At 41.0% G+C, this 72,089-nt stretch overlaps 1 protein-coding gene and 2 pseudogenes across 1 annotated transcript; 2 read left to right on the plus strand and 1 right to left on the minus strand.

The window, feature by feature from the left end:
- Positions 1-16,060: 16,060 nt before the first annotated feature.
- On the minus strand, positions 16,061-16,954 carry LOC147418046 (uncharacterized; annotated as a pseudogene).
- Positions 16,955-26,316: 9,362 nt separating this feature from the next.
- LOC147418047 (uncharacterized) lies at positions 26,317-28,072 on the plus strand (annotated as a pseudogene).
- Positions 28,073-30,575: 2,503 nt separating this feature from the next.
- Positions 30,576-33,712, plus strand: LOC147418048 (uncharacterized). Its single transcript, XM_086506867.1, has one exon. The coding sequence runs from the start codon at positions 30,823-30,825 to the stop codon at positions 32,149-32,151; it is 1,329 nt and encodes a 442-aa protein (XP_086362993.1). The 5' UTR covers positions 30,576-30,822; the 3' UTR covers positions 32,152-33,712.
- Positions 33,713-72,089: the final 38,377 nt, after the last annotated feature.

The following is a 72,089-nucleotide window of genomic DNA, read 5'->3' on the forward strand; positions in this document are numbered from 1 at the left end:
ATTGACGCAGAGCAGAAGAGGTTGATGCAGAGCACAAGACGTAGAGTGCAAAAGAGGTAGCGTAGAAGAGGTAATATTCCTTGCTTTTCCATGCTACTGCCGGAGAGAGAGAGAGAGAGAGAGAGAGAGCGAGAGCTGCGGTAGAGCAGGAGAATATGCTTCAATTTTTTCATTGTGACCTTGTACAAAATATCCAAATTGATTTTCTGTGCTTTTGATAATGTTCTGCGTACCATTTCAAGTTCTGCACATGCTCCTATTTTCATGGAAATATTTACAGTAGTTACTGCACTCTGCGTTACTGCTTTTCCATGCTACTTCTGGAGAGAGAGAGAGAGAGAGAGAGAGAGAGAGAGAGAGAGAGAGGGAGCTGCATCTCTGCTGCTTGTTGAGAGAGCTGCGTCTCTGCTCACAGAGAGAGAGAGAGAGAGAGAGAGAGAGAGAGAGAGAGAGAGAGAGAGAGAGTTGCGTCTCTACTGCCTGTTGAGAGAGCTACGTCTCTGCTGAGAGAGAGAGAGAGAGAGAGAGAGAGAGAGAGAGAGAGAGAGAGAGAGAGAGAGAGAGAGAGACCTCGCTTGCATCAAATGATGGCCTACCTCACACTACACACAATTTGACCACAGACCCATGGCTATTGCATCCTATCATGGCTAGATCTGCACCAAACAACAAGCCTACAATGTGAACCACCCCCGATGGGTATACTTGCATTGATTCATATCGGCGGTATAGTGTCTTTGCTCGATGGTTATACTTGCATTGACTCATATCGGCGGTATTGTGTCTTTGGTTTTTTTCTTTGGTTGCAAAGGAGACGAACCGTGATAGAAAGCAGGATGGGGAGTGGCACAATAGTAGGGGGTGTGTATGTGAGTGCAGGTGCTTCAGGTCTTGGGATCCTCACTGAACTAACCAAATCACAAACATGTTCTTTTTGAGAGAGAGCCAAGACTGCTGCGTTCTGCCTGACTCCAAGTCAGCGGGGGGAGAGAGAGAGAGAGGACTACTGCGTTCTGGTTGACTCCAAGTTGGAGAGAGAGAGAGAGAGAGAGAGAGAGGGAGTTTGCGTACATCTTGGCTCATTCCAAGTTCTACAGAGAGAGAGAGAGAGAGGGGGGGGGGAGAGAGAGAGAGAGAGAGAGAGAGAGAAAGAGAGAGAGAGTGCAGTCTGCAATCGCAAGATGGTAATATAACAAAAAAAAATTCACAATGATATTGTTAGTCTAAGGCTTTCCGATTATGCTATTGAGCAGTAGCCAATTACTTTTCTGAAATAATTCATGAAGATATTGTTAGTCGAAGGCTTTTCGATTATACTGTTAAGCAGCAGCCAATTACTTTTTTGAAGTAATTCACGAAGATATTAATGTTAGTCGAAGGCTTTTCGTTGTTCTGACTGACTCCAAGTCGGAGAGAGAGAGAGAGAGAGAGAGAGAGAGGGGGGGGGGGGGGGGGGGGGGGGGGGAGTCTGCGTGCATCTGGAGTAATTCACGATGATATTGTTAGTTGAAGGATTTTCGATTATATTGTAACCAATTACTTTTTTGAAGTAATTCACGATCATGTTGTTAGTGGAAGGCTTTTTTATTATACTGTTTTTTATTATACTATTGAGCAGCACCCAATTACTTTTTTGAAGTGGCCATGCTAGTCCTTTCTTAAAAAATACTGCATGCATGCTTGTTCCTTCAATCAAATGTAAAGAAAGCGAAGCTAACAAACTATCGTCATTTTTTTTTTAAAATGATTTTACTAAAAAACTAGCCCCTCTAACACTAGAGGAAAAGCATAAGTCCCCCTTCAACACTGGAGGGGATAAAAGTGGCGGGGAAAAGGCACATTCCTTATGGTATTATAAAAAATGTGGAGAATTGTGCCAGCTCCACACCATACTTATGTATGGCTTTTTTTCCCACAACACACCAGCATTCTGTGCACGATGTTTGTGCAAAAAACACTAGCATTTTGCGCGTGCATGTTGCTGCACTGTACAATTCACTGCAACAAATAATTCCATGCTGTCAATTAACGCAAAACTTCTGCATTGTCTTTTGTATTGAGAAACCATATTTCCTTAACACTCTGTCATTAGTTGGTGATTTAGTGATCAAGGTTGCTCATCTATTATGCAGTACTATGATGTTGTTGTTGAAATGCATGGATCAATTGCAATCATCCTCTTGATTGCAAATGTCGTGCTCTTTTTTGTATACATATCAATTTAGGGTATTAAGAAGAAAACTGAATTCTACTTCTGTTGTTGGGTAGATGTGAAGGACTGTATGACTCTCCAAAAGCCTGATCACTTCGCCATCAATCGTCCTCTCGATTGCAAATGTCGTGCTCTCCCATTCACACACTATAGTCATCATCTCATTTGTTTTGTGCACGCCCCCGTCTTAAACTATAAAATTGAATTTACTTTTGTTGTGGCGTAAATATAGAGACCTATATGACACTCCAAAAGCCTGATCACGTCGACATCAATTGTCTTATTGATTGCAATGTCGTCATCTCTCATTTGTGTATGTCCACGTGCATGTTGATGTATTATACTGTTTATTGCAACAAATAATTCCATGCTGTCAATTAACGCAAAACTTCCGCATTGCCTTTTTTATTGAGAAACCATATTTCCTTTAACACTTTGTCATTACTTGGTGATTTAGTGATCAAGGTTGCTTATCTATTATGCGATACTATGATGTTGTTGTTGAAAATCCAGGGATCAATTGACTGCTAGTCTATTGTTTAGTATTATCAATTTATCGTTCCAAGTTTAGAGGTCGTTTTTTTGTACATATCAAATTAGGGTATTAAGAAGAAAACTGATTTTCTTTTTTTGTGTGCATGTCAATTTACGATATTAAGAAGAAAATTTGAATTTTACTTCTGTTATTGGGTAGATGTGAAGGATTGTATGACTCTCCAAAAGCCTGATCACTTCGACATCAATCATCCTCTCGATTTCAAATGTCGTGCTCTCCCATTCACACTATAGTCATCATCTCATTTGTGCATGCCCCGTCTTAAACTGTAAAATTGAGTTTACTTCTGTTGTGGCGTAGATATAGAGACCTATATGACACTCCAAACGCCTGATCACTTCGACATCAGTTGTGTTATCGATTGCAAATGTTGTCATCTCTCATTTGTGTACATCCCCATCTTAAACTGTAAAATTTATCACACACCAAAAGCATGATTACTTCGACACCAATCGTCCTGTCAATTGCAAATGTCGTTGTCTCCCATCCATACACACTGTGGTGATTGCCTCCTTTGTACACCCCCATTTTAAACTGTAAAGTTGCCTTTAGTTATAGAATTCCATTGTTTAACTTGTCGACTGCAAAGATCGCATCCCGTACTACAACATTGGCTATCGTTTCGACCCCCCATGTCGTTGTGCCTAATCGAGCCACTTTCTGTTAGTTCCCATTGTAGGAGCACAATTCCCATTTGTTGTTACCCTTAGCACACCATCCAATGTGAAACAATTTCACTTCCTATTAGTTTGTACGTGGAGGGCCCGTCCTAGGTTACGAGCATGGATCTTGACCAAACATATTTCACTGCTTTATCAACTATTTGATGTCATTTACAAAATTTATTTATATACACTAAATTATTGATTTCCATTCCCTCCTCCTTGTCAATACAATACTTGTCATTGCTGCAAGAAATCTACCTCCCCTTTTGAGCTGTGAAGTGATAAATGCTCTCGCCAATACATCATAATGTCATTTCAATGGTTGTAGGTAAAATGCTCCCCGAACAAGCAGTGCAATTGAAAAAGAGATTATGCACACAATTAGTGCGTGTAGTGAATGCCCTCACATTGGACGAGATAACAACAACCTTGCGAGATAAGCGGTGCTTGCAAGCCTTGCTCTCTGAAGTGGTCCACTCAACAACCTTGAAGTTTGAGGGTGCAGATATTAGTGACATGCAGGACCTTCTCTTTAGTATTGTTGGAGACATTGCAAAATGTGCTATCGACCTGCGAGCTAACTTACCAGAGGACATACAAATGGAGAAATTACAACATTGGTATAACTGTTGGAAGGTTGAAAAGGAAAAATCCACTCGCGCAAGGAATATTGACACACAGAACACCTTCAGTAAGAAATTGCGGAAGGAGACCCTTCGAGATACCACAGGATCGATGTCTAGTTTGTACATTCAGAAAACTGTATTCAACTCATTTTGCTCTATCACCTTGGGCATTCCATTTGAGGCTATAAAACGAGGAAGGAAACTAGGATCTGGGTCATATGGAGACACTTATGAATGCAAGATTGAAGGGATTTCTTTTCTTCCATCCAGCAATATGTACTGCTTTAAGGAATTCAAAGGTCAAGCAAAATAACAATTCAAATCATTCGCAATCGAGAGCAGTGTTGACCTTAATCACCGAGGTATTGTGCGTGCTCTTGCACATACAATTCAATCACCATGGATACTTATATTTCATTATTTCAATGGATCTTCCCTTGGCAATTTGATGGAGTGTGTGCCTACACCTTCTGGAAGCATCAGCGAAATTGTACTTGCCATGGGTGATCAAAAACACAAAAAACCAACTGAACTAGAGTTGCAGCAATGTAGGCTTATCATCAATCATGCTTCGTTGTTGATTCATGCACTAATAAAAGCTTTGGCATTTGCACATGACAATCGAGTTATTCACAATGACCTTCACCCTTGGAACCTTATACTAGACTTCACTAGAGAGGGAATACCAAGAGTACGCATTATACATTGGGGTCTTGCCCTTCGACCACCGTATGAGAGAAGACCAACAAATATTCGTAAGCCAACAGAGCATGCCAAAAGGCCTTGGCGAGCAGCTGAACTACTGAATACCAGATCTACATGCCCTTGGAGCAAATCAATCGATGTATATGCACTTGCATGGGTCATCAATCAACTCGGTATTTTTTGCAATGAATTTTGTGTGTATTACAAACTTGACTTGATGCAAACAAGCACTGCTATCGAGGTTGAAGCCATACAGAATATTATCAACAATGCCTTCCTTCTAGAGAATCCGTCTGAAAGAAAGACGCTCGCTAATTTAGATAAAGATCTAGAACATCTGCATGTGCACCCCGAACAATGCTTGCGTCACATCTTTGAAATGTGTATTTCTTTTTTCCGCTGAGCCTAGAAAATTTATCGCAAATACCAAGCTCTTTTTATTTATTATAGAGATTCTATTCTTTTCTTCCAACTTGTCTCTAACATTAGCATGCCCTTCTTCAGTATTAGCAAAAAGTTCCATTATGGTTTGCAATAGTTCTTTGAACATTGATTTGTTGCTTACTTCCATTATATTCATCCCTTCTACTTTTTTTTTGTCATCCAATTTCATTATATTAGTCCCTTCTAATTTGAATCGGACTAATTTATATATGTTGTATACACAGTTGCATTTAAGTGTAGGCCTTCTCAATGGCAATCGCTACTATGCTACGTGCTACCCGCAAAAGACGCTGGGAATACCCCACTTTTCAAACTATGAATAGATGAAAAGTCCTACTCTGTCCTATTGCTTCTTCATGGTTTAGTGTGCAACATATTTATGAGGCTTGGCAAGAGGAATGCAACATCACAGCTCACAAAATTTCCATCTGCGGAAGGTGTGGCATTTGCAGTCTATCAAAAAAAGATACCCAAAACGATGGTCTTAATACCACACACACGAAGCTAGCACACACAACCTTATTGCAAACAATTGCAATGCATAATCTCAAAGTGAATTGGACTTGCTGTTCTGCTTGCCTAAAAATTTCAAGAGCAAGTAGCATTGTCATCTTGCAACCCGACTACATACAAGCCATCCTAAACACAAATCAACTAATTGTGCAACTCCTTAGTGTCATTGATGTCACAATCAGCGTCACAAAAATAGCATTTGTGGTTGCAAAAGGCCAACTTGATAGAAGGTCGCTACTCGACAATCCACTAATCTGCTGGTCGACAAAGCAAAACATGTCTCAGCCAACTTCGTTACTTACAAACACGCCACTAGCCGCAGTGCTAGCATACAACTTAAAGAATAATCCAATTCTTAAGAAGTACCGGTGCATTGCTGAGCAGCCAAACAAAAGGACATCTATTTGTATTCTATCAGCATCAGCTATACAGAATATCGTAAGGGACCACTCAGAGAACAATCCATTTGAACTTATGCAACAAGCAGAAGCACAATGTGAAATTAGCATATTGCAAAAAAAAATCAGCACAACAAAGAGAACTGCATTTACTGCTAAAGACAAACACGAGTTTTGTTCCATACAAATACGCGATTCCGCTTATCTAAGCGAGCGGGCAATCAACTTTCAATACAATGGCGTTCTGTCCCATGAATCTGAAGTGCAAGATATTACATTAGAATCAGGGATATTCCCTAGTTTCCTCTTTCCCACAGGAAAAGGAAACTACCAAGGAGAATTGGACTTTAGTGAATCCATTAGAATGAGAATCGGAACTTCCTTCTCTATGTACACATTGTACAAGCCATATTTCTCATGATGTGCCAATTGAAACAAGCTATCATGATTGCAAACTCCACAAATAGTACATTTTTGCAAAGGGATATTGATAACTACAAACAAGCACACACCACGGCATCTACACATGATGCAATAAAGCATATTATTAGATACAATCTCCCGACCACAATGCCAGGTACTCCACCATGGCATCGACGAAACTTGAGAGACCTCATAACAATGGTGGACACATGGGGACTACCACATCTGTTCTTGGCATTCACTGTTGACGAGGTTTCCCAAACAAGATGGCAAGAAGTCATCACAATTGAAAAACTTGCTCAAGGCTACAACCAAGACTTCAAGTGGAATGATTGCTTGTAGAGTGTGCAACACTGTTTCACCTTTGCTTGCACGCTTTCCTGAATAAATACATCATGAATGGGAGTAGCATACTTGGCCATGTACAGCACCACATGGTGCGCTACGAAGTGCAAAATTGAGGCTCACTGCATGCACATGTCATACTATGGATCTCTAGCGAAGATTTGTGCCGAGTTACAAATGAGATTGCTGCATATATACTAGCAGAATCACAAGACATCTTCACCACCGAGCTGCGGACCCTGGTTACCACAAAACAGATACATAGATGTAGAGACTCTTGCAAAGTTATGGGATCAGCTAGACTGTGCAAATACGGCTTCCCGTTTGAACCACAATACAACACGACTTCAACTATGGATGCCTGTACCGCTAGATGGCTTTACTACCGTCCTAGGTATGACCATCGAAATGTTGTCCCGTACCATCCCACAATCTTGCTGCTATGGAAGGCACACATGAATATTCAAAGAGTCACAAATTCATCTATATTGCATTACCTTCTCAAATATGCAATGAAACCAGAACCCCTTGGAAAGCTAAACCTCTCCATAGATGATGCAGCAAGGCTTGGAATTCACGGCTTGGACAAAGTAGAGCTTCAACTAATTGCAGCCTTTGTATTATCAAAGCCAATATCTGCAACAGAGTCAGCAATCAAATGTTTGAAGATTCCAATCATCACAAGGAGTGAACGGGTTGAATACATTGACTCCTCTCCACCATCACTACGGTAAAGATTGCTATCTCGTAGCCAGACTATAAACATGCATCCAATTGATTTAGATTGTGCAAGGCCCCTTCATTTTGAAAAGATTACATTCTATGAATACCACAGAAGATACAAAATTCTAAAGCCACACGAACATACTCCTGTACTGAGTTTTCGTGACGCGTACAACAACAGTGTCATAGAGAAACAATGCCTCGTCAGATTTACAGAGTATGATCCTGGCCATCAAACAGAGGGATTCTTCTTCAATGTCTTGTTGCAAAAAATTCCCTTGAGGTATGAGATGGAACTTCTAACACCAACCAACACACCCTCTTCTTACTTCCTGGAGTGCAAAATCCGTCAGATAATTCTTGATGATGAAGACTTGGAGATGTACATAAATGAGCACACCCAACGCAATATGCTTGTCTCTGAAAATACAGGACACACTTTACACCTCATAAAACAAAAGTTCATCCTCAATCGTGAAGATCCACTCACTTGTACAGTGAATGACACAGTTGAACCAGGAGTATCTCAAACTTGTGCTAGAATGCTAAAGCTACTGCAAGAGTTCGCTGAGACCAATAATGCAGTTCTGACCTCTCAATAGCAAGAAATCTTCGATCGTATATTAGAACTACGTAATGGTCTCCATGTCATTACAGGCTTTCCAGGATGTGGAAAAAAATTCCTCATAAAATTCTTCACCTCAAGCTTCATAAAAAATAATAAGACCGTTATCCTGACTGCATCAACTGGAGCAGCGACTGCTCGCCTTAGCAGCCTTGCAACTACAGTCCACTATCAATTCAGGATTCCTTGTTCCAAACAGCATTTTCCACAAGCAATTCATCCCACAAATGAAAGATTTTTCGCTATACATGGTGCCAACTTCATTATCATAGACGAGATATCAATGCTAACAAGTACAATCTTCAATCTGGTCGTTCGCCAGATAGTTAACATCAGCAACGGAACACTTCTTGACCCATTCAGTCAGAAGCTCATCTTGCTTTTTGGGGATGTGGTGCAACTTCCTCCAGTCTTCCATCACCAGGAGCCATTATGCCATGTTTGCAACATACAAAACTCAGCTTACATCGTTGCAGCCACTACCCACAACATGACCTTCTCAGTTCGCCATGCCGCGGACCCTGCTTACGTCCAATTCTTGGAATCCGTCTCAAGCAACCAATAGAACAACAGATAGCCAAAACGCTTTCACAATGTATAATTAATGAAATTGAACTCCTACGAGTAATCGATGACGCTACTACACTAATATGTACTCATAGGGACGACGTATAGAAGTACAACAACTTGATTCTGCAAAAGTCCTTCTCAGCATCCGATATTGTTGCCATTCCACTAAAAACCAATGCTCTTGATGAACCATTAGTGCAGGAATGGCTCCAAGACAAGACATTCCATGAGATGGACAATAATGCAATTGGGGCTAGATGTATGATTACGGAAAACATTAACTTGGCTATAGGTGCCACAAATGGCTCCACTTGCCGTACTCTGTCCTATTCATACGACTATACCGATCAAATTGTTGCTACAAAAGTAATGCTACTTTTCCATTGATACCACCATGACAATACGAAGGACTAAACATGCTACAAGAGAAATCAATCGCAAATGGTTCCACAAAAGCACATTCCCTTTGTCACTCGCGTACGCAATCACTGGGCACAAATCTCAAGCAGCTACGATATCAAGGAAATCCATCCTCATTAAAACAAGCTTTTGCCCTAGGATTGGCATACGTCATGTTCTCTCGAGTGACAGAAAGACACCATCTCAAAATATTGAACATCCCAACCCCAAGGATGTTCTGGCCGGCCAGTAGAACACTCCCCCAATGGTTAGACATTTCCTTGCTTAATTTCACAAACAAGTACTCTAACTCTTTCGGTCTTTCATCTCGTAAGGTGCATGGATTACACAATCAATTCTTTGCTAACAATTTTCTTGAATGCAGATTTCCTTCATAGCAAGTAACAACCTCCAGCATCTCATGATGGACACGGATCAGGTAACCATTCCTTGAATTAATCTATTTTCAAGCTACATTTTATGCCATTAAATATGTAGAAAACTCAACCATCATATTTCTCTTGCTCTATCGTTCAGATATTTGATAAATTCATCAACATCGCAGCTACCTCAAAACCAAAAAACAATTATTCTGTATACCCATCTTCAAATCAAATGCGACTAGCAAATATGGCTGGCGAGGCCCCAAGCGCATTCATTGAGGGGTTCCGCACGACTCAACTTCTCCACTTATACATCAATAAATGCAGCAATCAAAACAAAGAATATAGAAATAACTAGCTAAAGTTGGCAACAGGTACTTCGACCTCTTCATATTCTTGTATTGCAAACAGTAAACATTAACAAATTTGGTTGCTTCTACAATATCTACCTTTTTTTTTCTACAGGGTTACAAAAAGAGATACTGCTATCGTTGGACATTGAATTTGATGAGCGAAACAAACTACTGCTAGACACAGAAGCCCAAAAAATACTGAACACAAAGATTGCTGGAATCACCACCTACACAATCGAGATGCTGCACTACGGTTACAAAATTGCCCTTGACAAATTGGTCGTTCTCGACAAAAATTATAGCAAGCCAGGCACTTTCCAACGTGGTAAAAGAGTTTGGGAACGAATTCAAAGGGATTGAGAGAGCAATCTTAACTGATGAGCAATTCACATGGCATGTTAATAGAGACCTTTTTGATGCCCGGTTTGGTGAGACAAATGATCCATTTCGAAAGCTTGAACCGCTACATGGTAACCATATGCACCCCTTATAGAATATAATTATCTCATCATTATCTGATTACATACTAATTGAGCACATCACTTCAGTGCAGGGCATCAACAACGAAACCAACAAGGAGATCCCCAACAACATAATAACTTCATAAGAGGAAGCAGCCCGTTCCGACGCTGCTCCAACTCCCAAAAGACAATGACAGACGAAGAGGACTACATAGTTTACTCTATTAGGTGCAAAATCAATAACCGTGTTTACATAGGCATGACATCCGATTTTGAAGCTAGGAAAAGAGCACACATGAAAAATCCACCAATACGGATGAAACATGATGTGTCGTCCTTTCCCCCATTTTGTCAAAACTTCGAGTTTCATGTACTGCATAGTACACACGATAGGAGCACTGCTATTGCACAGAAATCACAAAAGAGAATCACTCAAGATGCAACGTCCACTAAAGGATACAATAATTTGAAGGGACATCCTCCAAACTGCAAGAAATACTATTATTTAAAACACCATAGAAAAATATAGTGTTCAATGAAATCTAATCTTTGTTCTAGGGTACCAACTCTCATTCAGTTTTCTTTTTTGTATTGAATTACTTCTCAAGAGTCTTTTCCTCTAATATCTATGATAATTTTTATGTTATGTTTCTCTATTATCTGTGAGACTTTTTTTAAGTTATGTTCTGTTTAGCTTATGCTATGCAATTTTTTTCTTAAAATTATATTATGTTTAGCTTATGTTCTAACTTTTCTCTACAAGAACATCATTCAGCTTCAAATTTTAGAATTCAACCGCTACATGTACTGCAGCTCAATCACTGATCAAGATACTAGTTCGTCCACATTACCTAAATGTCTTGCAATAACATCAACATAAATAGACAATCCATTCCAGCAACCCCATGTCTAATACTTCTACAAAAAATGATCAACGAATAAGAACCAAACCATGTAGTAACAACTTATATATTTTGCAAAAAGAACTTATACATGTACAAATGCTGCACCTTGCCTTCATCACAAATTAATAGTATTCCTTGCTATTGCTTCTCAATAACTTATGCACTATACATATCATAACTCATTCCGGCACTCTCCAACTTTATGCCTTCTCCTCCAAAGCTTGGCAATCAAGGCATACTAGTTCGCTTTGTTAAGGGAAAAGAGACCAACTTTTCCCAATGGGAAAAATGCAGGGAACATTGAGTTCTCCAAGTGGGAAAAAGGACGCCCATGAGTTTTACCACAAGGGAAAAATTGGCTCCACTTTTCCCACCTTACAAATGTGGAGGATAAGTTCCCTTGTTGAAAATGAGACTCTATTTAGTCAAAGATTCCTTGGAATCCTATTTCCTCCAACCCACCCTTTGTGCATCTTGCCAACATACTCCTCGATCCCCGTCCCTCTTCCTGATCGCTTCTCTCCCCCACCAAACCCCTTCTCGAGTCTCAACATAAACACAAGATGCACATAGAGATAGCAACAGTGGGAGAAAAAGAGAGATGATTTAGTCTATTGACTACAAAAGACACATTGTCCTGCATAGCTCATGCACTCATGGAATCTATTCCCTTGTGGTATATATCATGTACGCTCCCTCCCTTTCTCATAACCACCAATATTTTGCATGCTTCATATGCCCTCCGGCCTATTTAAGTTGAGTGCTCGAGCTAAAGATGTATTGGCCAGCTCTACATACCACACAATGTCCATGGCTGAAAGCAAGAGCCTTAGTGCTATCAAGCTACTTCCCATAGCAGCCACTGTCAAGCCTATCTCCCCACTATAAGCCCTATTTCCATCTTGCTTCAATTTGTATATGAATAGTTATGGTACTACACTCCAAAACTCATGCACAGAGTGCACATCAGACTTACATCACCTTAGCGAGGCGGCACACATAGGCAGCTCTTTGCCTTTGCCTTGAATATTTCCACCTCTGCCACACGTGCACTAAAAGCATAGAGAAAGGAGGCACATGCCCACTACCACCGTTGCAAAGAGCGACATAGAGCAAAATATGTGCATGGAGGAGACATCTATCCACTGGCACCAACCCAAGAGATTGAGAGTGAGGAAAGAATCTGGTTTAGATTCCCCATATTTATGCATTTTTTAGAAAGTAGGTAGACATACGTAAGTTCACATATTAGAATTCACTTTCCTACATTAGAGGTGGTTCATTTTCCTATTCATTACTAGAGGGTAGAAAACTTATCTTGTGAAAATCCATGCCGCTTAGTTGCCTCTAGTTCTTATAGACCCTTTCACTTTGGAATATAGCACTTAACAATACACAAGGATTGCTTGTGCCAAAGGCTTATCGTTTTCTTGTCTAGAAAGTTCCTTTGGCCTTTGTGTAATCAATGTTTATTTTTGTTGTTGCCTATAGCTATAATTTTTTGTTGATCTACAAAAGAGGTTGATGGTAAGCTTATAACATAATCTACGATAAAACTAGAGACTTATATAATGACCCATTTGTTTGTGCTTGAACGGAAAACATTACGTAATTAGTGAAGTTGAAAAGTTTATTCCAAATTTCTTGAAGTCACAATTGGCCATTGTCAACAAGGTTAAAATGAACAACGGCTCAAATGAGAGAGAGAGAGAGAGAGAGAGAGAGAGCGAGAGAGAGAGAGAGAGAGAGAGAGAGATCCTTTCTATATCCTCTCTTATCCCTCCCCAAGGACCCTCCATTGTTGGATTATCAAAAAGGCCATGGCACAAGCTACCAACCAAGAACCATACTTGCAACTCGAGGGTGTAGAAGTGAGACCAAGATTGTCATCATGACAATGCACGGACCTAGAGATGCTCCTTAAACTGGTTGTATGAAAAAGACCTATGTCTTCAAAAAAGAAACCTAAAGACTATATGATCCAAGCTAATCTAATCATTACTATGAGACATAACTAGGTCACACTTGACAAACATCTTTATTTATGCAAGATCCGAATGTTATTATCAATCTTTACAGAGGGAAATGGTTTATCCTTTTTTTACTTGAACTGGCATGACATGAGTCCTAAACAAGAGCCAATGGCATGTAAGTCTATGATACTATGCATGAATAATTGGCATGCAAAGGTTAGAAAAATTGTGGTGCATACTTAGGAAACCAAACAACACTTACAATTTTTAAATTTTAAATCTAAGTTTACACTCACTTTGTTTGTGAATATTTGGAAAAGAGATATCATGCTTAATTTAGAGGGCATATTACATAAGAGTCCAATGTGCTTGAAATATCGAGAAAAGGGTATTGTCTAACAAATCAAAAGTACAACACCTTTGAATCTAAGCTACAATGGATAGAAAAAGAAGCAACTTATAAAAAGATCCCATCAACTAAGTGTCCCATTTCTTTCATATGCAATGAGAAGAACCACTATACTGAATCCAAGCTACGTAGTATTGCAAAAGAACAGATTGATCCATGTTCATAGAGCAATATGTGAAGAAACTAGACTTGTTAGATCTACGCGCCTCTTTAACGGCTTTCCATAAATTTCCAAACATCTCATCCATGTCATGTTGACCCATCTCCTTCATTGCAATCGAGATCAATTCTTTATTTTTCATCTCCTTTGTTGTTGCCAATAACTATATATAACCAAAAGTTTAGAAGAGAGAAAAACTCCATGATCTTGCAAATTTCTCATGGATAAGAAATCTTATGAACCTACATTTATACCTTGCTCAAAGTGCAAGTGTCATTCTTACTCTTCTTCATTGTCTTTTCTACAAGTGAACTCATGTGGCTTTGATCAACCTATTCATGTAGAACATTTGAAAGTTTGGTAAAACAAGAAGAAACACCAAACCATTATTAGTGTGATTGTTTTTCTCAATAAGAAACAGTAATATATTTAAGAGAATTCTAAGGTGAAGCCCACAACCCGATGTGCCAGGTTGGAGCTAGTCAAAGTGGTTTTGTGTTTTAGGTCATCAAAGATTCTAGACAAATTAACTAAATAAATATAGCAAGTAAAAATGTGGGGTACATAGAGATAATGACGCAAGACTTTAAAACCATTGTTGCATAAGCTTTGAAATGGTAGATAAGTGCATAGCATATACCTTTCTCTGTTTAGAGGCCTTCTGATTTGTAGGGCCATGCCCATCAAAGGCCTAAAAAGAGATGCAAAAGTATTTAGCGTAAGAGCTCATAAGATGTGATATCTTTCTCTTAGATGTCACCTAAGGTATCCTAATTCTCAAAATCATTCTTAGCTATACCTATACCTTGTCTCAAATTAAAGGACATACCATCATCTTGTTGATACTTTCAAACTTTGATTCCTTTTCCCTTTGATAAGGATATTCACAAGGTTGTAGCACACAGAGGATCCACAATTTCAAACAATGGAGTGGTAATGTATCCCATAAAGCATCACAATTCTAAAAGAAATGAAGAAACAACGACTCTAAAAAAAGCAAAAGGTTCTTCATACCCTCGTGTTTGCATTCTCTAACCCCAACACAATTTCATCCTCATAGTCCATTATGACATGGGTGGAAGTAGTTTCATCCAAGTTTGTCTCATGCTACACATTTGCCAAGAAAATATTAGCAATTAGAAGAGATTATTAGGTATGTTAAAGCTTTTAGATTTAATACTTAATACAAGTAATTTGGATTTCGCCACTCATCACATCACTTGGCTTGTTCACCTTCGCATTTGTGACTTCTTCCACTCCAACAACAACTCTATTGTTCTTTGTTGGCATTACATGGGGCTTTTTCACCTCATCCAATGTGGCTTCTTCCATTTCAAGGATAGTTCCATTGTGTAAAGGGATGCTATAGAAGCTAGTTTGAATCCCCTTGTCCTAAAAAATGGTAATTACATCAATTCAAAAACCCACCATCAAAGAAAATGGGTTATTCAAACTAATATTACCATTGAAGGTCTTACCAATGGATTTAAACCTCCCGCCCAATGATATCATAACAAAAGAAAACATGTAGAAGTTAGCTTAAACCAAGAGTGATGTAGCTAACAATGTTTTCAATGTGGCCCACCTCTTGTTTTGATCCTCATGTCTCAAGCATGACCATGTCATCCTCCATTTCCATGTCATTGCAATCAAGGTCTAAGCAAAGACTTTTTCTAATTTCTATATTCTATTTTACACCATGCTAATATGACCATTATAAAAAAAACAAAGTAATCCGATGACTAAAAAACATGTTTTGTACTCTAGCCATCCTTATAGTGTTACTATCATGGTAGCTAGTCTACTGCCGTGCTATGATGCCACAATCCTCAAGATTTGTACCAAGTGTTTATGTGAAAAGCAAAAGGGGAGAGAGAGAGAGAGAGAGAGAGAGAGAGAGCATACACATAAGATAGCTATGACATTGTGAAAGACAAAAGTGAACAAAAAAAGGTATTCATGTCTACAAAAGCACATGATGTGTATCATACCATTGTATTAACACTCCCATTTGGTGGCTCGGGAATGTAGTAATCCTCCACAAAAGTCTCCATAAAAGGGTGTTCTCCATCTTCATTTACATGATTATCATTTGATCATAAGCTTGTGGGATTGACATAGGCGGAGTCCTTTGGCTAAACAAGTAAGAACATACCAAAGTGTCAAGTTAGTAAACTAGAAAATAGTATGGGCATGGTAATATTCATAGCATTTATACTTGATGAATGAAAGATTCTTCAAAAGGACATCTCTCACCGCAACTTGCAAGCTTGTGCCTCACCATGCTTAATGTTTGAGGAACTCGTGAAGGTATTTTGTCAACATAGCATGAATGACAATGACCAAAAGCCAACTCACAAACTCGGAAATATTGGAAACACACACACATACAACTCACAGAATTAAAAGAGATTCATAATGTATACCTTGGGAGGATCCTCCAAGTGAAGAGCACTCTTCATGAATTGGAGCATGGAGGTACCCTTGAGTGCTTTCATGGAGAAATCCTGTGAGGGATAGCACCGTTGTCTCCTTGTATCAATAGTTAGTGGGCTAAGCAAAGAAGGACCGCCCCCTAAATTTGCCAATTGAGAATTCTTTTTTAGATTTCTTTGTGCATGTCTCCATTCTAGGACCTTGTCGTACACGTCTTTGACTCTCCACTCAAGCTTTACATCTTTTGAAAACACTAGAGTTTTCAAGTCATGCATGTTTTCCTTGATGAATTCCATCAAATTGTTTGCAGTCAATGGATCTTTTTGCAAATTGATTTGTGTGAATGCATCCTTCCCTAAATCCCCAAAACCTTCCTTGAACCACCCTCTAATTTTGTTCATGCTTTTATTGTAAGAAAAGTGTTGTTTGTCCCAACATATTTTTCCTACAAGAGGATAGTTATTTTTCACCATGGATGGATAAAAAACACGTTCATGAGTTATCGGAACCGCATCGCGATGAAGATGCTTTATCTCATGCAACATGAGTAGGCTATGGTTTCCATTTTTTATTGGACGTTGAATAACCCTTGGAGGCTCTCTCCTAGTGATTGATTCATGAACGAAAAAGGATTGTCATTAAGGACATGCTTGCTCCATCCTACAAGCATGTGGCGGTGCGAGAAGCTTGTCATTTTAAGCTCTATCCAACCTTCCAATGTCATGTACAAGAGCGCTTTGCCATTCCTGCCACTTGATGACACTGCTTGAGAGTACTCCCTTGTCACACAAAACTCCTCGACAAAAGCTACTACTCTCCGATTATCCCACAATGCAATAGTTCCAATGCTTTGATCGGTGCTATACATTAAAATAAAAAATGCAAAGTATAAATGTTTTCTCTCTCTCTCTCTCTCTACATATTAAAAGAATTGCTTACCTTCCTACACATTTCTTGTCCATCAGAACCGTCATGTATGATGTGGTTGATCTACTTGGCAAGCCTTTCCTCTTTTCCGTTGTGTACTAGTGAGCAGCACTAATGTTGTGGATTGTACTGCATGACCACATGACACTTTGAGATCGGTATTCGCTAGGAGAGGTAGAGCGATCCTGGATTTCATCTTTAAGAGAAAGAAAAGCAAGGGTGCTCCTGTAGGGCAGGGAGTCGTGGCCTTCAAGAGCAAAGTATGCAGGCAGTAGTGCAAGACATGAGAAGCAGCACTCAAAGAGAGAGAAAGAGAGAGAGAGAGAGAGAGAGAGAGAGAGAGAGAGAGAGAGAGAGAGAGAGTAGTGTGCGCTCTTGAGAGAGAGAGGGAGGGTGCAAGGTAAGTTGTAGCTGCAATATTAGCCTGCTTAATGAAAATCATAACAGAGCTGCCCCAGACTTAGAGACCACATATCTTCACACTAGTTGGGGGCGTTACTACAGGCCACAAGAGAGAGAGAGAGAGAGAGAGAGAGAGAGAGAGAGAGAGAGAGAGAGAGAGAGAGAGAGAGAGAGAGAGAGGACAATTTTGGGAGCGAGACTAATTATACGTCTCCAAAGTCAAGCTCTAGTTAGTGATAGTTGATTCTTTTCCCGGTATGAGAGAGAGAGAGAGAGAGAGAGAGAGAGATCCTGCTTCATGAGCTAGCTCTGCATGCGAGTCCCAACGTCTGGCCAGTACTTGATGTGTAAAGGGAGGTGCCGACTCTCATTCATTAATCATGGTGCTTAGAGAGAGAGAGCGAGAGAGAGGACGTTTGGGGTCTAGTGATGCTTGAAGGTAGCCCAGCTTCCAAGCCAAGACCTTTGGCCAAGAGAAGGAAGGCCAGGAACATTAAGGAAGCTGCACATAGCGCGTAGGTACATAATCATGTCAGGGATGCTAAGCAGCACTGCAGCGGCCCGTGGAGGTCAGACTACAAACGTAACTATTTGGCATCGTTCGAGAATCGAACTTCACGTTCTGGCTGGTTGCCATGGTGTCTGTTCGTCGAGTAGGCCCAATGGGTGTGACACATATCACGGTGCACTGCCATGCAGTACATGGAATTGATCTTGTGCGCGCCGGCGGGACCTCCAAATTTTCAAATTGAAAATATTTAAAGTTTACATGTATAGCACAGTCCAGTTTTTGGGGAAAATCATTGTTCCAATCATACAAAATTCCTTTTTTTTCAAGAGGAAATTTTAGAAATTAGGTTATTTTTGGGTTTTTACACTATTTTTGTCTATTTTGGGGCGAAATTCCTCCTTTCCCCCTTGGCCTCGATCATCATTTTTAAACGGCACAATATTAAGTTGAGACATTGATAGCACCATTAAATGGAATCCAACAAGGTTAAGAAACACAATCGCATGAGAGAGAGAGAGAGAGAGAGAGAGAGAGAGAGAGAGAGAGAGAGAGAGAGAGAGAGAGAGAGAGAGAGAGAGAGAGAGAGATGAAATGTATGGAACGTGAGCAAAGGGCCTAAAAGACCTAGGAGATGTACATCATTATGATCATATGATCCATATATTGGCATGAAAATATTTGAAGCTGAAATGTGTAGCACGGTCCAATTTTCGGGGAAAATTATTTTTCCAATCATACAAAATTCCTTTCCTTTATTTTTTCAAGAGGAAATTTTAGAAATGAGGTTATTTTTTGGGTTTTTGCACTACTTTTGTCTATTTAGAGGCGGAATTCCTCCCTTTCCCTTGGCCTTGATCGGCATTTTTAAACGGCACGATATTAAGTTGAGACAATGGTAGCACCATTATTTGGAATCCAACAAAGTTAAGAAACACAATCGCATAAGGCCGAGAGAGAGAGAGAGAGAGAGAGAGAGAGAGAGAGAGAGAGAGAGAGAGAGAGAGAGAGGTGGAGAGAAGAGAGGAGAGAGAGAGAGAGAGAGAGAGAGAGAGAGAGAGAGAGAGAGAGAGAGATGAAATGTATGTAGCGTGAGCAAAGGGCCTAAAAGACCTATGAGATATACATCATCATGATCATATGATCCATATATTGGCATGGAAAAAACAAAATAATATACCAAACAACTAAATAGACAATGACATCACACAAATTCTCTCATAGGCGCCCTATGTCTTGTTCTTCAATCAATCTCCTCCTCTGCGAGGAACTTGGTACGGGTAGCTCTATGTATCTTGATGATTGCGTGAAATCCATTGATGTAACATACGATGTCAATGTAGCTATGTCTATGAGAGTCCCCTGTGTGGGTGTCATTGTAGTATATCACATGGGAGGGCTATGCATGCATAAGGTAATAAGCAAGAGATAGATTACCTTGTATGAGTTATATTTAGAATATCTCTCCCACCCTCATATTTTTCCACATCTTGATATTATAGATCACGCGCCTCTGCAAGCAATACTATCTAGGTATTATCACCATGACGTGTTATTTGCACTGCAAACATGCATGAGACATGTCCACTAATCTTGTAGTGCCCTCATATTATCTTTGACTTCTTAGTATTCTTGTTATAATATGATTTGTGGAAATGTCCTTGGTCATTTTTATAGAGGGAGCTAGTATATCTGATCCAGAGACATAGCCCCTCTATAAAAAAACAATAAAAGCGGTCTCGTATCTCATAATACATTGGGTGTCTACATATGTAATGCTCCTCTGGCCTTGGATTTATGTGGCTGAGATGAAAAATCCTCTTAATTATCTCGGGAAAGGATGTGTATCTCACATTTTTTATTTTGTTCGAGTTACAAATATTTTCCAATTACAAAGAGGAAGAATGTACAGTAAGTCAAACACCCTTAGGACATAACATCATGATTGGCTATGCAAAGGTAGGCTAATCATAAGCACATATTGGCTATCATGCACAAAATGCTCAGATGAGATTCATGATTCAAAGTGACAAGTCTGCAATTATTCTAGCAGAGTAGGGTGCTTATTTCTATCGCATAAAGTTATGTTTGTATTTTTATCATGGTAGTATATATATCTTAAAGATATTGTCCCACATCTCAAGCAATATCTCCTAGGGATTAACCTTGAGCTTTTATTGTAAAGGGAGGCAATCTGGTCCCCACATCTACCATCATATTTATGGTGCCATCATCATGGGTGGCCTATGCATACATAAGGTAATAAGCGCGATATAGAGTACTTTTTATGAGTTATATCTAGAATATCTCTCCCACCCTCATATTTTTCCACATCTTGATATTATAGATCCCGCACCTCTGCAAGCAATACTATCTAGGTATTATCACCATGACGTGTTATTTTCACTGCATACATGCATGAGACATGTCTACACTAATCTTGTGGTGCCCTCATATTATCTTTGACTTCTTAGTATTCTTGTTATGATATGAGTTGTGGAAATGTCCTTGGTCATTTTTATAGAGGGAGCTAGTATATTTGATCCGGAGACGTAGCCCGCTTCTCTAAACAAACAATGGAAGTGGTCTCATATCTCATAATACATTGGGCGTCTACATATGTAATGAGCCTCTGGCCTTGGCTTTACATGGTTGAAATGACAAATCCTCTTTATTATCTCGGGAAATATATGTGTATCTCACATTTTTTATTTTGTTCGAGTTACAAATATTTTCCAATTACAAAGAGGAAGCATGTATAGAAAGTCAAACACCCTTAGGACATAGCATCATGATTGGCTATGCAAAGGTAGGCTAATCATAAGCACAAATTGGCTATCATGCAAAATGATGAGATGAGATTCATGTTGAAAGTGACACATTTGCAATTATTCTAGTAGAGTAGCATGTTTTCTGTCGCCTAAAGTTATCTTTGTCTTTTTCTCATGGTAGTATATCTTAAAGATATTGTCCCACATATCAAGCAATATCATCTAGGGATTAACCTTGAGCTTTTACCATAAAGGGAGGCAATCCGGTCCCCGCATCTACCATCATATTTATGGCGCCATCATCATGGGTGCTCTATGCATACATAAGGTAATAAGAGCGAGATACATTACTTTGTATAAGTTATATCTAGAATATCTCTCCCACCCTCATATTTTTCCACATCTTGATATTATAGATCCCGCACCTCTGCAAGAAATACTATCTAGGTATTATCACCATGACGTGTTATTTGCACTACATACATGCATGAGACATGTCTACACTAATCTTGTAGTGCCCTCATATATCTTTGACTTCTTAGTATTGTTGCTATGATATGTGTTGTGGAAATGTCCTTGGTCATTATCATAGAGGGAGCTAATATATCTGATCCGAAGACGTAGCTCCTCTCTAAACAAACAATGGAAGCGGTCTCATATCTCATAATACATTGGGCGTCTCATAATCACCATGACGTTCTAGTTGCATTGCATACATGCATGATGCATATCTGCACTATCGTGTAGTGCCCTCATATTATCATTGACTTCTTAGTATTCTGACTATGATATGAGTCTGCAACTGTAATGTTCCTCGGGCCTTGGCTTTACGTGGCTTAGATGACACATCCACTTAATTATGTTATCTGGGGACATAACATCATGATTGGCTATGCAAAGGTAGGCTAATCATGAGCACATATTGGCTATCACAAAATGATGAGATGACGCGTCTACAATTATTCATGATTCAAAGTGACGCGTCTGCAATTATTCTAGCAGAGTATGCATGCTTTCCTATCCTCGTAATTTCTTCTAGGCGAGGCATGCATTTTCATAGGCAACAATTTATAAGTGACACGACCACAAATTGGAGTCTTCACTTGGACGTTCTATTATCCAATGTAATAGCTTAGACTTTGCCCTAAATGTGTGAAACCTGGATTATGAAATTGAGCCTGAATTTTTGACCGAGAGCACAGGTTTTTGCTCTTGAGTGGCCGAGAGGACTCCTTCTGCAGGTTTTCGCTCGTTGAGTCTCTACCTGGGCTTGCTATAGTGTTGCGCGAGGGTTCAGATACGCAAGAAACGGGTAGCTTGAATACTCTTGTTGAGTCGCTACCTGGGCCTGCTACAGTGCTACGTGAGGTTTCGGATACGCAGGAAACGGGGCATCTTGAATACTCTCAAGACTCACAAGCTGGCGTACACTACCTTTGATTACAAACCCAGTTATCTTCTAGCTGAAGCATAAGCTGAGAAAGATTTGACATTCTGAAGATGTACTACTTCTGGTTATAAGCACAGTCATCTTCTGGCTTGGCAGCTATACTCACCTAATTTATTGCGCATCACAAGTGCACCCGCCCCTCATCAGACTAATACGCTTGCAACTTGCAAGCACAGGTCAGAATTCCAAATCTCTCACCCTCTCTTTGAAATTGTGTTTCGTGAGGATGTACAAGTTTAAATTGTATATTGTTTGCAACCGATGTCAATGGGGTGGATCTCTTGGCTTTTTTTCTTTCATGAATTAGCTCTTGCGTAAAGTAATGCATTTATGTTTTGAGATTGTTTTCCATAATGGTTTTTTTGAAACGATGTCAAGGCTTGGGACTAGCTAGGTATATGATGCATCACTTTGACCGCCTCATGATGGCCTAGGAACGTATAATAGAACATTTTCTTTTCTTGGCATTCACCACTTGTATATGCTATGTTGGAAGGGAGACGAGTCTTTTTTCTAGTAAAAGGGTTTATGACGTTTTTGTGATGCTAAACATGTCACAAATGCGATGCTTAAAAGTAGTTCTGATGAATTTGCCAGTGCACAATTATACTCAGTATGCTTCCTTCTCTAGGTCATTCCACTGAGTTCTAGTGCATTGGATGACGAGCAATTGGATTGGTACATACTAGATTGTGTGATACGCATCCAATCATTATGTGACCAACACCGCACATCTTTGAAATTTCAAGATGAGATTTTGAAAATTCTTTTTGATGGATTGAATGTGAATGCACAAAAGAAAGCAAATAGGACCTCTCAAGCAAGGTCTCTTGCATCCCTTCTAGTTCGCAAGCCAAGAAATTGGAATAGACAATTGGGGGGTAAGAGAATTCCATGCAACTTCACTCAGCTATTGCAAATGTACAAAGCGATGGGCATGGTGACTCCTCAGGAGTGGAAGCTTTGTGTTGGCACCGAGGATATGTCCCATGATCCTCAAGGTTTTACACCTAGCCCACAGGATGCGTATGAGGGTACATTTAGGAAGTGTGGTTGTAGTATAGAAGACAATCCATCATCTTTGGTACGTGACTTCAAAGAGTGTTGCAAGCGATGCCAACACTGTCAAAAGCCTAGGAAAGATATGATTTCTTTTCAATACATCTCTGTTTTGGATCAACTTCGGCTCTTGTGTGCTAGTGAGACATTTTGCCATGACTTTCTAGCCATGTGGAGGGAAAGAGGACAATGGTTGGATAAGAAGGCATGTGACTATTCTTCACATATCAACGAATTTTGGGATGAGGAAAAGATGAGAGTCTATCAAGACTTTTGGAACTCGAAATGGTATTGGGAAGCACCCGTGATATGTAATTAACACTAGTTTGGTACCAAAACAGGACACGTAAGTGTCCTTTTTTTACAAATTTAAATTAAATGCTACTTGCATTAGACGGTTTATTTAAGAACCCTCTTGATATGCTTAAATATGTTAGCTAGAGGGTCTTTTAAAAATATAACCTTGCATTTTAGAATCTACCATGATCAAGAAATATGCTCATCAAGTTGACCTTTGTAAGACTTCGATTGATGCTTTGAAGAAATCAACTTTATAAGCTCAAGAAAAAATGAGCAACCTTGTAGAAAATTTTAGGTGACTTTTCCACAATTTTTCTATAGATAATTGAAAGTTTCATGTGCAAAAAAAATGACTTTGGAGTACATAAAATTATGGAAAGTTCCATGTGTTTGATGTGGCCATTTCAAGCATATCCTTGTATACAAAGAAAAATATATTTCTAATGTATTTGTGAGTTTTAGAAATTGATACATTGCTTGCCCTTTCCGTTGGGTACTCAAGGTGTCAAGTAGAAGGGCTTTGGTATGCAACAATTATTGGATCATTTTAAATATTCAAAACCGTATAAGAGAGAACTTTGATATTTTTATTCTCGACAAGCATTTAAAACCTCAAATAATAGCAAACTTTCCACTTAGATACACTAAATGTATCAAATTACATGGTACATACACAATTGGGGTGCCTAAAACCTTGGTTTCAATGTTATTATGGAGAACTCATGAATTTCAAGATTTTGCATATAAAAAATTCAAGATAGAGTTCAAGCAACGAGATTTAATTGAGTTAGGGAGCCCAAAAAATATGTATAGTTTCTTGGTTTAAACATATAAAGTCATTTGTGGTTGTCAAATTGCACTAGAATAGTACCAATTTCATGAGGGGACCTTGGGAAGACCAAAATTATGCTCTTATTCAACACATACTCAAGTATGAAATTATGTCTATAACTTGTGTGTGACTTGAATACTTATCTTTGAAGTTCATTCTATTTTTTTGTAACACTAAATGCTAACACTTGGCTTTTATAAACATAAAAAGGGCCATCTCTACACAAAGATATAAGAATTTTATGATTTTTTGGGCAAAATAGCTTGAAATTTTACTAAAATTTATGACTTAGAACTTACTAAAATTCTCTCCATGCGGATTGTATTTTGATATGGAGAAAAATCTAGTGTTTTCTTTCCTTCATAACAAACCTATGGTAGAAGCAAGGTGTAAAAAACTTCTTTCTAGCTTGACAAATAAATTGCCAAAACTTGATAGAAAAACAAGACACTTTAGTGTCTCAGGACACTTAAGTGTCCAATTACAGAACTAGTGTTAATGATCTTTTCAAGCAAGCTTACGGGACGTTTCCTAAGGAGTCTAGGAGTCCAGAGCTCTATGAGTGAGCCAAATGAAGAGTATCAATTTACATGCACAAAATGTTGTAAAGAAGTTCATGCCAAGAGAAAGATGATACATGTATAATGTTTGATATATGGTGGATTCACACTCTATGCCTTTTGCGCGATGTAGTCAACTTACATTTTCTTTTTTTTTTTGTGTTGTGAAGGGGGATCCTTGGAATTTTTCTCTCATGCTACATTGGGATGGCTTCCAAGCCGCTTCTACAACAATGAAAGATAGTGCCGTAGTTGAAATAGTGGTCATGAATGGGGGCAAAAGATCAGTAATGGGATCTTTAACCATATTGTTTTTGCCTCTCTCGCATAGAGACTTGGAGACAAAGCATAATGATATACTTGGTGCATTCTTACATCCCTTACTTTTAGATCTTGAAAGATCTTATGTGGAGGGTTTTGATATGTATTACGCATATCCTTCCAATGATATCAGTGATAAAATACAAGGTGGGAGAGTCACATTAAGAAGCATGCTCATGTTATGCTCGGGAGATCACCCTGCTCAATGTAAACTTGGGTAAGTTAAAGATGGAGGCATGAGTTTTTGTAGGCGATACAAGGCAAAGGCAACACTTGTGGGTGACCGCTATGTGTATGATGCAAACAGGTACCAAGGAAGCTATCCTCCAAAGAGGAGGCATGTGGAGAAGATGTGGAGTAGGATTAAAAAGTCGAAGAGATGTATGACAAAGAAGAAAAAGGAAAACACCTTGAGAAAAGGAGGATTGTCCGGGGAGTCTAGACTGTGGAGTCTCTATCACTTATATGGTTTTGACCTTTCTAGAGACTTGGTCTATGATTCCATGCACATCTTGTCTCTTAACCTGTTTCAAAAATATGTAAGAAAATTGGTGTCAATGGCTTCTACATCCATGAAAGAAGAGATTGATAAGGCTGTGAAACCGGTGGACAGTTCAATTCCCAAGAATATTTTGAATAGTGGACGATGGCCACAACATCCTTCTCAACATTACAAGATATTCAAAGCAGATGTCTACCACACATCCTTAATGTGGTCAATGGGATCTCCCAAGAGGATGTAGTTCTTGGAAAGATTCTCATTGATATTTCACATATTTTTTTTGGGTGTACGAGAGAGAAGGGATGGACCCAAGATGACATAAGAGTTTGTCGATCTCTTTTTCTTTCATGGCGCATCTTATCGGAGGAGTGGGAGGGTCCAAATAGCTTGCCTCTGGAACATGTTGCAGATATGAGTCATTTTCAAGCTATTGTGAAAATCACATCATTCTCAAATGTATGTATCTTATTAGGTTTGTGGGTTTTGTTAGGTAATGGTGAAATTCTTGATGACATATTGAGACATGGGTCTCACGATTGTTTTTGGTGCTTCTCTTTTGAGAGATGTGTTTCGGGCTACTTGAGTATACCCACCAATAGCAAGTCGAATGACATTTTTTAAACCAAATTCTTTTGTCGTCATTTGTTGACAAGGATTTGGAAATGAATCAATGTTGAGAAGGATGGGGTGCAATGCTTTGATTGAGACAAGTATTTTGTGCATTCCTTGTTGGTTTTTCTAGAGGGACATGGAGATCAATATGCTCCTACATATTGTGTTGATTGGCATGAGAAATGTATTTTGTTAGCATCATCAGAAGAGAAACCCAAGGATGTATGGAATGCATGTTCTAGGCTCCTTCCAAGTAGTTGTAAAGGATTGGTAGATAACAAGGGTCCTATTGTTGGTGGAAAGGAGAAGAAGTATTTTTTTCTTAGAGCACACAAGAGGGAGTCATTGCTAACAATTTACAAGTGGAAGGACGCAACTTTGCTTACTTTGGAGAATGTAAATGCTATGGGTGTTTACTACTTCAAGGCTTTTTTGCGTGGATGTAAGTATGCACAAGGTGATTATGTGGTTTTTCTAGACAAGCTATCTCAGACATGCGAGCAACCTGAAGTTTTTCATAGAGGACGTTTGAAGAAAATGTTTCTTCATAAACAAGAAGGAGAACTTTAGCTATTTATGGTTGTGGAATATTTGGTTCAAAGCATTTTCATCGTGGATAAGGTAACAAGGATGCCTCTTGTACTCACAAGTGAGAGGACTAATTGTAAGGACATGGTGCGACCTCTTGCTTGGCTAAAGCATAAATGTTTCTGGTTAAGTTCTCCTATGAATGACATGGAGATAATGTATGAAGTTAGTGGGCATAAGGTTCGAGGGAGATTGGTGCAAAGAGGGCATCCAGGTGATGTTCCACCGTTGCTTGAGCCAAGTGACCATGACATTGCGTTCTCACATGACTGTCGAATGAAGGATGCTTTTATTGTGGAAGTTGATGAGCATAAGAGAAAAGCCCTTATTTTTTGGTTGGATGACGAAGAATCTGAAATTTTTTGGCTAGATTGGAAATTTATAGTTACTATACTTCCAAGCTCTACAGAGGTTATTCTTCTTCTTGAAATGTTTTCACCCTTTTCTACTTTTCTCCTTTCATGTCAATATTCTAACTTTGTTCGTGTCTTCTTTTAGGATAGAGCGGATGAGGGTACTTCTTCGCAACATACTTCTCATGAGGTAGTTGGTCAATGAGTTTTTGTGAGCTTGAATTTGAGTTGTCCCACCTTTGTAAATGTGCGCGCTATGTATTCAATCTTCATTATGGAAAGAGATCACTAACGGAAGCTTTTGACAGCCAACTCAATTGAAATGTGGATGCGGAGAGCCAAAATTGGGTGGGCTAGACCTCTAGTAATGCTCTCTTCTTTTCGTTATGTTTGTTTTCTTATTGGGTTTGAAATTATTTCTTCTAATCTGAATCAATATCACACTGTGATTTTTGTTGTTTTGCAGTTTTTTGCAATCTAGATTGGCATCTGATTGTGTTTTCGTTGTATGGAAGGACTTTGAGTAGCGGCCACCTCAATGAGTACTCGGATGTGACCCATATAATGTTGTATGGCTGCCGACTCTACAAAGCTAGTATGTAGATAATTTTTTTGGCTTGGCCCGTAGGGGAGGACATGATAAAGGTTACACTTGAGGAAATTCTTTGCACTCGTCAAAGCTTCTGCACCAAGCACTACACTCGTCTATGATTTTTGTATTGCAAGCACCTGAGTGCATAACTTACACACTCTATAACTTTGCACATCTAGCAACTTTAACATCGTTTTGAGCTACACTACATCACGTCTCATCTTTTTTATTCACAATGCTGGTTAATGTATCTTAGGCTTTTTTTAATCGAAACTATCTGCAAAATTCGGAGGTTTGATGAGCTGCAAACTGTTTCCTTCATGAAGCTGTTTCCTTAGTTTTGAAATACAAAAACTGATTACAAATTTTGTATGGCTCCCAACAGCGAGTTTACTACGCTCTTCTTTATGCTGGTTTCTGATATTGAAATCAATAACAAAATTGATTATAGATTGTTTGACTAATGTGACATGGGACAGAAAGGTGATCAAATTGCAAGCATGGGAGGAGAATTTCAATACCTTTATTGTAGACAAGCACAAAGACGAGTTTTATTATCTCACTGAAACAGTGGAAAAAGATGTATGCTACCATTGTTTACTGGCTGATGCATGTCTTCCTTGTAGGGGTTCTTTGTTGTCTGGTAGAGTTGTTTTCAGACGATCTATGCAGGGATCTTGTTTTATCCTTCTTTTGACAGCTGTTGTGGTATGGCAATGCAATGTCCTTTTGTTGTTTTTGACACTGTTTGCAAGGAAAATCTATGTGATCTGGACCAATCTTTCTCTATTACTTTGTTGATTATCTGTCTGCTTGTGTGCGGTCAAGAATGAAGGGGTCGTTCTAGTTTTCTCCCTCACAATTGCGATTGTTAAGGATTTTACCCAATGACATTGGTATTTTAGATTGAGGATTTTGGGGCTATATGGTGTTACTTAGAAGGAGCTTGTTCCAGCTTTTCATGTCCTCCCAACAAACTGGTTAGTGTGAAGACCTTGCGTCTATCAGAGCACCTGCCATATTATGAGTTTTGGTGTACTCTAGATTGATGTCTCTAGTTGACGCAGGCATCCATTGAATATTGATTGGAATGAGGAATTACTGTGAGTTGATTGTATTCTTCCTATTGAGGGGTTGAATGAATGATTGATTTGCATTGAGTGGTACAATGCGCATATACTGACAACTGTGCAGTTAACTGATTGGTGAATGGTGTGTTTCAGCTTTTTCAAAGGTTTCAGCTTTTTGACAAGGATTACCATCTTTTTTTTGTATTCTCTGGTGGAAGCAGTTTTATGTGCTCTGTTTGGAGAGGAGAAAGATCCTCTTCCTTGTTTTTCCCTGGAGTATTGCACAACATGAGCTCCAAATCAGGCGCATAAGGCCACCATGTCATTTAAGAGATCTCAAAATGAGTAAGAGAAGCATACAAGCACTATAAGGCTGGTGGCCTTTATGAGTTTGCCAAGCTTCACCTTGAGGAATTGCATCATCAAATTTGTAGTGTGCTGTTTTGATCCACTGTAGTTGACACATATGCATTAGATTATCTGCAAGTCAGCTAAGATAATGTTTAAAAGTGTATGTAAAGACATGTAGCAACTTATAGTTGAAAGGCTGACTTTATTGACATATTTGTTTGAATGGATCAAGTTAGTATGTTGAAGATGGTGTGTTGACATACAAGAATGCAATAATTTCATAACCCATAGGGTATAAACAAGGTTGCCTTGATTTTGTGTAACAAAAAGAAGAGGTTTACTAAAGAGAAGAATGCACGCCAATTGGTTGAAAAGATGGATGAGAGAGAGAGAGAGAGAGAGAGAGAGAGAGAGAGAGAGAGATGAATTGTTATATTAAACCTAGGGTACATTGCATTGGGTGGATGCTAGGAACAACACGGTCTCTAAGTGAACTAACAGGACGATACCTTGATAAAAAAGCCCATCCCAACCACAACGTGAAGGCATCTAAATTGTACCTGTCATGATATCATCCCACTGTAGAGGAATGGCAACATCAATCTCAAACAGTTTGTTAGTCACCCCGCTCAGCCACAAAATTACCATCTAGCATGAGTCTCGTGAAACGTCTGCATGGAAGAACTAGGTCCTCAATCCCAGGCAGCCCAATTCAAATGTGTCCTCTCCCCTAGTTGACGTGGGGGATCAACCAAGATAGTAGCTTCTTTTTGGATGTTACATTTTTAGGGTTGATTCCCTCATGGGTAAAAGTTTGCTCCATCATGGAAAAAAGATTCACCCGGGGAAAAACCTATTTCCCCTAGGGAATGTTTTATTCCCACAAAGATCCACTTAAGGGAATTTGGCATTTAGCGGGATAAACCATGGGAATGTGATATCCCATATGGTGATTTCAAGTGGGAAAAGATTAAAAGGTTCTAGTGTGACCACAAAAAAACCCAAAGCGACAACAATCACAACCAACTAACCAACCAACTAACCAAGTAACCAGCTAGGGTCCAAATTCTGTCAGATTATGTGTACGCCAAAGGCCCACCAAGATAGACTAGTTCCGTTAGGAAAAACTAAACACATCAATATGGCCTTAGCCCTTTCGGCAGGCCAAAACGTATGAGGTCTGGATTTCACATCAGCTATCTTTTGAGATCATTTTTATTATGATTTTATAAAGAGTTTCACGTCGGCGATCTTTTGAGATCTTTTTTTTTTTTAAAATCGTGGTGGAAAGACTTGAATTTCCTTAAATTGCTGCATGCGTCTCTGAATCGGCTGTTTACATGTTTGAGTCTGATGAATTGATCTCCTTCTTCTTCTCTCTCTCTCTCTCTCTCTCTCTCTCGGAGATGGAGGAGGGCTGCTCTTGCTCTTGTTCTCTCTATGAATATGCCTTGACCCGGCGCAATGCTACTTCCGAGAAGGTGTTTGCCATTCGCAGGCAGGGCTCTGAGGAAGTGGAGGAGATCTGCCTCTCCATTGATCATGCTTACATCCTCGCTTGCCAAAAGCAGGCCACGGAGCTGCTCAAGGGCGCAACGGAGTGCGACCGTGTTGCCGTCGGCCATATCTTTGATACCTGCTCATTGTGTTCTTTTGACGAACTTCATACGGCACTCAAGGCCTTCAGAATCTCCCCTGCCACCCCTTCCTCTCCGTTGCAGAAACTGGCTGTCTATGAAATCGTAGAAGTGGCTGCCGATGCTGCGGTCGTGCGGCCTGATCTGATGCAATACGATGCTCAGCTGGGAGTGGAGGGCGTCGTGGAAGAGTGGATGGCAAAGGAGAAGAGTAGACAGGAGACAAAAGTCTACAGAGTGGTGTGCAGCCAGGAATGTGAAACTCCTGGCAGTCAACTATATGGCAGCAAGCACGGGGCCTACGCCGCTGCGATTGTCAAGCAGGCCGCAATGGTTTCCCATTGGAAGAATTATGAGGTGGAGGAGAGGGAGGATTGTCTCCGCATTCTTGAGGACATGAAGGGTAAGCCCCTTGAAGATCAACATGGAGCTCTGCTGAAGCAAACTGCAGCTGGCTCGGTTCTATTTCATGTGGAAGAGCTGGTTGTGTCTTGCTCCTCTGACTCGGACGATGCCAATGCGGCTGTTGCGGTCATGATGGAGAGAGCAGTGACCCTGTTGAGGAATAGAGAGGAGATCATTTATCTGGTCAAGAGCTCGCCATTGAGGTTGGGGAGGTCCAGGGCTAGAAAAGTTATCAGCTACCGGCCAATTAATATTACAAGCAAGGACGAGAGCGGAACCATACTCCATGGAGCTTTCAGGGATTCTAAAGAAGCTTACTCATTCGCCCTTGCCATGCAAGTGCGAGACATCTTGCATCATGCCACTGATATGGCAAACAAAGAGCCCATCCATGCAATGCTGGCTCGCCTTATGGCCGCTGCAGAGGAGCCAAAAGAAGAGGCCTTTGCGTTTCTTAAGTCATGGATTATCGAGGAGAATGTGCACTTAACCAGAAATAGTAGGAGTTTTGTGGTCCAGAAGCTTGTGGTGAAGAATATCTTTGAGGACAACAAAGATGGCTTCTTTCGGGAAGAGATTGAACAGCAGTTCTACAATTGGGAGAAGCAATTCTATGGTGAACTGTAATTCAAGTTTGTCTACAGGTTCTGCTCCTGCTATTGCGCTTGGTTTGTCGAGCCTGCCATCTCTTCCCCCTCCCGCCCCCCCTGAAGACTGCACGCCTCTCCCTCTTTATCACTCTACCTCCTCCATTAAGGTTGTTCAGACGAAGCGGCGGCAGGCTTGTAGCTCACGCTTCTTCCTCTAGGCTCGTTTGAACCCAGCCTACGTGGGTTCAGATAGCGCGGCAGAAATGTTACGCACAGGGGCATCAAAATGCCGTTGCTAGCCTGGTTTGTTGCATGCAATATATTTTCTCTTCCATCGGGCCTGCCATAGCTCTTCCGGCCACCCCTCCTGGAAGACTGCACGCCTCTCTCAACATCTCCCTTCTATGCCTCCTCAGGCGATGCAGGTTTGCAGCTCATGTTTCTTCCAGCTTCAACCTCGTCTGAACCCCAGCCTTATTACGAGTAGTACCTACATTTCGATTTTTTCCCCTTGTTTAAGTAAACTATAGAGCTCAATTGTGAAGGGGAATATCATCTCTCTCCCTCTCTCTCTCTCTCTCTCTCACACACACACACACACACACGTGTGCACGCTTGCACACGTGTATAAAAGACATTAAGGTGTAGAAAATGGTCGTGACCATTCTTTGAAATAACGGGCAATCACATGGCGATCGGCGGAGGTCGAGAGCCATGGTGGGAGCACATTTTTCAACGAATGGTCTTGCACGACCATTCTCGGCTATCAATGTTCGTGGGGAGTGGAGCCTGATTGCTCAGGCACAGTCGCACAGTTGATTCTCGTGTTGTTGGCACTCGATCATTGCAGGCGATGACGCAATCCTACATGTTGACGTGTCGCACACTAAATTAAATTCCCACAGTTGACGTGCAATTGAAGACTAGGACTTCGATTGCTGAGGTGGTGTGCATCGACGAGCTAACACACTGAATTATGATGTAGAAGGTGCAATGGATGCACGGTTGAGAGTGCCTGGCCCCACGATCGACGACCTTGACGGAGAAAGGAAAGAAAAAGTAAAATATAAGATCAAAGTATGTATCTTCAATTCTAAATTGATTTCTTTGATAAGCATTTAGAAATAAGCTTTAATTTCTGTTTTGTTTTAGGAGACGGGTAGGCCACTCCTGACCGCTCTCCTTATACACCGAAAAAGTATACAAGAAGAACGATCAGGATTATGCACCCAAAATCTTAAGGTAAACGCTTTTGTCACTAGTTTCCTCTGGACTACGAGAGGCCAGAGTTATCTACACTCTTAGGGCCATGCCCATTCCTTGAACTTGATATGGGCGTGATAGCGACCAAGTACCTCTGTTGTTCAAAGGCCTAGGTATTGTTGGTGGGCTTCTTCAGTCTTCCCTTTGGAGTTGCCTCCTACAGGTAACATATCGTTTACTTCACTAAATTGCCTTTGTAACCCGACGGTTTTCCCCTAGGAAATGCCATACCCGCTTGGAAGGGCATCGACCATACCCGCTTAGAAATATGCTTTAATGGGCTAAGATTCTAGCATCTATAAATAAAAAGGGGTGAGAAATGCACCCTACGTTGAACCCACCCTCATGTGGGTTTTATCCTATCTTTTTCTTCTATGTGTGTTGTCTTTTTGTTTTCATTTTCAACCTGATGCCACTTTTTCTTTTGTATTTAGCATCATTCTTTGTTGTTTGCCTTTTTGCTAGGTAATTTTGTGACAAATTACACGCCTAATCACTCAAAAATGGATCTCAATTTTAAAAAAGGAATAAAGATTAAAAAATCTTGAACAATCCAACCAAAATACAACTGTTGTAGTCTACAGCTGTTGATGGCGTTAGAATGTCAACAAGTGGAGTCTTTTCCTACGAGTCTAGAGCACTTTCTCAAGGGCTAGCACTTGAGCAATGTAGCAGAAACAATATATGGGCATAGCATGATGGTTGGCAGTGGCTATAAACCGCATCATGTTGCAACCCTTATAAGTGGTGCAACAAATCTATTTATCCTCTCAAGCCAAAGGCTTTTCAAGTTGTCCTCATGGTGGGGGAGGGAGCTCCCGGCAGGCACTTCCATCTTGCATGCACGAGCCAATGGGCCGACGAGTTGGAGGGGAAAGATCAACTTACATTAACCTACAAAAATTGAGGGAGCAAAGTAGACATCAAGGGGGAGTGGGAGGCTATGCATGTGGGAGTTGAATAGGCAATGACAAGAGCAGGAGCTAGAGAGTACTTTTTGAGTGCTGCAATGCATTTTTTGAGTGCATTAAGGTACTCTTTGATTGTCTGATCAAAAGTTTGTGATAGGGTATGAGAGCCCAATGTATAAGATTGTGCATGTGCACCATGTTGGAGCTATGGCATGCCGAAGTTGAGTTTGAGAGACTTGCATGATGTCAAAAGTATGCCCACAAAGTGCCCCTACTAAGTATAGCAAAGACTTGTGTCACCCCAAAGAAAAAATTAGTGGGAGAAAAACCCTAGAGAAAAACCACCTTTGATGAACAAACGTGGGTTATAACATCTATGGTTTATCCCCCCATGTCTAAGGTTCATTGATGAATAAACTAGAAGCGAGTTATAATGCTCATCTCAACCCAGTTGAAGGTAGTGAAATCATAAGCAAGCTGCATCATAATTCTAACCTCTTTTTCTAAGCTGTCTGCTTCAACATAGAAAGAGTTTCCACCTTTTTCCACAAGTTATTCCTTTACCTTCTCCGACCTCTTGCTCTCTTTATGGAAAACTATGTTAGGGACGAATCTTCCAGAGAGAGAGAGAGAGAGAGAGAGAGAGAGAGAGAGTTTCCACCTTTTTCCACAAGTTATTCCTTTACCTTCTCCGACCTCTTGCTCTCTTTATGGAAAACTATGTTAGGGACGAATCTTCCCGCGAGAGAGAGAGAGAGAGAGAGAGAGAGAGAGAGAGAGAGAGAGAGGATGGGCTCCTTGGTGTAGAAGGGTGGGAAGGGATCATAGGAGTATAGTGGCTACAACTATGGTGCATATCTCAAAGAACCTTGAAAGCTTCAGCCAAAAACATTATTGTAGATTTAACCAATCTTCACAAATACATTCTTCAAAGATATTCAAAGACGTTGTAGATTCTCTCTCTATGCCAAGAAAGTTGCATGTTTTTCTCTTTAAGGTATGAGTTTTTTTTTTTGGCAATACTCACAAGTGTGAGTAGGCAGTTTTCATAAAAAAGAATTACATTCCAAGCCATGCTCCACCTAAGCAAGGGTATCCAAGGATCACTAAGGGCATATCACAAAAGAAAAACCATACATCACCTAGTACAGAAGCCACCTAATATCAAGAGAAATGATATACATCCGCATAAGGGGGAGTTGTTAAGTATTGCATCACCTAACAGGGAGCCACCTAAGTACAAGAGAAACCTATAAAGCCAAAATAGATGCCAATCAAAATAAAAAAGAGTGCACTAGAAGGGGAACCACCTTCCAAGGGGGCCTGGCACGTTGCCCTTCCATGCTCTCATCAAAGTCAGAGGACCACAAACCAAGTTGCCCACAACCATAGATAGAAGACTAGCCCTTGTAGTGAATCACCCAGGAGCATCGAGAAGATCTAACTAGAACCAACACCTCTACTTCCAAAGTGACCACCGATCATCTACACTTTCCGAGAGCAAGATTAGGGTTTGAGTTGTAAGGTTTCTACTTTCAAATTTCACACAAGTTCTATTACGCATTTGAATTTTTTAATTCTATGTGGTGACAGATGAAAGCACACAACACCCAATGATGCTAGGGCAACCTTGGAAAAAATCATACAATGTGCAGATAGATTGGAAAGCAAAGGCGGTCAAAATTCAACATGAAAATGAACAACAGGTGATAGCTTTTGCTCAGCAATACCATCATGATCAACTGCAAGCCATGCAATCACTGGCAACAGAGCCAAAAACACGAATGCCATCAATGAACAACAAAAAACCCGAGACCAAATATCAGGTAAAATCCAACCATGCTAATTATAGACAGATGAGGTCACATGCCACAATGCAAAAATCTAGGCTACCAAAACAAGATAAACAAGTATGGATGCGGAAGGATAGAAATGCAATGGCAGAAAAACAACAATGTGACAAACGGATTCCAACAAAACAGACGGTTCAACCCAAAACCAAGGGCATAAAACGAATGTGGATCCCAAAGAAAATGCTTCCAAATTTCACTCACATTTGGATACCAAAGCAAAAGCAACTACCTGCAGTACAAGCAACAATGGAAGGCCGACAGCTGCATTTCAAAAAGGAGAACCGATATATGTGGATGCCGATGAAAGACAAACCAGTGGCAAACAAGAAAGAGCCAAACCATCTACAAAAATCGACAGCAACAAAATACCAGTGGAAAGCCATAGCCATAAGGCTCATAGCCATTACATCCCAACCAATTCTATCTTTAGACACAGCTACGACTCCATCAACAGTGTCGGCAAAGCAATTGCTTCTTGCCAAAAAGACAATTAAACAGAGAGCAGTAGAGTTACAGTTGTTATTTGCAAAGAAAGCAGGAAACCTCGGCGGCGAATGCCAATAAGAATTTTGCTTATTCCCTTCTCTTGCACAACATTAATTTTTCCATGCATTGACCGACTATGCATAAAATAGGGCCACATTAATCGGCCAGGCATTAGCACAACTTTTTCAACCTATGCACGGCACATACTCCGAGGCGAAACCTTGTCGTCCGGAAGGACTCCGGCTAGGAGGAGGGGAGGCATTCTAGAGGCACTCTCAAATGCGGAACCAATGACACAAACAAGAAAAAAGGGCATGATTTTCGATTATTTTAAGGGTTGTTGTTTGATTGTGAAATTTTCTGGAGTAACCCAAGCACATATACCCTTATACAGCATGTATCTATAGGTATATGGGGCCAAACGCCAAATCAAGCCCCTAGGTGTGTGTGTATATAAGTAGAAATAGCCATTTTTTGGGCAAAATATTGGTAAAACAGAAAAATCTGGCCATAAAAATTGCATGTGAGTGTATATAATGTGTTGCGGTGATGTTTGTGATTTATTATGATTTTTGGGGATTTTCTGGGTTTGAATTGCTATTTTCTTTTTAATTTTGTTAACTTTCGACAGAAAAACTTCAAAAATACAAAAAGCAGATGAAAAACAGTCGTAATGAAAAAAAAATGGTGATGATCAGTGACTATAGGACAACCTATGGTACAGTGGGGGTGCAATTATGATACTGGAGCGAAAAGCGTGTTTTGGCTAGGTTTTGATTGAAATGCCAAATTTCTGGTAAATAGAGTAAACGGAGTCCAAATCAATAAATTTTTTAGCCTAAACCGCATCTTGCAAGAAGATAGGAGCACATGTCAAATTTCATGAAAAGTGGTTCGGGGACCTCCATTATAAAAAATTTTCACCCCATTTTTAGCTCATTTTCACTATTGACTTTGTGGAGAAAGCTTCTACCACTTAGAGCGGATCGACTTTCCAGCAGCTTCTACGACGCACACGACTACCCGACGAGCTCCAAACATGAGAGGTAGGCTCACCACCTTGAGCTTTTCGCGCATGTTTGTCGTTATGTCACGAAAACTAGCGTAGGGATCACACACAAAGCGAGCGGTAGAGACCTGCAAGTAGAGACCGCGGCCTAACGGCTAACCCGAAAGCAACAAGACTTCATCGGCAGCTTACCCTAGTCTAGGAGACTAGTCCTGGATAGCCAAAGGTAGTGGGAAACCATCGGGAAAAACCCTAATTCCCAGAAACCCGCAAGAGGCCACGAAATGGGAAATCGGCAAAACGGCGACCAAATGCTACCAAAATTCATGGGTAGGAGCATCTCGACATGCTCAACAAGTCTATATGACCCTCATGACCAAAAAGTGACCCGAAGCGGCACTAAACCTCAGAAACGGCATAAGACACATAAAGCGTCAAAATGCACTTGCGGCCAAACCGCAAGTCCGTTTGCCACCAAACTTTACGAGCGGCTTTCCTAGACCATCAACAACCAAGTCCTATGGTGGAAGAACACCACAAATATAAAATCAAAATTGTCAAAAAGAAAAATTAACGCAATTTATAACACAAATTATAACCAGCCCTTTTCTCATTTGATCTTAGGGGTCCGCATTCAAATTGCCTCCCCCTTCCTAAATTCTCATGAATGACAATGAGTTGTCAAGGGTATGATGTGCATGGGAGTCAAAGCAGTTCCTAACGGGGTCCACTATGTAATCATGTTAATGTATAACGTGAGTTCGAAAGGAGGGGTTTTAAAATGGAAAAAATTTATGCAATTTAACAGAGATACTGTTGGAATCAGGGTTGTAGGAAAACACACACATCTTGGAGAAGACGAAGGAAGCTCAAGGCACACAACAGAGAGAGTATTACTTAGTGTGCAATGGAAAGATAAATTAGCCCTAGAGTGATGGGCATATATATAATGCACGGGCGGGGGGGGGATATCCTAGTTAGGGAAAAAACGCCCCAGCGGTCCTAAGTGTATTCACACACATCACTACCACATGTATATGGTAACAAATCCCCCTGAGTGATGCAGTGAACAAGAGTTGGCACATAGAGTAAAGGGAAGTGCCATGACCTAAGGACGTGATCATTCTACAAAGGGTAGTAAGCTCAAAGCTTTGTGGAAAGCTTTGAACTTCTCACGAGACAATGCCTTTACGAAAAGATCTGCAAGGTTGTCTTGTGTTGGCACATAATTAGCCCTTTGTGGACATGATCAGTCCACAAAGGGTAGTAAGCTCAAAGCTTTGCGGAAAGATTGACGATCTGAAAAGACTGACACGCTCCATAAATCAAGCACTACACATCATAGCTCCAAATTGGCTCGGACTGTTTGGTGTCACTTGGCCTATCCATCTCGGATCTGCAGTCACTTCTAATTTCAAAGCCTCGTATCTTGCACGCCGTGGCTCCGTTTGACGAGCTGTCTAGACTTGCTCCTTACCACTTCAAGCTCTACATATCAGGACCAAAAACCAATACCTCAGACATTCTTCACCTACCTCTCTGTCAAGCCCTATTTGGAGCCCATCTTGGTCTAGAAACCCACATAAAGCATACATCTCTGACCTCTTGCTAACATAACAGTTGTAAACACTGGAAGTGGCCACATTAGGTTACTTCTTGCTCAACGATGATATGAATGAGCTTCCAAGCATGAAATAAAACCCACTTGTGGAAACTCATGTGTCAAAACAACTAGCCCAATTTGAGTCTGAAAAGCATGTAAGTCTGGCAGCAACGATCCCCCCTTGGGATAAAACAATCTAAGGTGTAAAGTGCCACTCAAGTAGCAAAAATTCCTCTTGAAATCCTACCAATGCTTAGACCCTTGGCTATGCATAAATCTCTTGGCCTGTGAGACTCAAAACTGAATATCCGGCCTCATGTTGCATACATAAATGAGAAATCCAACATTAGGTTGTTAAAGAGTGACATCTATAGGATTGTTAGAAGCTGGACACACCCTACGGAAATTGACTACTCGGCAGATTATCATTTTTTGTAATTATTCATTCATTGAGAAAACCTGACATTTTACCCGTAAATATTGGGGCTTACAGATTGTATCCCAGTTTTGACATTTAGATTGTGTAGATGGTTGATTTGGAACTTTAGGGTTTGAGAATTGTAAGGTATTTATACCACTTTTTGACCTTAATGAAAAAAACCCCTTTTGTCATTTTTAAAAAAGTTTTGAAGTCTGTGAGTGAGCGTACTGTGTACGAGAGAGAGTGTGAGCTTCATCTTGACTCTACGTGTGCACCGGTGGTCGGAATCGAGTGTGGAGAAGTGCAGCGTGTTGCCCCCGACGAGAGCTACGCGCCGATACCTACATTGCGCGTGTACGATCCGGTTTTGCGAGCTTCATCTACGCACTTCATCTGGTGATTCGGTGAGCATACGTTGTCCGATTTTGCATTGCAGAAAATCCACACGTTCACATTGAGTAGAGCTACACATTATGCACTTTAAATTTTGGAAACGAAGACCTGCAAATTTCGGCCAGACATCCTACGTGATTTTGCACCGGGTGTTTTGGGTTGTGGTTTTGGTTCATAGACCTTAGGGAGAGCGACCTATTGGTGTTAGTAGGGTCTCCTTCAAGTTTTGTGGTGTTTCGAGATTGTTTGATAGGTGTTCGGTTCTAGAAAGCGTTGTAGGAAGTTTCCTCTTATGCACTCCTGAAGGCTGTGACTTAGACATTGGGCAGAGACCTCTATAGGAATTAGTTAGGAGTCGGCCGAGTGTAGGTTGACACCCTATGCTTGCTTCCACGCGCCTGCGGGTGGAGCTTCGTCTTTAGCTGACAAATCTTGTTAGGTGAGTTATCGTTGTGCTGACGTCCGTCGCGGTGTATCCGTCCAACATTGGCGCCATTGTCGAGGACGAAAACCTTAGGTAGGTGACCGAGACTAATCCTTGAGGATAGGGATTCTTTGGCTTGACAAGAGTCTCGTTTTACATTTAGATAGGATTAGAGGGTGGAGGACTCTCTAGGTCTTAGAGGGAGTCTAGGAAGCGTGTGTTTGGCCTAGATCCTTCGACTTAGGTAGATTTAGGTAGACTGAGATAATTTTAGATATTAGTTGAGTTTTGAATAAGAGTTGGAGTGGTAGAAGCGGTGAGATGAGAGCTTGAGAGTCCGAAGAGGCCAGAGAGCAACCAAAACACCATTATCACCATTTCACATGATGAGTAGGAGTAGAGTAAGTAGGACATCATGATTCAGGATCTACAGCACTTCATGCATGTATACTTGCTTGGTAAATTCATCACAAGGTTGTAAAAGACGCAAAAAGACGCAAAAGTGTGTTTGAAAGCTAAAGTGAAGTCCAAAAGTTACTGTGAGTGTTTCTGATAGAGCTGCAGAGCATCATGAGCATTTCTGTCAGGACAAAATTTAATTTTAAGCCAGGAGACATCCTACGCGTAGGATGTCTACAAGCTAATCTGTGTGGTGATTTTGGGATTTTGAGTTGACCAGTGTGTTCAGAAGGTGGGGTTTACCCTATTTTCACCTAGAAAGTGAAAATTTGACCATATCTTGACAGGATAAGGTCAGATAGACTGAAATTGCCAGACATCCTATCCAAATTGTGCCAAAGCATTATTTTAAGACCAAAACCATAGGATGGTTGCATGAGCATGATCTGCATGATATATTGAGTGACTGAGAGAGGTTTCATCTCATTTGGGTGAGAAAATTGGGTTATAAGCAGACTTTAGCACTTTTGACTGAAAAAGGCAAGAACATCTAAAATTGGGGACTTATGAAATCCAAACCAAAATCTAAGCATACCACTGGGTTTCTAACATCAAGGGGAAGCTGTGGGTCAAGTCTGGGGTCAAACAGGCCAAAAAGACATCCTACGCGTAGGATGTCATCTGTGTGATTTTGCACTCCAAACCTAATTTTGAGCATACCAAAGTGATCAGCACCTCAAGGAGAGCCTGTGCTTTGAATTTGAAGCCATTCTGGGCAAAAAGACATCCTACGCGTAGGATGTCTAAAGCAAGAAAATGAAGCCAGATACTGACTGTGGGCATAGCAAGGTGTTGTGTAGCCTAAGGCAAGCCTCCAAGTCAATTTCGGTCCAAATTGGAGTTCAATTGATCAAGACCAGCAGCTGGCTGTCAAAACAGATTTTTGATCCATTGACCAACTTATAGGTGTCCAAATCAAAAAGTAAAAACAGATGTGGACTCAGCACATCAAGGGGAATCCATAGTGCAAAAATACAGGCAAAACAAAGCAGGAGACATCCTGCACGTAGGATGTCTACTGGGGCTTACTGAAGAGAAAATTTGATTGGGCTTAGACAGTGAGATTCCATTTGGCTTAAGGGTTCCATAACTTCTTTCAAAAGTGAATTTGGACCTTGTTTGGCCACTTGACGAAGCAAAGACAAAATTCAGACTTTTTCACGTAAATTGACCAACATCCGAGGGAAGTACAGTTCCAGATTAGCAAACCTAATCCAGAACATCAGCAGTGTATAAAATATAGTAGTGGTTGAGATTAACTCTCCAGTTATACCAATCATTACTAAGATCACCTCTAGCAGATAAATGCTTTGATTCGAATGCCGAAATTAAACGCTTGTGTACAGGTATATTCAGGAGCAAAGCAAGAAGTGGTGCGGAGACTTGATCCATTGCCAGGTGAGTGGTTGGATTTGTGATAAATTGCATTGATAAGTTTGATGAATTTAAGGTCAAGAAGATACAATTTTAGAGACCAAAAGGTGGCAGGTGACCAAGGTAGCTTAGTGTCCACCGAGGAGAGTGTAACTCAGGTAAGGCTAGATCCACTAGCACCAATTATTGAGGAAGGTAGTGATACTGACACTTCATCAGACAAATCCTTCTTCATGATGGGTAGTCAACAGCTAGGAGGTTTCACCTATGACGGACCAATGCCAGGAGGAAGCACCTCCCTAAATCCTTTGAATGATTCCAAGTTCACTGTGATCTTCTTAGAAGGAACAAACTCGAGGGGAGCCCTATTCTATTCTGACTATCGAGGACGCAAGTGTATTTGTATTGAAGAAAGACCGGCTCAAAGACTAGAGATAATTCGAGTCTATGATGATGGAGATAGATTCCAAGACAAAAAGGGGAACCACTATCTGATAGTTAGTAACCCTGAACATTACAACAGATATGGAGATAACGTGGCGAAAGGGAAAATGGTTTCAGAAACTCAAGAACCGCCACCAAACATTGATCGACCGGGAGCAATTTTTATGTATGATAAGAAAACAACCAGGGTTTCAACTTATAATGAGAATGTGGGAATCTACAAGCATGAGAGTGAGGGAATAGTCTCTTACTTTCGCTGCAAAGAACCATACTTAACCGAGTTAATCAAAGACAAGGTTCTTTACTTATTCTCCTATGAAACTGCAATGAGGAAGGATATAGTTTTTATTGATAGGTACGGGTGGGAATACAAACGTATTCTCCCAAAGGAGTTAGAAAAGGCAATAGTTCCAGGAGCATCAACATATGCCCCCGACGAAGTTCCAAGAGCCACCTACACCCCTAGCAAGTCTACAAATCCCATTTCAGAGGAGTATGATGCGACCTCACATTCTACCCGACCGAAGACATTCAACAATCAGAACCAACCAGCAACTCAGCCATCATTGCAGGCATGGCTTCGACAAAGTGCAACCTTGGAGAAGGACCGAAACCGAGATGGTTATCAAGCCGCATGAGGGCTAAGGGATTTACAAGAACCACAACTCTATTCAAGGTATCAAGGAGAGAGTAAGCCAAAGACTCAAGGGTCAACAGACCCTGGAAAAGCACCCATAGAACGAGTTCAAAGAGATGAACCATCTCTTGCAAGAACTGTTAGAAATTATGGCTTAGGAGCACCATTGGGAGAGGAACCAGCTTACTACAGAAGACCAGAGGAGGTATATCGATTAGGACGTGGAGATCCAATGATGAGGTTTGTAGACCATCGTAGAATTAGACCTTCTCAAGTGAAAAAGTGGGTAAACAAGAAATACACAAGAAAAAAAGATCCAAGGGATCATGTAGCAGCCTTTGTGTGTGTAATTAGAGCAGAAGAGGTGTTAGACTTCCCTACCCAATTTGCAGGGTTTGGACTAACCCTAGAGGATGACGCTACCACTTGGTTTGACTCTGTAGAGCGTAGAGACTTTGAGTCTATGGAGGAGGTGTTTCACGAGTTTATCAAGGAATTCTCACAAAGGGGGATAGCTCATAATACGGTCTCACAAATCCATAAATTCAAACAGAAAGACGGGGAATCTGTGCAGGCAGTCCTAAGACTAAAAAGGTATGTGAAGTTCTGCCCTCTGGAAGAACTGCCAACTCAGTCCAGAATTATGCTTATATTCATCCAAGGACTAAGGAATGCAGATCTCCAGAAGGACTTACATATGAAGAGGAGCACGACGTTGAATGAGTTAACCAAGGAGGCTCTTAACCTTGTGGACAATTGTGTGGTCTACAAAGAGGGTGAGTTCAAGGATCTTGACGACAATTCATCTTCACAACAAAGTGGAAGCAAGTCTTCTAAGAGAGCACCAAAAGGAGAAGTAGCTATAAACCAGGAGCAGCTTGTAGAGGAAGTGCTAAAAAAGATTAACTTGTACACCAAACCCCAGACTAAACAACCCAAGTGGTGTGCTATTGAACAAAAATGGACAAACCATGGGACGGAGGAATGTTATTATAACAAGGGATATGTGAGAGAGAGACCTTACGCTCCTCAAGCTCAGGTAGCTTCTCCTCAAGTTCCACCGATGCCTAGGTATCAAGCAGGCAACCTACCAGGACCTGTAGGTGTAGAAAGACCACAACCAGTGTTGGGGCAACAGCCACCCCTACCAGGGTTATGACCAGTTGGCATAAGATACACACCAACCGTAACCGAATCAGAAGAAAAGGCTTTGGTGCCTATGCATGCATATTATGAAGATCCCAATGGATATGTGGCAAACCCTGTCTATTATCCATCTGAAGAACCCTAGACACCAGAACCATGAAGCATGATAGGAAATACAGGACCACCAACATCTGCACATGTAGCAGGAGAAGGAAGATATAGCTTAGATGAACGAACATTGTTGTTCATAGCCAACAGATGCATGGGTGGACAGAGACATGCATACCAACAAAGAGGAGCTCAAGGAGCACCTCAACAACCCAAGGGACCCTGCTACAAGTGTGGTGGAGACCATTGGCTAAGAGATTGCCCTCATGATGAAATCATTAGAGTCAACGCATATTGCACCGAGTGTGGAGTTACTCATTTGATTCCTGATTGCCCTAAGAACCCGACCAAAGGAGCAAAAACTACCTTGAACATGCTGGAAGCAATGCCTTCCAGTGGAGGGTCAGAAAATGAAACAATCATACCTATTCAGGCGGTGACACGAGCCCAAGCTCAAAGAATGACAAATGAACCCATCATTGAAGAACCAAAAACCGATGCCCAAAGTTAAGAAACGAAAAATCAGAGAAGCACTTGGAAAGCTAGAAAGGCGCGAATAAAAGCCAGGAAAGAAAAAGACCAAATGGCTCTATCCGAGGAGTTAAAACACACAAAGGATAGATTAGAGCAGTTAGAGGATCTAGCTAGCCTAAGCTCACACACTACGGAAACCATAGCACCCGAGGAAATAGCAGAGCCCAAAAGTGCAGGATCAAGAGGATTAGTACTGGCAGACAAGGTAAATGAGCAGTTGGATGCACTTCTAAAAGCTTACGAAGGCAAACTCAGAAAGAACCAAACCCAAGAGTAAAGATGGATAACTTATCCATATGCTGAAATAAAAAAACAGAGGTTGGAAATGTGTAGAAAGATGATTGAAACAACTCAATCTTTGATGGAAAACCCGCTTGGTAAACCTGCAAATTGGCATGAAGTACCAGCTCCAACCCCTATCCAACCAACTTTAGAGGAACAAGTAGAAACGAAGAAAAGACTCAGGAATTCCTATGAGTCCAGGGAAGAGCTTATCATAGTGCCAAATACAACAGATGAGGCAAGTGACGGGTTCCAACCTAAAACATTGACAGAAATGGGTAAGGACTGTAACGGTCTAGATGATCTGTGGAAGCAAATTTGTGAGGCCAACGAAGCTAACAGGGTGAGTTCCCACATGAACAGCATGAGAAAAGAGAAAAATGAGATCTTACCTCCTATTGAAGAATTTGAGGCAAGGTCACAAATGAACTTTGATATACATTCACAAGGGGGAGACCAGGGATCAATTAGTTCGGGGCACAGCCAACCAGACTCGCTGAAAACTCTACCCTCTTACCTAGGAGAGTATGAAGCCAAGTCTGAGGTGAGAGCAATCCCATCTCAAAAACTTTCTTCTAACAAAGTGATGGACTCACAAGGATTGGGCCTCAACTAAACACTAGGCCATTACCATTAAAAAAAGTTGGAGAGTATTGCGAAGGAGAAGATGGAAACACCACGCTACCAGTAGAATTCCAGGGAGTAGTTTCCAAAGCTATTTTTGAAAGTGGAGCGGAAGTTTCTATCGCCACCAAGGAAATCTGGAAAAAATGGGGAAAACCGGCTTTAAGAGCTACCAGAATGAAATTACAATTGGCAGATGGGTTCATGGAGAAGCCTCTAGGACTCTTAGAAAAAGTGATTGTCACTTCGTGCAGAATCCAGTATGAGCATACATTTGCAATAGTAAATTTCGACAAAAAGAACAATTATGAGATCATCTTGGGAAGACCATTCGCAGGATCGGAACTCCCAGCGTGGTTAGGGCAACAAAAAGAGCTATGGATGTGCGGAGCTTCACATTATGGGAGCTTAAAAAGAGAGGAATGCGTCTTAGAAAGAGCGATTGAGGACAAGGAGTATATTCCAGAACCTTTTCCTGAAGATGCCTCGGAACCTCTAGAATGGGAACACATACTAGCAACATTGGATGTCTGTACCATTACAGATATTCCAACAACAAAATTTTGCGACAAGGATGGCTATGATGTGCTACCCTACTACATGGTAAGCATTATACGAGGAGGAGATGAGACGATTGTTACCATATACATGTGGTAGTGATGTGTGTGAACACACTAGGACCGCCGGGGCATTTTTTCCCTCTTTAGGAGGTTTTTTCCGAGCATTGTATATACGCCCATCACTCTAGGGCTATCTAGCTTTCCATTGCACACTAAGAAACACACTCTCTATTGTGTGCCTTGAGCTACTTCGTCTTCTCCAAGCTGTGTGTGTTTCTCTGCAACCCTAATTCCAACAATTGGTAACATAGTAGGTTGCGTCCTCCCGGGCTTAGTCGCCAGCTGCTCCAGTACACGCCTGCTCACTTTCTCCAATTTCAGTGAGCTTTGGCGAGCGTTCGCAGGTCGACACATACTTCGGGTGAACTCGAAAAGCTCGGTCTGCTCAAATTTTTTATTTGGGCTCATTTCGGCCTCCGTTTCCACTACAGGCAGGTCTGCATAGGCAATTTCGTCATTTTGTGCAGAATTTCTGTCAGTGCCGTTTTCTGCATAACAGGTGCCTTATAGTCTTCTACGGTTTGTGCTATATAGCACGTGTTGTTCCCGCTCCATTTCTCCTATATGTTTGCTTCTGCTGAGGACAGGTTGGATGGGGACAACTACCCTATGTGGGCTTATATGATGCAACATTTTCTTGTATCAAAAGGCATCTAGAACATTGTGCAGGGCATTGATGTACGTCCTGGTTCTGAGGATGTAGGTGATGTTGAGGATGTTGCACGTCTTGCTGCAAGGATTGCTGCTGTTAGAGTTGTTTTGCCTACGGTAGAACAAGCTCGTTGGGATGTTAAAGATGCGCAGGCTCATGCATTGATTGCGTTGTCTGTGAAGCGCACCATTGTTCCTCACATCCGTTCAGCAAAATCTGCAAAACAGGCTTGGGATATTTTGGCTGGTCTTTATGCAAGTCGCAATGAGGCTAAAATTGCTTTGCTGCGTAAAGAGCTGGAATCAAAGATTATGCATGAGGAAGATGACATGGACACTTTCCTTGCTAGTGTCAAGGATATCAATGAGCAGCTTATTTCTGCAGGTGAAGTCATTTCAGATAGTTCCCTTGTGCAGACTATTCTTGATGCCTTACCAGATTCTTACCAAACTTTTGCTAGTACTTGGAGACTTATGACCCAATGAAATCCAAAAGTTGTCAAGTTTGATGCATTATGCACATTGCTGTTGCAAGAGTCGCTTTCGAGAAAAAACAGGACTAGACATCGTGCAGTTGAACAGGCTTTTATTGCTTCTCAAAGAAAGGGTGGTAACAGCAATGCAGCCACTTCTTATGGTTCTGCTATGAGTGGCAAAACTTCTGTTCCTAATGCTTCTGCTGGCAGCACTTCGTCTGGCAATTCTGGTGATAAGAGCAAAAATAAGATGCGTTGCCATTATTGCAAGGCTAATGATCACTTGATCAAGTCGTGTCCTAAGTTGAAGGCCAAAGAGGCTAAGAAGAAAGAGGGTGGTTCCACTGCAAATGCTGGTTCCACTACAAATGCAGCCATTGTTGAGTCTTCTGTAAAAGGAGACTGTGATGCTGATGTTGATGCATAATGGGCTTTTAGCACAGAGTGCACTTACAATCCTGTTGTCCATGATGCATGCTTGTCAGTTGCTGCAGATTCACATGTGTGGTATTTCGACAGTGGTGCTACAAAGCACATTACCTCACATCGTGAATTGTTTACCTCTCTCGAGTCTGTTTTGGTGATGATACAGTTCATGATCTCAGTTTTGGTGATGAAATTGTTGCATCTGACCTTTTGTGTCGTGGGCTGTATAAGCTCACTTTGTATGACAAGTGTGGACAAAATTTTACAAATGCTGTTGCAGATTCCAGGGCTATTTCAGATGCAAAACTTTGGCATGCACGTTTTGGTCATCTGAATTTTGCCAATTTGTTGCGTTTGCAGAAATCTGATATGGTTGATTCTTTTCCGCCTCTTGAAGCACCTGTCAAACATGTTTGTGAAGGTTGTATTTTGGGTAAGATGCAGCGTTCTAAATTTCCAAAGGATGGTTCAATTCGGGCCACATGCAGGTTGTAGCTTGTGCATAGTGATGCTTGTGGGCCCATGCAAACTCCGTCCTTGGGCAATTACTTGTACTTTGTGACTTTCATTGATGATTACTCTAGGCATGCATGGGTATTTCCGCTTAAAGCGAAGTCCAAAGTTTTTATGTGCTTCAAACAATTTCTGGCTATGGCTGAAAATGTCTCGAAATGTACTATGGGCATCCTCCGTTCCGATCGAGGGGGGGAGTATATGTCTCATGAATTTAATGCATTTCTGGCTAGTCGTGGGATAGAACACCAATGTATAGTGCCTTATACACCTCAGCAAAATGGTGTTGCTGAGAGGAAAAGCAGGTCACTTACGGAAATGGGCATCCTCCGTTCCGATCGAGGGGGGGAGTATATGTCTCATGAATTTAATGCATTTCTGGCTAGTCGTGGGATAGAACACCAATGTACAGTGCCTTATACACCTCAGCAAAATGGTGTTGCTGAGAGGAAAAGCAGGTCACTTACGGAAATGGCACGATGTATGGTCAAAAGTCAAGCTTTGCCGCATTCTTTTTGGCTTGAGGCCATCATGTGTGCCACTTATGTACTTAGCAGGTGTCCTACAAAAGCTTTGCAGTCTATTACTCCATATGAAGCATGCCATAATAGAAAGCCTTCTATTGAGCACATGCGTGTTTTTGGCTATTTGGCATATGCTTTGGTGCCACAAGTGCAGCGTAGAAAATTGGATGATAAGACTGTCAAATGTATTTTTGTTGGTTATAGTGCCGAAAGCAAAGGTTACAGGTTGTATCATCCGCAAACAAAACGTATTCTGGTTTCACGGGATGTAGTGTTTGTGGAAGATTCTGTTCAGCCCTTGCTGTCATGTACTAGAGACAGTAATGTAAGCTACAGGGCATTTATGACACTGTGTTGCCTCTTTTCAGTGGTGGAAATACAAATGTAAGTTCCAATGAGGCAAATGTACAACCTATGGGGGTTTCTGAAAATGTTTAAGATCAGCCTATTACTGATGCAGATGTACATGATGTACTTGATGGATGAAAGGGCTGAAAATGAGCAGGCTAGAGGTATGCCAAAATGGCTGATGCACACTTTTCGTGACAGTAAATTGGATGCACCTTTGTCTAGTCGTACTCGTTCAGGCTCTCGCCATGCATCTTATGTATCAGATTGTTATGCTTTGGCTGTGTCTAGCTTACATGATGTTGAGGAGTCTGTGTCTTTTGATGAAGCACAGAACTCATGCAATCAGAATATGATGCACTTATAGAAAATGACACATGGACTTTATGTGATTTGCCTCCTGGCAAAAAGGCCATTGGTACAAAGTGGGTTTACAAGTTGAAACGCAAACCGGATGGTGAGATTGATCGCCATAAGGCTCGACTTGTTGCAAAGGGTTATGCACAACAAAAAGGCATAGATTATGAAGAAACTTTTGCTCCCACTTGTCGTATGACTACTGTGCATTTTCTATGTGCATTGGCAGCTCATTTTGGTTGGGATGTACATCAATCAGACATTGTTATTGCTTTCTTGAATGGTGACATATTTGAGGAAGTTTATGTAACGCAGCCTCGCGGTTTTGTCATAAAAGGACAAGAGGACAAAGTGTGCAAATGTAACAAGGCTTTGTATGGGTTGAAGCAATCTCCTCGTGCTTGGTATGAGAAAGCTGACACTCATTTGGTCAAACAAGGCTTCGTAACAGTCCAACAGAAAGCACATTGTATGTAAAGCGTGAGGGTGATGTACTTCTCATTGTGGTTCTTTATGTCGATGATCTGCTGATCACTGGACCAAATGACAGACATATTGCTGAATTTAAAGCTGATTTGAATGCTACTTTCAAGATGAAAGATTTGGGGCTGTTGCATCATTACTTGGGTATACAGTTTAAGCAGTGTGATGGTGGTATTGCCTTGTGTCAGAAAAGTTACATAGAGACATTGTTATGTAAGTTTGGACTTGAGGATTGCAAACCTATTGCCACTCCCATGGAAACACGTTTGAAGTTGAGTCTACATGATGCTGGTGATCCTGCTGATGTCATTCTTTACCAAACTGTTGTTAGCTGCCTCATTTATGTATGCAACACGAGGCCAGATATTCAGTTTGTAGTCTCACAGGTCAGCAGATTTATGCATAGCCCAGGGTCTAAGCATTGGCAGGCTGTCAAGAGGATTTTCCGCTACCTTAGTGGCACTTTACATCTTGGCTTGTTTTATGCCAAGGGGGGATCATTGCCACCAGACTTACATGCTTTTTTGGACTCAGATTGGGTTGGTTGTTTTGACACGCGAGTGTCCAGAAGTGGTTTTTGTTTCATGCTTGGCAGTTCATGTATATCATGGTTGAGCAAGAAGCAACCTACTATGGCCACTTTGAGTTGTGAGGCTGAGTACAGGGCAGTCTTCACAGCTACGGTTGAGTGTGTATGGCTCAGACGCCTTATGGATGATTTGGGTGTTGGACAGGACATTGCCAACACTATCTACACTCACACTTAGAGCGCATTGACAGTTGCGAGGAACCCAGTTTTTCATGCTCACACAAATCACACTGAGGTGCATTACCACTATGTCAGGGAGAGGCTCTCAGCAGGAGAGATCAGCTTGGCTTATGTGCCAACATAGGACAACCTTGCAGATCTTTTCACAAAGGCATTGTCTCGTGAGAAGCTTGAAGCTTTCCGCAAAGCTTTGGGCTATCCCCTTTGTGGACTGATCATGTCCTCAGGGCATGGCATTTCCCTTTACTCATGTGCCAGCTCTCGTTCACCACATCACTCCAGGGGGGATTTGTTACCATATACATGTGGTAGTGATGTGTGTGAACACACTAGGACCGCCGGGGCATTTTTTCCCTCTTTAGGAGTTTTTTTCCCGCGAGCATTGTATATACGTCCATCACTCTAGGGCTATCTACCTTTCCATTGCACACTAAGAAACACACTCTCTATTGTGTGCCTTGAGCTACTTCGTCTTCTCCAAGCTGTGTGTGGTTCTCTGCAACCCTAATTCCAACAACGATAGAACCACCAGAACAAGAAGAGTTTTATAACTCCTCTGAACATCTGGAAGTAAACAACGATGCAGATAATGAATGTTCAGACAACTCAAGTGAGCGTGCACGGAAAACAGAGAATATCAAGTTTTATGATTTTGCTAATCAGCACCCTAGACTCCAGGAACTCTATAGGAGGAAACGAGCAGGAAACAAAGCGAGAGAGAACCTGATGCCCAGGATGAAAGATAAAACTCACTATTTGATGCTTGTAAAAGCAGAGGATTGTGTAAAAGATCAAATATCAGGAAGATTCTCAAAAGTTTGAAGGTAAAGAACGTAAGAGGAAAAAAGACAAATACAAAAAGCTAAAACAGAAACAAAATCACAAAAATCTCAAAACTTAAAAAAAGAAACAACGAAAGACCAAGAGTGGGCCAAACTGGAGCGTAAACAGAAATACCAAGAACTGAAATGGTCTTTACGAGAAATATGGACTACTGAGGGAGATAGTGATTGTAAGGTCCCTCCCTAAACCCTAGAGCCATTCAAAAAATTTTCGGCCTAGAAAATAATATAGAAAAAGTAAGACCGACAAAGAAGTTATATGGACAAACGGAACTTTTACTCCAGAATGAAAAGACGAGGATATTTCAGATAAGAAATTACGTCATCCCTATATTTTTTCTTTAAGATTAAAATTATTTTTATACTTCTTCGTCAAAAGCCGCGTGGGAACTCATCTAGATTGAGAACTAGGAGAAAAAGGGACTAACTTGATTGAAAGATAAAGTTAAGAGATAAGAACTAAGAAGAAAATTGGGATCCAATAGGAATTAAGAAGAGAAATAGGGTCCAATAGCATTTGAGAAGAGAATTTGGGGTCCAATAGGAATTGAGAAGAGAATTGGGGTCTAATAGAAATTGAGAATAGAATTTCACCCACCATTTCCTATATAAACACCCCCTCTCCTTTGTATTTTGACACACACATATTGCTAAGCTACTTGCATACTTGCCATGCTCAAGACTATGCTTAAGTAAACCTTGCTCTTGCTCTCTACCTGTCTTCAAGGCCAAACCCTCAACTCTCTCCCTCTCTTGAAGGCCAAACCCTTGAGGGTTTTGTGAAGAAGCTCCTCTCTCCTTCCTCTTCACCATAAATTCCTTTCCTTCTTCCTTGAACCTCACATCTCTTCAAGAAGGACTTCAACCCCATTTCCTTCTTGTTTAGAGGAGGTAATCTTCATTTCTAGTAGGATTAATTAATCCATGTGTTTTAATATTAGGAAGGTCTATGTGCATCATTTTTTGTTTAAGCTTTAATGGTAACCTTGGAATTAGGGCTAAGTATTAATGGTAGTTATGCATCATAAAGTTAAGCTTCAAAAGTAGATTTGCACTCGTAAGCTAAGCTTTAATGGTAACTTTGCACTTAAATGTAAGCTTTAGTGACTACTTGCATTTTTAGGTTGAAGCTTTAATGGAAACTTTGCAATTACGGTTAAGTGATAAGAGTATCTACGCATCATAAGTTAAGCTTCAAAGGTAGATTTGCTCTCTTAAGCTGAGCTTTAATGTTAACTTTGCACTTAGATGTAAGCTTTAGTGATTACCTTGCATTTTTAGGTTTTAAGCTTTAATGGAAACCTTGCAATTAGGGTTAAGTGATAAGAGTATCTACGCATCATAAAGTTAAGCTTCAAAGGTAGATTTGCACTCGTAAGCTAAGATTTAATGGTAACTTTGCACTTAGATGTAAGCTTTAGTGATTACATTGTATTTTTAGGTTTTAAGCTTTAATGGAAACCTTGCATTAGGGTTAAGTGATAAGAGTATCTACACATCATAAACTTAAGCTTCAAAGGTAGATTTTCTCTCGTAAGCTAAGCTTTAATGGTAACTTTGCACTTAGGTATAAGCTTTCATGACTACCTTGTATTTTAGGTTTAAGCTTTAATGGAACGCTCAAAAACTCATAAATTATAGGATGACCTTTTAGCTTCCTAAAAAATGGAAAGCTAGGTACCATAAGAAAAGAGTAGTTGTCTAAGCTCGATAGAAGTAGTTCAATTTTTGGTATTGAAGAGTATTTCTAAAGTTTTCAATTTCAAGTTTGTTTGCAAATACGGGATGGGGGAGATAGGGGATAACTTCGCGGAATTGATCTCCGTGTTGTTTAAACCGAAAACTCTACAAGCTTCCATGGAGATGCCCCATGGATGGCAAAGAATTGCAAAAACCTGGGAATCGACAAAACGGGGATTGAACTTTAAAAAAAGTTGGCATTTCCGAAGAGACATTAACCACCCATCAAATGCCTATGGCAAAAACTTGCTTGTATTTTCTAAATAAACTTGGTTGGTAGATAATTAAAGAAAGTGGGAATTAAGGTTGATAAATGAATGAACCTGGAAATTACCAACTAGGAGTTAAAAAGGAATCTCGAGAGGTGATAGGGATATCCCATTGCAAAACCTAAATTTAACTAGGAGTTTTGAAGATTGTCTGGAAATGACCGGGAACCAAGATGGATCTTCTTGGGGTCAATTTGATTGAAAGGCCGGCCCATTGAGAGGATTCTCTTGGGGAACTTGTCGGAGATTGGCCCTTTTCGACTAGGGTAGTGTAACCGGCAAGTTGTTATACCTAGGTCATTCATGCCCGAGGGATAAGGGATGAATGGGTTTGTTTTATTTTTTCCCGGTCGGGGTGAAGTACTCGCGGTATCTTATTGGAAATTGGCCATAATCCGGGTATGGCCTGATACCAATAGTTGGATGAGAAGGTTATACTCAGGGAGGATGATGTGAATTTAATTAAGAAAATTTTCCTAAAATGGAAAGCTAGGTACCATAAGAAAAGAGTAGTTGTCTAAGCTCAATAGAAGTAGTTCAATTTTTGGTATTGAAGAGTATTTCTAAAGTTTTCAATTTCAGGTTTGTTTGCAAATACGGGATGGCGGAGATAGGGGATAACTTCGCGGAATTGATCTCCGTGTTGTTTGAACCGAAAACTCTACAAGCTTCCATGGAAATGTCCCATGGATGGCAAAGGATTAAAAACCTGGGAATCAAGAAAAACTGGGATTGAACTTAAAAAGTTGGCATTTTTGAAGAGACATTAACCATCAAATGCCTATGGCAAAAACTTGCTTGTATTTTCTAAATAAACTTGGCTAGTAGATAATCAATGAAAGTAGGAATTAAGGTTGATAAATGAATGAACCTGGAAATTACCAACTAGGAGGTAAAAAGGAATCTCGAGAGGTGATAGGGATAGCCCATTGCAAAACATAGATTTACCTAGGAGTTTTGAAGATTGTCTGGAAATGATCGGGAACCAAGATGGATCTTCTTGGGGTCAATTTGATTGAAAGGCCGGCCCATTGAGAGGATTCTCTCGGGGAACTTGTCGGAGATTGGCCCTTTTCAGCTAGGGCAGCGTAACCGGCAAGTTGTTATAGCTAGGTCATTCATGCCCGAGGGGTAAGGGATGAATGGGTTTGTTTTAGTTTTGCCCGACCGAGTAAAGTACACGCGGTATCTTATTGGATAATCCGGGTATGGCCTGATGCCAATAGTTGGATGAGAAGGTTATATTCAGGGAGGATGATGTGAATTTAATTAAGGAAATTTTTTCGACTTGGTTGCTTAAAAAGGAACTGGAAAGGCTAGGAATATAGGGGCTATCCTGTGCATCTATCTCCAGATGGTGCTATACCTCTCGAAATAAAATGCTTAGGAAGGAATGATTAAATTACTTGAGGAGCCTTTCCCAAACACTTAATTCTGGGAAATATTGTGAAGGTATTGCCATTTTGATGGCTTGTAACCGATTATCTTGGCCTGAATGGGGAGGCAAGATGAATTGGTTCAAACTAAATGTGTTCCATGATTAGTTAGGAAACTAGTTACAAGCTAATTATAGCAGATAAAGAAAAGAAAATGAACTAAAAGTTTCTAAATAAAGATCTGGTGGGAACAACCAAATGAATTTCCCTGAACAAGGGTATGCAACAGATTGCATGCTGCTTGTTGTTTGATGATGTCTGATAGACTACTGTCTTCCTGATTTTATGGTAGTTAAGTACTACCTCGGGAAGGGATTTTCATGAAATGGTTCGGTGGGTGGGCAGACCCGAAGGGTCAGATGGTCGGATGTTGATTTAAAAAAATTATGTTAAATTCTAGGACTACGTGGGATTAAAAAATGGGTAATCGGGGACGAGCGAGACCAGGTAGGATTGCAAGATCCCTCTTCTTAGGAGAAAGTGATAACTGTCATGTTTGCTTGTCAGGAAAAAGGAGTTATCGCCATGAACCAAGGGAGAACAAGAAAGCAAGAGCAGATCCTCAAGTTAAAGATCAAGAGAATCAAGACTAAGGACCACGATTTTGGGTGCGGAAAGCTGTCAAGGGAAGATTGATTATGAAAAGCGGATAGAATCGTTGAATGAAGGGATGTGCCCCCTTGGGTTGGCTTTCGAGATAGACCGGAGTCTTGTCTGAGTGTCGGTCCCAAGTGGGAGGGATACCTGAAAATAGATCTACGTCATTCCCTCGAACAGTCTGGAGGACTAAGGGAGGTGAGTGGGATCGAGTCTGGGTATGGCCCTCACAAGTGGTATCAGAGCCCCAGAAGGATGTACCCCCTTGGGTTGGCATTCGAGATGGTCCGGAGTCCTGTCTGAATGTCGGTCCCAAGTGGGAGGGATACCTGCAGATAGATCTATGTCACTCCCTGGAACGGTCTGGAGGACTGAGGGGGGTGAGTAGGGTCGAGTCTGGGTATGGCCCTCACAGTGATGGTAAAGGGGAGTCAGAAAAGGGAAACATGAATGTACCATCACACTATCGAAAATTCACCATCCAGGACATAAAAATCATAATGACACCACCAGTCTGGGAAAGAACAAACCAAGAATCTTACGATGGGCCAGAAAATGCAAAAAGGATAGACCTCGCGGAATCACGTGAGAAGCCTCAGCCGTTCTATATAGCAACTGATTTAGAGCCTAGAAGAAGAACGGCTAACACAACTTCTCAAGAAGTATAAAGATGTGTTTGCATAGTCCTACAAAGACCTCAAAGGAGTTGATCCATTGATATGCCACCATACAATTCCTTTGAAATCAGATGCAAAACCCAACAAACAGCGTCCTTATACATATAATATCACATTTGCTAAACGAATCAAAGAGGAGATTGACGAGCTGATGGAAGCTGAATTCATCTATGAAATCGAACATACAGATTGGGTGTCACCCATTGTGGTAGTCCCCAAAAAGAACGGAAAACTGCGAGTGTGTGTAAACCTCAAAAAGGTAAATGCAGCCACCATAAGGGATAATTATTATCCCTTGCCAATCAGAGAACATGTACTTGAGAGGGTGGCTGGGAAACGGGCTTATTCCTTTCTGGATGGGTTTTCAGGATACAACCAACTGGCAATTGCAATGGAGGATCAACACAAAACAGCGTTTGCCACAGAATGGGGAATTTATGCGTATCGAGCTATGCCATTTGGCTTAACTAATGCTGCATACCTTTCAAAAGTTATACATGGATGATCTTTGTGTACACTCTCTTCTACGAGAGGAACATATTGACCATTTGCAAAAGGTATTCGAAAAATGCAGGACATATCGAATCTGTCTTAACCCGAAAAAGTGTATTTTTATGGTTAGGAAAGGCCGCATCTTAGGACACATTGTCTCAAGAAATGGCATAACCACTGACCTATACAAATTCAAAGTCATAGTAGACCTACCCTGGCCTACTAATGCAAAACAAGTGCAATCCTTCATGGGACACTGTGGGTATTATCGAAGATTCATATATATGTATGCAGTCATCGCACAACCTTTGTATCATTTGCTAGTCAATTTCGATTAGACTGAGGAGTGTGAAACTTCATTCCAAAAGTTGAAGGAAAACCTTGTATCAGCACCTATACTTAAAGCACCGGATTGGGAAAAGATATTCCATGTTCACATTGATGCTTCTGCATATGCAATCGGGAGTATTCTGGCTCAACCTGGAGACGGAACAATGGATTTTCCAGTTTGTTATGCAAGCCGACAGTTAAACAGTGCAGAAAAGAACTACACAACCACCGAAAGAGAGGGGTTAGGAATGATTTATGCTGTAAAGAAATTTCGGCATTATTTGCTCACAAACAAATTTGTGTTCTTCACAGATCATCAAGCTCTTTTGTATCTGGTGAATAAACGATGCAATACAGGGAGAATTGTACGCTGGTTTATTATATTGCTAGAGTTTGATTTCATAGTGGTGGTCAAAAAGGGTAAAACCCATCTACGGGCGGATCATCTTTCAAGGATACACAATGGGGAAGCTCCTGAAGGAGTAGATGATGACATACCAGATGCTTATCTTTTCAATATTGAAATGATACCCAAATGGTCTCAGGAAATTTTTAGCATTCTTTCCTTTGGAGGTAGGTTTGATAACACGGAAGATAGATCCAAACAAAAAACTTCCAGTTGATTGCAGGACGGCTGTATCATCTAGGATCGGACCAAATTCTACGATTATAAATAAATCCGGAAGAATACTAGTGTTACCTTGAAGAAGCACATGTCCAAGATTTTGCATTTCATTGTTCAACAGTGAAAAGACACCAGAGACTGAAACAGTTAGGGGTCTATTGGCCAACTATGTATGCGGACACACATTCTTATGTTACCAATTGTACTATATGTAGTGCCAAACGACCAGTGGATCATGCGACATTGTTTCAGGTAGACATTGCACCTTCATGGAGTCAATATATCATTGATTTCTTAACCACAAGTGTTATAGAATTGATATTTTAGTATTTATTGCACCTGACAGGTGGAAAAGAGTAGACCCAGCTTGGCCTATGCGAATGGATATGTGTATCATGTACATTTTATTATTCAAGTGCTCTTTTATGAGCTTTGGCCATTTATGACCGGCCGACCAGCTTGTACTCATTTTTGGGAATTCAAGAAATCTATAAATAAATAAGTGCAAGAGGGAAATGCTCACTCTTGCACGGGGGGAGATTGCACCCAGTGTCTGTGTATTCTTCTCTCTTCTCTTCTCTTCTCTTCTCTTCTCTCTCACCGTGCCGGCGTAGCACTCCGCTCTAGGAGGTGCGCCTGCACGTGCTCGCTTACTCTGTCTCGCTCTCTGCCTCTCTCATGTGAGATTTGCTATGGCGTTTACGCGTACACGATGGTGCAGGTATGGAGATCTATTGATTTGTGGTCTGTAGCATGTTATTCTATGTATTTTGCAGAGAACCATGACTTTCGACTGTAGCAGTGGTATTAGAGCCTACAAAACGCTCTTGGTGGTATGATCATCACGCCCACGAAGAGGATCATCACAATTATACCATAGAGCTAAGTTTATTTATTTCACAAGTTTCGTTGAACAGGATGTCGTTGTTTAAATTGAATGTAATTTATTATTTATATGTTTATATATATATTAGTTTAATTAAAATCCGATTATAGTTAATAAGAGCATCGTGTTTGATTTAAAAATATAATAAAATAGATTGGTTCATTAGATCGAGTATGTAGGAATAAAATGTAGAGAAACTTTAATGCCCTCGAAACAAATCTTAAGCTTTGGGCAAGAACTCTAAACCTACTATCAAGAGGAAATTAAGATAATCAATGCCAACACAGGGTTGATAGGGAGCTTTGCCGTCCAAACTGTAGGTTGCACATCCTACCCAACACCTGGAGGGGCTCGATGAGTCGCGGATCCGATTAGTGGTCACCCATTGGTGGCAATTGAATGACAAGGAACCATCGTCAAAATTACAAGCAAGGAGTGAAAGGGCAGAGGATAGGGCTAACAATAGGGAGGAAGTAATGCGATTAATGTCATAGAGAGACAAGAGCACTGTAAGGCCGACATGCGGCTGTGACCAGCAACAGCGGTGGTGGCCCGTCGACCAACTAGCTCCACACACGCAGGCTGTCTGTCGTGGGTACCACCTCATAAGAGGAGTAACTTTAATTGTCTGCGTTACTGCATGTCCATCATTTTCATCGCGGAGCTCATCATCCTTGGGCTACTAAATATTAGCAAGCTACAGTGACTCCGTTCCGTCCTCAGACTCCCACGAACTCCTCTCCATGCAGCGAGGCTGGAAACGACTACACTTGCTTGACCACAAATTTAAAATAAGTAAATAATCATTTTTCTCCATTTTTACCAGCATGAACAACATTTCTCGGTTGCGCCGTTCTTTTGTGTGTGGATGTATCATCCTCCCAATTAGAGTGCCTTTCTTTTTTGACAAAAGTTGGGCAAATGCATCTGTAGTATTTCGTAATCCCAAGTTGGTGCTTATCCTTTCTGGCTTGGAAGATGAACTTGGCATGCCACTTCTCGGATCCAACCAACTTCTCAATTACTTTGATCGTATACGTATGTGAGTATGTACAACATTCGACGCTGCAAAAGAAACGAGATGTTTCTGACTCTCGCTCCTTATCAAATGCCCCAAAGCACATCAGTGTACCCTTGTCATCACCACTACACTTGGGAGATAGACGTAGTTGGACTTGGATATTTTTTTTCTAGCCGTTGGTGGCTCTTTATAATTGTATAAATGTATGATTGGTTCTAGTCGTCGTATGCATCATCTACTTTTGTGATCTAGTCTCTTAAGTTTAGTATCTTGTGTCCAGCACCACACAAGCGTAACTGCATAGGTGTTCCTCTTTAACATGTATATTACAATCCACTATTCCAACTGATGATGCAAACTTTTGATCACCCTCATGGCCATTTGCAAAGGTCCACCTTGGACATATTGACGCCGATTGACACGATGATGGGAAATAGTAGACATGAATCGGCATTTACGCCCGTCTAGTTAGCATTATCGACTTACAATTTCCTATGAGCTCTTGATCTCTCTAATAAAGAGGATGGCGATTGTGAACATGTGGCATTATAGAACAATAATTTTGCTTCTCATGGGACCTATTGTTTTTTGGTTTATTCTGATACATTCATGTCTTACATTGTCAACACCGTGAATAATCATAACGTGCTAGGGTCAAATTTTCATTCTCAAGATACATCCTGTGTTAATATTCTAGTAATGACGACCCTAGATGCACTCTAACTAGGTACACTTTTTAGCTACCAACACCCGGATTATTAAGCAATTATCAACCATAAACAAGAAAATCCCTCTCTCATCATTATTTGCAAGAGCCATTATCCCCATAATGTAAGTTTATACCCATTAGCAATGATGTTGTGTAATTAGATTTTCACTTTGATTGCTCTACAAATTGTTTTAATGTTACATTTTATGGCAGTCAAATTGTTTTTGCATATTACTCAATATTATTCCATTTATTTGCTTCTGTATCACATCCCTACCAATGTTTCTAATACTCCTTCGCAGAGGACTATGTTTATTGCTCTCTATGACAGAATTTGAATCCAACTACTTTAGAAGACTTGCTTTTGACCTATCCTAACATTCATACATTGAGCGTGGCCTCCCTTTCTCTGAAGACTGATATCCACTGGTAACCCAATCTTGCAAACCACCCTGTAAATTTAGATAACACCTCTCTTATCCGCTCATTTGTACTTCAAGTTGTCTACTTTCATTCTCTTTTCTTGGCAAACAGACTTTGCATCAAATTTTTCCTTCATGGTGTTTCAAAAGTTAATGCATTTGATATGCAATTATTAAAGTCTTCTTAAATTTAACAAGCAATTGTTTTTAGTGCTTTGTTTTATTTTGGAGATAAATCTAAATACAATGTTCTCATATCAAACTCTAGGTATGACACTCCTTAGTGTATTCTGATAATACCCCTCTTGAAACATCATTTCAATTATCCCTGATAAGTAAGATCTATCTATGTATCTTTAGACCTAAAAGTAACATTAATAAATTCTAGATAGGATCAATATTATTTTATTTCATGGCCAAATTATTAACACAACATTCACACATTTTTGATTTGTTAACTATCCTTTGGTGAAAGTTTGATAGTCACAGTTTTCTCTTACCTGTACCTCTCTCTGCATGCACACACTGGTGTATACATTTGTAAATACGGTCTATTATCCAGGTAAGTGCCTCCAATACCTCCTTTCTCTTTTCAAGTTATCTTTTGAGCTATCAATCCAGTCATCTCTCATATAATGGCTTAAATTTTGCACTGAATGGAATTTTTATTAAGGTCATTTGATATTATATAGCTCCTCACATGAGCTACGGTGTTTTCCATCATAAACAAGAGTTTGTAAGTACTTTGCTATTTCCACTATACTCCAAAGTGGTGTCAAACAAATAGTAAATATTTTCCTATTTTATGTCCTGTCTAGTCCATTGGTTACATGCACACAGATCCACCAATTTATGCAGAGTGTAAATGCTCATCCTGGTGCAGATTCGCCGATTTATGCAGCATTAGTGCAGATTCGCCGATTTAGGAAGCACGTCTTATTGGTGTAGATTTGCCGATTTAGGCAACACCGATCACAAAATCATGCTGCAGTGGCTGGCCACCGCTGCAACTGGTATGATTTTGTTACCCGGGTACATAATGATAGTGATTTGGATTTGGACTTACATTGTGGAATTGGAATTGGATTGGGATTTGGTATGTGGTGATTATTACGACAGTGTTTATGTGATGAGACTTGCCATTATAAGAATTGATTCTGATGAGTGTGACCAATGATATCTTGATTCATCAGGATATGACATATACTGCTTATTCTAGTGGTATGGGACACTAGAATAGGTAGTATGTGGATGACGGCAGGCATAAACAATGTTGACTAATTTTATGAATTCTTTATTATTTGATACATATTTCTAATCATTGTTTTTGACAAGTATTGTTTGCAGATTTTTATCTTCGCAACTGAGGATAGTTGCTTTCCAACAGAGAGGTATGTTATAGAATTGATATTTTAGTATTTACTGCACCTGCCAGGTGGAAAAGACTAGACCCAGCTTGGCCTATGCGAATGGATATGTTTATCATGTACATTTTATTATTCAAGTGCTCTTTTATGAGCTTTGGCCATTTATGACCGGTCGGCCAGTTTGTACTCATTTTTGGGCATTCAAGAAATCTATAAATAAATACGTGCAAGAGGGAAATGCTCACTCTTACACGGGGGGAGATTGCACCCAGTGTCTGTGTATTCTTCTCTCCTCTCTTCTCTTCTCTTCTCTCTCACCGTGCCGGCATAGCACTCCGCTCTAGGAGGTGCGCCTGCACGTGCTCGCTTACTCTCTCTTGCTCTCTGCCTCTCTCATGTGAGATTTGCTATGGCATTTACGCGTACACGATGGTGCAGGTATGGATATCTATTGATTTATGGTTTGTAGTATGTTATTCTATGTATTTTGTAGGGAGCCACGATCACTTCCGACTGTAGCAACAAGGACGTTTCCTAAAAACATAACAAGAGCACAGAAAAGGGCTATAGAGCTAGAGGCTCGGGACTTTCAGTTACTTTGGGAACCAACTCTATAAGCAAGGAAAGGACAATCAACTTAGAATCTGTGCAAGTGAAAGTGAATACCTGCTGATTCTAGAACATGCACATAGCGGAATAAGTGGAGGCCATTTTTCAGGCGCGATAAGACGGCAAAAATTGTCTTAACCGCAGGAATATGGTGGCCTACATTGCATATGCATGCTGAAGATTTTGTAAAGCGTTGTGACGCATGTCACCACACCAAGGTGCCAATAAAGAGAGATGAGATGCCACTACGGCCAATGATGAGAGCAAGGGCATTTGCAAAATGGGGCATTGATTTTATGGGGCCTATTTCACCCCCTGCATATCGCACCCATACCCAATATCATTGTGGCTACGGACTATTTCACAAAATGGGCGGAAGCCAAGGCAACACAAAAAGCAGATGCACGGACCACTGCACAATTTTTGTATGAGAATGTTTTTGTCCGATACGGTTTAACAATAGAAATTGTCAGTGATCGTGGAACACGTATTCTTAATGAAGTCATTGAATATCTACTAGAGGAATTCATGGTCATACATAGGAAATCTGCTCCATACCATCCATAGGCAAATGGACAAGCTGAGGCCACAAATAAAACACTATGCATGGTTCTCACTAAAACTGTGTCAGACTCAAGAACAGATTGGGATCAGCAGCTACACTCAACACTATGGGCATACAGGGTAGCTCACAAAACATCGATAGGAACGACACCGTACAACATGGTGTTTGGCCTAAATACTATAGTACCCATAGAGCTTTTAATTCCAACTCTACGAGTAGCGAAACGCTTAGAATGGACAGGGCATGAGCTCTCTTCAAGAATAGATGACCTTGAAAAGCTAGATGAACTTCGCTTGAGAGCTGTAGCTTCGATCTATGCTAAAAAGATAAGACAAAAAGAGTTTTTTGACCAGCATGTGCGCACGAAAGATTTCAAAACTGGTGATTATGTACTTGTTTATACTTTGAAGCAACATGCCAAGAAATTTAAAAAGCGAGGGATGGGACCCTTTTTAATTAGTGATCTATCGCAAAGCGGAGCTGTCAAGCTAGCTACATTAGCAGGTGAAGAAATGCCAAATTGGATTAGTGGGTGTCGATTGAAGAAATGTCATTTACCACTAACACAGGACATGCTTCAACAAATCCATCAAGGAAAACAACGAATGAAGGAGAAATAGAGAGTACGAGAAGAAGCTCAAGCAGAAGCAAAAGAACGCATTGCAAAAAGAAGACTTCTGCGACAACAACAACAATGTGGAGCACCATTGCGAATCAATACCATTAGACTAACGAAGTTTGATGAAGACACGGTGGAGCCAATAATTACAGTCAAAGTGGGTAGCAATCAAGTTGAATCAACGGCATTGCTTGATTCTGGAGCTCAAGCAAATTTGATCTCTTACAGATTCTGCAAACAGCTCAAGTCCACAGGTCAACTTTATCCTACTCCTCAAGTGTTGGAAAGTAGTACATCACACTCGTTGAAAACATTGGGCTATACTATATTGCATGTACAAGTACATCAATATATTTACCCACACAAGTTTTATGTGGTCAAGGATGAAAGCACACAACACCCTATGTTGTTGGGACAACCTTGGCAAAAAGAGTACAATGTGCAGATAGATTGGAATGTGAATGCAGTCAAAATTCAGCATGCACAAGAACAACAGGTGATAGCCTTTGCTCAGCAACCCCGCAATAATTAGCTGCTGTCAGCAATGCAATCACTGGAAAAAGAGCCAAAAGCAAGGGTGCCACCAAAGAACAACACAATACCCAAGACTAACAAACAGGTAACAACCAACATTATCCACTACAAGTATGACAAGTCACCAACCGCAGTGCAAAGATCGAGGTTACCAAAACCAGAGAAACAAGTATGGATGTGGAAGGATAGAAATGACATGGCAGATAGAAAACACAAAAACGAAAGAATTCAACCGCAGCAGATAGTTCAACAAAAAACCAACGGCATAAAACAGATATGGATCCCAAAGAAAATGCTCAGAAACAACTCAAATGCAAATCGCATTTGGATACCGAAACAAAAGCAAAAGGAACTCCCTTCAGTACAAGCAACATCGGCAGGCAGACAGCTGCATTTGCAAACGGCAAATCGACTTATGTGGATTCCAATAAGCAACAAAACAGTGGCAACCAAGGAAGTAACAAGAAACCTACAAAAACTGGCAAAGACAAGCTACCAATGGAAAGCAAAAGAGATACGGGCTATGACCATTCCGGCCAAGTCAATTCTCTCCAAAGAGACAACTACGGCCATATCAACAGTAGCGGCAAAGCCAGCGACTTTTGCAAGAAATACAATCAAACAAAGAGTAGTAGAGTTACAGCTGTTACTTGCAAAGAAAATAGGAAACCTCGACGGCAAATGCCAATAAGCATCTTGCTTATACCCTTCTCTTGCACAGCATTAATTTTTCCATGCATTGACCGAGTATGCATAAAATAGGGCCACATTACACGGCCAAGCATTAGCACAACTTTTTCAACCTATGCACGGCACATAATCCGAGGCGATACCTTGTCGTCCGGGAGGACTCCGGCTAGGAGGGGGGGGCATTCTCAAATGCGGAACCAATAGTAGAAAGAGCAAAAAAGGGCATGATTTTCAACTATTTCTAAGGGTTGTTGTTTGATTGCGAAATTTTTTGGACTGACCCAAGTACATATGCCCTTATACAGCATGAATCTACAGGTATATGGGGCCAAATGCCAAATCAAGCCCCTAGGTGTGTGTATATAAGTAGAAATAGCAATTTTTCGAGCAAATTATTGGTAAAACGGAGAAATCCGGCCATAAAAATTTCATGTGAGTGTATATAATGTTTTGCGGTGATGTTTTTGATTTATTATGATTTTTGGGGATTTTCTGGGTTGGAGTTGCTATTTTCCTTTTAATTTTGCTAATTTTTGGCAGAAAAACTTCAAAAATATAAAAAGCAGGTGAAAAACAATCATAATGAAAAAAAAATATGGGGATGATCAGTGACTATAAGACAACCTATGGTACAACAGGGGTGCAATTATGAGACTAGAGCGGAAAGCGTGCTTTTGCCAGATTTTGACCGAAATGCCAAATCTCTGGTAAACAGGACAAATGGAGTTCAAATCAAGAAATTTATTAGCCTAAACCGCATCTCGCAAGAAGTTGGGAGCACATGTCAAATTTCATGAAAAGTGGTTCGGGGACCCCCATTATAAGAATTTTTCATTTCATTTTTAGCTCATTTTCACTATTGTCCTTTGAGAGAGAGCTTCTGCCACCTAAAGCGAGCGGAACTTCCAGCAACTTCTACGACGCGTACGACTACCCGACGGGCTTCAGACATGAGAGGTAGGCTCACCACCTTGAGCTTTTCACGCATGTTTTTCGTTTTGTCGCGAAAACTAGCGTAGGGTTCACACACAAAGCGAGCAGTAGAGACCTACAAGTAGAAGTGACCACGTAACGGCTAACCCAAAAGTAATGAGGCTTCATCGGCAGCTTACCCTAGCATAGGAGACCAGTCTTGGATGTCCACAGGCACTAGAAAACCATCGGGAAAAACCCTAATTCCTAGAATCAAGAGGCCACCAAATGGGAAATCGGCGGAAAGGCGCCTAATGCTACCAAAATTCATGGGTAGGAGCATCTCGACATACTCGACAAGTCTATGTAGCCCACATGACCAAAAGGTGACCCGAAGCGGCACTAAACTTCAGAAACGGCATCAGACACACAAAACGTCAAATAGCTCTCGCGGCCAAGCCGCATGTCCGTTTGCCACCAAACTTCACGAGTGGCTTTCCTAGACCATCAACGACCAAGTCCTATGGTGGTAGACCACCACAAATCATCGAAGACTTGTAAACGCAACCACGGGTGCTTCTAGAGTGAAAAATTGCCAAATGAAGCTCCGGTGAAGCCAAAGTCGACAAAAACCATACGGCAAGGATCCCCAAAGGATCGGGAAGCTATGGAGACCAACATCAAGAAATTTCATCGCCGAAAAGCACTCCAAAAGTCAAAAAATGGCTCGGAGGCTCTGAAATCCACACAGGGAGTTACTTTCTATCCATTTGACTTTTTTGTTGAAATTAGGCTTAAAAGGGACTCAGGGGGACTAAGGGCAAGCACTAGTGACAGTTTCCATCGAAAAATCATTAGGAGACATCCTATGCGTAGGATGTCTCAAGGGCATTTATGGGCACATAACCCAACATTTCTCATCACACACATTTTCTGAACAGCGTTTACATGCTAGCCACCAAGTTTCATCACATTTGGACCAAAATTGACCTCATATGCATGAAAAAACGCAAAGTTAGGACATAGAGGCAATAATGGGCCATAGACCTACCAAAACTTGTCCAAATCACATGAAACTTGCACAACACATTCATGAGCACATAGCCAACCAATCTGTGTGGTCACCTGCAAAAATTGATGAAGTAGACATCCTACACGTAGGATGTCTATTTAACATTTTTGGCCTATAGAGAGTATTTTTACATTCCAGATCTTTTCTTATCATCTTCAAGAGCTCATATACCAAGTTTGAAGCCATTCTAATCATTTTTGACCCCAACACCTTCAAGATACACTTTTTGAGCCCAAAAACACTACCCAGGGTCTTACCAACATCAAATCTTGTCCAAATCAAAATCCAAGAGCATGGCCATGGTCCACATGCCAAGGACTACCCACAGAACAAATCCCAAGCCATTTTGATGAATAGACATCCTACGTGTAGGATGTCTATTGCATGTTTTTGACCTTCTATGCAAAAGGTGACATCATGGGAGCCAATACCATGGTACAATGTGCCCATATATCAATTTTCAACCCATTTGGACATCACTTGCTACCTGTTGTGGACTTTCTACCCAATTTGTGACCTAAAGCCTGAATGAGCCCAAAAATCCACTTTTTGATGCCCAAATCCAAATCCAAGCACATAGCCATGTTGTACAGGCCAAGGACCACCAGCATGTCAAGTATCACCCAAATATGATGAAAAAGACATCCTACGTGTAGGATGTCTAAATAAAATTTTTTGGCCAGAATTGCACTGTGAGCACATGCACAGTTTCACGAGTTCCTTTTAAGCTTTATTTTCAATTTTCAAGTCATTTGGATAGTTAAAACTCAGTTTCTCAGCTGATATGGAAAAAACGCTAACTTCGGACTACTGAGTGCAACAGGATCTATGGCAGCCACAAAGTCACCGGTAAAGAAGAAGAGGATGACCATAAAGGATTACCTATAAGAGGTAGAGCCCTTCGCCATACCAAAAGGAACTCTAAAGCCAACCAGCACATGGATCCAAGAAGATCTGTTGGAGTCAAATGATCTAAAGATTTACCAAGGCGTGTTCAAAGACACCGCAAGAAATGTAATAGAGATACCAATGCTACCACGGGAACTCAATGAGTTCTTCAGAAGCAAGATGGCGGAGTATCTGGAGAATATTGATCTCCATAATTATTTGAAGCTGTGCTGATAGGTATTGACATAAAAAGAGTATGGGAATTTGTGACGACAATCAAAGAAGATGGAGTGGCCCAAGTCACGGATCTGCAGGGCAAGCCAAGCACGGAGATTATAATCACCGAGAGAGTAGTGGCAGTTGCACTAGACCTCTCCAACAAGGGGGATAGTGTAACCAAAAGGAGAGACAAAGTAAAGGTGTACACAGAAAAGAAACCCAACTACACCTTTGAAGACATTGCCAACCCTAAAGTGGCAATCATGAGTCAACTGTACAATCAATATTTCCATGTGTACAAAGCGGCCACAAAAGTACAGGATGCCGCTTGCAGCAATTGCCACAACATTCACCTGGGCAATGCAAAAAAGCAAGCCGAAAGTAATCAATTATGCAGCTTATGTACATGATAATCTGGTGAAGATGGGCAGCAAGAACCCCACATACATCGTGCCGGGTGAGCTAATCACAAAGGTGATTTATGGAGCATTGCACGCCAAGGGGAGATGGCCTGACCCTCCATCACAGAATGACTGGTTGAGGCTCAAGGAAGATAAGGAAGAAGGACAGCCAGAAGCACCAAGGGTGGCAACCCATTTGAAATGCCGGTTAGAAACCGTGCAAGAAGATCAGCCAGAGTTGAAGAAGGGAAAGAAGGAATCTGTCCAAGTGCCAGTAAAAGAGAGGAAATCACAGAAAGTGGCACGGCTAGAGCAGCTGATGGAAAGCTTCAGGACAGAAAGATCCCTCAAAGGAGATTTAGATGAGCTATGGAAGCAATATCGGGATCATCCCGAAGGGTGCACAGAGACAGATTCGATGATTACATTAAGAATTTTGAGATTCTTGATGCCACAGCGGAGAATATCCCACATGTACCCTTTACAGAAGAGGAAGTGGAGCAAGTCCTACAGAAACTGCTAAAAGAGTAGGAAGGCCAAGAGAGAGAAAGGAAGACAAAGGCAGACAGAGATTTCAAGAAAAAACCAACAACTCCACCTGCAAGCCCTTAGTCCAGCCCACCGCCCTCACCACCTCCTCGTAGCCCTCCACAAGAAGATAAAGAGGAGCAAGACAAACTACAAGACCAAGAAGAATCAAAGCAAGAACAAAGCCAAGAGCAAGAACCAAAAGAAGAGGCTAAGCCTAAGAGTGAGCAGCCAGAGCCAAATGAAGCAAGGTATAACACATTCCTAGACCTACTAGCTGCCAGATATACAAAAGAAGAGGCTGCCACAGTCGCATTTGACTTGGCAAGCATGGGGCCCAAAGAGAAAATGCAGAGCCTAACGTTAGTGGAGCTTTAAAAAATGGCCACTGATACATGCATCCACCCACCAATGATTGGGATGTGGTGATGACAAAGCTAACTGGGCTAAGAGCACAATCAATGGTCTCAGAAAGTGAAATGGCAACTCTCAAAGCCACTGAAGTGCAGATAAAGCTGGAAGTTGACACTTTACAAAAACAAAGCCAAAGGCAGATAAAGAGAGAAGCAGAGCTGCAAGCCAGTCTAGCAAAGGCATTGCAAAGATGCCAGGAAATGGAAAGAGAAAATCAGGCAGCAGCTCAAAGACTGCAAGGAGCTGAAGAGGAGTATAGACAACTCAGCAAATCATTGACAGATGCAGAGAGGGAAAGGGATAGCCTAACCCTACAAATTGTTGAGGAGTCCAAGGAAGTTGAGGCCATGTGAAATTCCAAAGAGAAGGCAGAAATAGACCAGGAGGTTAGCCAGGATGAGGTCCTTCAGCTCAAGGACCAGCTTAAAGTTAAAGATCAAACCATCCAGCAGCTACGGGCATCTCCTGCCAGAGTCAAGGCTACTAGCTCAACTCACACCACTACAGAGAGCCAGATCTACGAAGAACAGATGAAAGAGCTCTAGAAAGAGTTGACCTTAGAGAAGAAGAAAAGGTTGATGATGGCAGAAGAGTCGGTGGTGATGCAAACACGCATGGAAGAAGAGCAGAAAGCATGTAGGATGAGCTAGAAAATTGCAAGAAAAAGCTCGAGGAGACGGAGAAGATAAACGCCAAGTTGAATGACCTCCTCGTGAACATGGGAGAAGAAGTTGAAGCAGTGAAACAGACACTCCAAAAGCAGATAGAAGAGCTTAGAGGACAGTATGCAGAAGACCAAACAACAGGGCCAGCAGCCATGGAAGGCATAGACCTAGAGAATGTGGCAGATCCTATGGACACAACCATGCAAGAGGAAATCCTAGTAGAACCCTCTCAAGAGCCACAAGATTTGACACAAGAAGAGGAAGAGAAGTTGTGCAAGGCTATAGAAGCAGAAATCAGAGAAACGGCCAAGGAAGCCTTGGAATGGGAGCAATTGGTTTTTAAATCCATGACCATTCAGAAGATAGATGCCAGCAACCTCCGCCATGAATGTCTACAGCCCTCTCTCCCATATCCTTTGCTAAAGTACGAAGCCGCCACCATCAACAAGAGAATCAGAGAAGATCCAACAGTGCCACTCTACACAACAGATATCTCCCAGCCTGAAGGGGCAAAGATGATAGTCGACTCCCAGCCCAGGTGGAGAAAGGCATGGCTGATGAAGTATCCATAGTACCTAATCCATTTGGTAGAGGCACCCAAAATCATCAGAGGTAACCTAAGCTTCTGCCCTCTACCAAGGATGCGGACGTGGAAGGCTCAGGAGATACTACAAAGAAGCCAACCCACTTGGCTGAACTATCCGAAGCTGCCAGGCTTGAAGGGAGGCGAGAGAATAAGTGTTCATTACATGGTGAAAACCCTAACGGGCACCATCAAATTTTTCACTGGCCCGCCTGACCTTTCTTGCATAATGATGAGGAAGATCTGTAAAACCCTTTTGTCAGTCTTCGAGACATTCAAACCGGGCTAGGTGACAGACAGTATCTTCTTCTTTCAAGATACTTACAGATTTTCATATGATCTGTCTGGTCAGCCTTCCAAGGAGGTGATACATGCATTGTATCAAAGGATCATGTTTCTGCCATCCTATCACCTCCAGGCCTTTGAAGAAGCCTTCTACACCGGTTTCTTTACCATCAACACTGATATATTCGGCCCAACACTACTGAATTTACATGCAAGATACGAGTAGATGCTCAAGACGCGTGAAACCATAAGATGAAGAAGCAGCTCAACAGCCATGTTGGGGACGACATGAACAAGGAGGGGGGGAGTGTTAGAAGTTGGACACACCCTACGGAAATTGACTGCTCGGCAGATTATCATTTTTTATAATTATTCATTCATTGAGAAAACCCGACATTTCACCTTGTAAATATTGGGGCTTACAGAAGTACATCACCCTC

The sequence above is a fragment of the Adiantum capillus-veneris genome, chromosome 30, assembly GCF_014529385.1.
Source record: "Adiantum capillus-veneris isolate H3 chromosome 30, ASM1452938v2, whole genome shotgun sequence".
NCBI classification, from domain to species: Eukaryota; Viridiplantae; Streptophyta; class Polypodiopsida; order Polypodiales; family Pteridaceae; genus Adiantum; species Adiantum capillus-veneris.

Excerpts from the sequence above, each read along its gene's own strand:
- LOC147418048 (XM_086506867.1), top strand. The coding sequence starts at position 30,823 with ATGTTTGAGTCTGATGAATTGATCTCCTTCTTCTTCTCTCTCTCTCTC.